The 70,122-nt window shown below is 32.2% G+C and overlaps 8 protein-coding genes and 1 pseudogene across 36 annotated transcripts in view; 5 read left to right on the plus strand and 4 right to left on the minus strand.

The window, feature by feature from the left end:
• The window catches only part of LOC137817047 (glutelin type-A 1), a 2,654-nt gene extending 160 nt beyond the window's left edge, over positions 1 to 2,494 (minus strand). The window contains exons 1-3 of one of the 2 annotated variants that reach the window (XM_068620263.1): positions 2,092 to 2,494; positions 555 to 1,275; positions 1 to 160 (exon numbers count right to left, since the gene is read on the minus strand). The exon at positions 1 to 160 is cut by the window's left edge and continues 160 nt beyond it. In XM_068620263.1, coding sequence (XP_068476364.1) covers positions 7 to 160; positions 555 to 1,275; positions 2,092 to 2,287 — 1,071 coding nt within the window. In that variant the 5' untranslated portion in view covers positions 2,288 to 2,494 and the 3' untranslated portion in view covers positions 1 to 6. Of the gene's footprint in view, positions 161 to 554; positions 1,276 to 1,972 lie in introns of both variants that reach the window. The other variant, XM_090302006.1, reaches the window with a different exon arrangement.
• Positions 2,495 to 6,484: 3,990 nt separating this feature from the next.
• On the plus strand, positions 6,485 to 21,350 carry LOC137817004 (sequence-specific DNA binding transcription factor ATNDX). 10 transcript variants are annotated; one of them, XM_068620204.2, is made up of 21 exons: positions 6,615 to 6,823; positions 6,986 to 7,042; positions 11,934 to 12,006; positions 12,404 to 12,463; positions 12,573 to 12,698; positions 12,775 to 12,933; positions 13,360 to 13,443; positions 13,519 to 13,647; positions 14,091 to 14,309; positions 15,613 to 15,738; positions 16,261 to 16,356; positions 16,602 to 16,757; positions 17,026 to 17,314; positions 17,431 to 17,556; positions 17,635 to 17,704; positions 18,940 to 19,003; positions 19,134 to 19,202; positions 19,423 to 19,959; positions 20,044 to 20,078; positions 20,475 to 20,608; positions 20,717 to 21,350. In XM_068620204.2, the coding sequence occupies exons 4-21, from the start codon at positions 12,422 to 12,424 to the stop codon at positions 20,983 to 20,985; spliced, it is 2,730 nt and encodes a 909-aa protein (XP_068476305.1). In that variant the 5' UTR covers positions 6,615 to 6,823; positions 6,986 to 7,042; positions 11,934 to 12,006; positions 12,404 to 12,421; the 3' UTR covers positions 20,986 to 21,350. The 10 variants fall into 10 exon arrangements, with proteins under 10 accessions (XP_068476304.1, XP_090158209.1, XP_068476300.1 ...); XM_068620203.2 differs by lacking the exon at positions 11,934 to 12,006 and having other exon boundaries at positions 6,485 to 6,823; XM_090302083.1 differs by lacking the exon at positions 11,934 to 12,006 and having other exon boundaries at positions 6,485 to 6,823; positions 17,436 to 17,556.
• A 1,968-nt stretch (positions 21,351 to 23,318) lies between these two features.
• Positions 23,319 to 26,095, minus strand: LOC137817065 (Pentatricopeptide repeat (PPR) superfamily protein). The gene has a single exon (XM_068620289.2). It carries the CDS (start codon positions 25,806 to 25,808, stop codon positions 23,763 to 23,765), a length of 2,046 nt encoding a protein of 681 aa, XP_068476390.1. The 5' UTR covers positions 25,809 to 26,095; the 3' UTR covers positions 23,319 to 23,762.
• A 711-nt stretch (positions 26,096 to 26,806) lies between these two features.
• LOC137817011 (UDP-galactose/UDP-glucose transporter 5) lies at positions 26,807 to 35,809 on the minus strand. Of its 13 annotated transcripts, none has more exons than XR_016520822.1 (12): positions 35,142 to 35,772; positions 34,342 to 34,455; positions 34,114 to 34,206; positions 33,941 to 34,006; positions 31,369 to 31,467; positions 29,413 to 29,542; positions 29,079 to 29,158; positions 28,507 to 28,619; positions 27,950 to 28,038; positions 27,652 to 27,738; positions 27,506 to 27,574; positions 26,807 to 27,417 (listed from the first exon to the last, which is right to left on the minus strand). XR_016520822.1 is itself a non-coding variant. In XM_068620211.1 (11 exons), exons 1-11 carry the CDS (start codon positions 35,268 to 35,270, stop codon positions 27,298 to 27,300), a joined length of 1,059 nt encoding a protein of 352 aa, XP_068476312.1. In that variant the 5' UTR covers positions 35,271 to 35,809; the 3' UTR covers positions 26,807 to 27,297. The 13 variants fall into 13 exon arrangements, 6 of the variants coding, with proteins under 6 accessions (XP_068476312.1, XP_068476313.1, XP_090158213.1 ...); XR_016520823.1 differs by having other exon boundaries at positions 26,920 to 27,417; positions 28,316 to 28,619; XR_016520826.1 differs by lacking the exon at positions 29,413 to 29,542 and having other exon boundaries at positions 28,316 to 28,619; positions 35,153 to 35,804.
• Positions 35,810 to 36,738: 929 nt separating this feature from the next.
• RIBA3 (monofunctional riboflavin biosynthesis protein RIBA 3) lies at positions 36,739 to 39,944 on the plus strand. 4 transcript variants are annotated; one of them, XM_090302084.1, is made up of 8 exons: positions 36,739 to 36,793; positions 36,882 to 36,968; positions 37,043 to 37,370; positions 37,904 to 38,109; positions 38,236 to 38,561; positions 38,749 to 38,878; positions 38,990 to 39,286; positions 39,465 to 39,944. In XM_090302084.1, exons 4-8 carry the CDS (start codon positions 37,939 to 37,941, stop codon positions 39,705 to 39,707), a joined length of 1,167 nt encoding a protein of 388 aa, XP_090158210.1. In that variant the 5' UTR covers positions 36,739 to 36,793; positions 36,882 to 36,968; positions 37,043 to 37,370; positions 37,904 to 37,938; the 3' UTR covers positions 39,708 to 39,944. The 4 variants fall into 4 exon arrangements, with proteins under 4 accessions (XP_090158210.1, XP_068476310.1, XP_090158212.1 ...); XM_068620209.2 differs by having other exon boundaries at positions 36,758 to 36,793; positions 37,888 to 38,109; XM_090302086.1 differs by lacking the exon at positions 36,739 to 36,793 and having other exon boundaries at positions 36,846 to 36,968; positions 37,141 to 37,370.
• Positions 39,945 to 41,353: 1,409 nt separating this feature from the next.
• Positions 41,354 to 42,843, plus strand: LOC137816994 (large ribosomal subunit protein uL23). Its single transcript, XM_068620186.2, has 4 exons — positions 41,354 to 41,386; positions 41,478 to 41,538; positions 41,853 to 42,216; positions 42,555 to 42,843. The coding sequence occupies exons 2-4, from the start codon at positions 41,526 to 41,528 to the stop codon at positions 42,637 to 42,639; spliced, it is 462 nt and encodes a 153-aa protein (XP_068476287.1). The 5' UTR covers positions 41,354 to 41,386; positions 41,478 to 41,525; the 3' UTR covers positions 42,640 to 42,843.
• Positions 42,844 to 44,939: 2,096 nt separating this feature from the next.
• LOC137817075 (uncharacterized) lies at positions 44,940 to 47,198 on the minus strand. Of its 2 annotated transcripts, none has more exons than XM_068620299.2 (2): positions 46,927 to 47,198; positions 44,940 to 46,003 (listed from the first exon to the last, which is right to left on the minus strand). In XM_068620299.2, exons 1-2 carry the CDS (start codon positions 46,963 to 46,965, stop codon positions 45,227 to 45,229), a joined length of 816 nt encoding a protein of 271 aa, XP_068476400.1. In that variant the 5' UTR covers positions 46,966 to 47,198; the 3' UTR covers positions 44,940 to 45,226. The 2 variants fall into 2 exon arrangements, with proteins under 2 accessions (XP_068476400.1, XP_068476401.1); XM_068620300.2 differs by lacking the exon at positions 46,927 to 47,198 and adding an exon at positions 46,251 to 46,382.
• A 15,632-nt stretch (positions 47,199 to 62,830) lies between these two features.
• Positions 62,831 to 64,423, plus strand: LOC137817036 (ATP synthase small subunit 6-A, mitochondrial). Of its 2 annotated transcripts, XR_011081908.2 has the most exons (3): positions 62,956 to 63,052; positions 63,155 to 63,197; positions 64,187 to 64,423. XR_011081908.2 is itself a non-coding variant. In XM_068620249.2 (2 exons), exons 1-2 carry the CDS (start codon positions 62,932 to 62,934, stop codon positions 63,199 to 63,201), a joined length of 168 nt encoding a protein of 55 aa, XP_068476350.1. In that variant the 5' UTR covers positions 62,831 to 62,931. The 2 variants fall into 2 exon arrangements, 1 of the variants encoding a protein (XP_068476350.1); XM_068620249.2 differs by lacking the exon at positions 64,187 to 64,423 and having other exon boundaries at positions 62,831 to 63,052; positions 63,155 to 63,201.
• A 2,665-nt stretch (positions 64,424 to 67,088) lies between these two features.
• On the plus strand, positions 67,089 to 68,966 carry LOC137817008 (aquaporin TIP1-2-like; annotated as a pseudogene). Its single transcript, XR_016520828.1, has 3 exons — positions 67,089 to 67,317; positions 68,086 to 68,336; positions 68,443 to 68,966. The product of XR_016520828.1 is annotated as an aquaporin TIP1-2-like (transcript).
• The last annotated feature ends 1,156 nt before the right edge of the window (positions 68,967 to 70,122 follow it).

Below are 70,122 nucleotides of genomic sequence, written 5' to 3' on the forward strand. Positions count from 1 at the left end.
TTTATTCTAATTTGGTGGAGGGAAGAAAACGGCATCGGAAGTCCTCTTTGAACGGAATAGTTGCTCCACTACTGAATCTACATTGAAAGCAGCTTGCAGAACAGAAGATGATAAAGCCTTCCACACAGAAGAACTTCCAGCCATGTGGGTAAATATAGGACTGTCAAAGTCAAAATCACCATGGTTAATAAAAAAGGATCATTACATGTTAAATTTATCGGTTACCATCAAGTAATACAGAATGGTTGTTCACCAATGGAGTTTTCATTTTCCAACCAAATAAAGAGTCCTGGAAGTACATTATGTCAACAGTTTCATCTATGTTCATGATGGGTTCTATGTGTCAATCACTGGTTGGAAAGAAACTATTAAGACTAGAATAAAAGTGTAGAAGTTTGAAGTATAAATCAACTAAAACGGGTTAAGGTTCCTACATGGTTAATATCAAATCCATTCAAGCAACAAATCAAATGGATGATTAAATCTGCATTGAAAATGTATAGCAATAACAAATAAGATGAATCGACAATAATAAGGTGATAAGAAAGGCTTACTTAGGGGTGGTGATTATAGAGAACCACTCCATTCCCTCTGGATCAGCAATCTTTGAGACCACAAAAAACCTTGGCACAATGAACAAATTACCAGCTTTTATGGTTGTCTCCAAAACCCTTTGACCATCAACTCCAACAACCTGAACCCGGCCACTACCCCTGACAATATAAGTAACCTGCAAAGCAGAATCACAAGAGAATCCAGGAGAGCACATGGCTCTTCCATCCAACCTCACAAGGTCTGCCCCGAGTCCAACATCACCAACCAAGGGAAGATTCTTGGTGTTCAACACCACAACCCTTCCACCACCCTTAATGTCAACATCCAACGGAGCCTCTTCACAGTTCAAGGCCATGCCATTCCGGTGCTCCGGTTTAGGCTCAGGCAGTGTGATGTTCCCTTCCAACTGCACAATCCCTTTGCCTGATTGTTTTCCAACAAGGGTCTTGACATCACTCTCTTCCAAGTCCCAAGCCCTGGCCACAAACTCAGTGGAAAAACCGGTGAAGATTCCATTGGAACCAGTCAGAAAAAAGTCAGTGAATTCACCAGCCTTGTGAGCCTTGGAAGTGTCCCCAAGGAACAGAACAACCAACTCAGTTTCTTCCTTGTTATACCACCATGTCACAACACCAAAGGGGAGTGCCAGGGCATCCCCCTTCTTGATTGCAACAACCTTCTCTTCTGATTCAGGCAGCACTATTCCAGCCACTCCACTTCCTATGGAATCAAAACAAAAATTCACAAATAATCAATACAATAACATTAATTCATAATTTGAAACAAAGAATCACTTCAGGCCGGTTTCATTCCCTTCTCGTCTCATTTCTAATTTCTAGTTTCATGAACTTTTCTAAATCAATGCTCTTTCTTAAAAAATAAACTTGTATAAATCAATTCCACATTGCTCAGCAATTAAATCCTTATTTAAAATAATTGTTCTAAAAACTAAAAAACAGAAACAGAGAAAACTATTTCTCATCTTCCATTTTCATCCTTTTCAATCTCTTTCACTAGTTACGCAGGCAACCTTCTTTAGCTACATTCCCGAAGAATAGTAAAATTATAAAATACAAACACACCCTTAAAATAATTAGTTTAATTCGTATTAAGACATTAAAATTTAAGGTTAAGTCAATCTCTAAAACCAACCAATATTATAATTTTTATATATCTCTAACACCAACTTATATTATAATTTGGTTATGGTTATATCTCTAACCGGCATGGATCTCGAACATTTTGAATACACCAGTCAGCGTAAACATGACTTCAAAAGTCAAGAATTACAATCATCCTTAATTTCCAAAACAAAAAATGTTAAAAAAAGGGGACCCTAAGGATCCCAATTTTTAAACATAAAATCCCAAATCATGCAACAAAATCAATACACGTTATTTCATATAAGACAAATTACCTTCACAAATGGATGCATCTGGAGAGAATTATCCTAAAAAATTCGGAAGAGAAATATTGAAAACGATAACCTCACGAAAAATGGTTTCGATAAAAGGAGCAAAGAAGGAGTGAAGATACCTTGAAGAACATAAGCGACTTTGGAAGAGTCAGAATATCGAGGAAGGGCGAAACCGTTTTTGTGCAGAGAGAGTTTGGCGGCGGCAATGTTACCTTGACGAAGCATGGGAAGCTCAGAGGGGGACCAGGCGTGGTAGGACCCACCATTGCCTCCATAAACTTCCTTCGCCAACTTGGGAGACAGATCAATCTCCATCTTCTTCTTTGCTTTTTCAGTGGACCCAGAAAACAACAGAGACAAAGAGATTTTGGAGTTTGTATGTGATATACGAGATGATGCGTGAAAACACCGCGGGTATATATATAAAAGGTAACTGCAACAGAAAAAGGAAGCCACATTTTAGTGACACTTCACTGCCACTACTACTCCTTCTCTTTAATCTCATCCAAAATCAGTTCAGGTAGGTAATTCAACTAATTTACTTCTTTTAAACACTTCACTTATCAATAATTAAATATTATCTAGCAAAACAAAATAAATAGACATATTTAATATTTATTAGTATTTGTTTCTGCATTAAATAATTAAATATTATTTAGGAAAACTAAATTATGTCCTTCATCTTCAATTTTCTTTTACATATTATTCTAAAAATAACAAAAAGTTAATATAACAATTTTTTTTTTTATCTCAACTCAATTCTCTTATGTGTCCCAAGAGTTTCAATAACATATTAAGAGTGCGATTTTTTTTTACTAGGGTAAATTTGTTTCTTCTCTTTGATTTCATTCTTGTTTCTATCTAGTTCTTACATGTTAAAGTTTTGGAATTTTGGGAGAAATTAAACTCTTAGTTTTTTTTTAAGATGTTTGATGTTTATGACGTGATTTTTTAGTTGACTGTGTTTTCTTCTATATTTATAATTTCTTGTAATAAGTTGGGATCGGAAATTTTAAGAGAATGATTTATTTTTATAGATAATTAAAAATGTTTTATGAGATAATATGTTGTTTTTGGTAGGAAAATTAAATTATATAAATTTATGAGTAATTTCATTATTTAAAATTATAATATTTTAAATTCTATTTAAAATGTAAGAATTAGAAAAAAAAAAATCTTATATTTATGTGTATTTTCTCTATTTTTTATTGAAACATTGTGAATTTGACTAATATTTTTTTTATCAGCAATAAACTAATATAAAAATATGTTGGGATGATTATTTTTATTTTGCTTTTGATATTGACTATGTTTTTTTATTTATGTTGATAGAAGTTATATTTTTGTTTAAATTGTTAGGATTTTGTTGTTGTTATAAATTATTATTATTTCTTGCTCGATATTAGTGAGGATTTTCTCTATAGAGAAAATTATTATTTTTATGAATGTGTACTATATTTTTTTATTGACATTTATCATGATTTTTTTTCTTTGGTATTTTATTTATCAATAACAATAATAGTATTCTTCGTCAGAAAAAATATTATAATTTGTTCTGATATTAATCAGGACTTAAAAACTTTCAATCAGCATTGACTATTTTTTTTGTGAATAATATTAATTGTGATTTTTTTTCAACCAACATTAGTAAAACAAAGTTGACAAAAAAACTCCAATAACAATATTGTTTTAAAATTCTAATTGATATCAACCTAGATAGTTGTAGTTGATATCGATTAAAAATAATTTCACCTAATATTAATTGAGAAAAAGGTCCATCAATATTAGTTGAAAATATTAATCAAAGTTGACTAAAAAATATAATCGGTATTAATGTTTTTTAATTATATTAATAATTTTTTGATATTGTTGTTATGCATTTGGTGATAAGCTAAATACTTTATTCAAATGAAAAAAAAATCTGATTTAAATAAAATATTTAAAAATGAAATAATTTAAAATGATATTAATTCAAATTTATTATATTTGAATGTCTTAAAATTTGTGAAATTATACATTAAAATGGAAGGTTAAAGTAAAAGTAATTCCAATGTAAAGGAGGATAAATTATTTCTAGATTTCAATTTAGGTTTCAAAGTAACAATTAAATTTTATTTAAAGTTTGATCATGCATGTAGGTGATATGTTGGGTAATATGGTTGAATGGTTTGTGATCGGAAAATATTTAATGTAACTCTTCAAAAGCAACTATAAACCTAATATATAATAGAATTTTTTTATTTTCTTCTATATGTTGTACTCATGTAACTATATTTATATTTGTTCGTGTATATAATAAAATCATCGTAATAATAATATAAATAAGACATGTGAAGATAAGATATTGAGTACATTTTTAACATAAGATAAAAAAAGTTTATTACAATCTAAGTTTGTGCATCTTAACCTATACGACTTAAATCATTAGTGAAGTAAAGATATATCTGTTACAACATATGTTTAAACACTTGATATACAAATCAAACAAATGTTCACATATCATCATAGATTTGTTATCCTAATTTCATAAAAAATTCATCATTCTCAATAAGCATTATTATACAATACAACTAATTTAAATAAAAAATAGAATGAATTTAAATGTATAACTTAATATTCACTTCACATTTGAAATAAATAATCATATACAATCTAATACATTAAAAAGAAAATTAAAAAAATATTTCAACCTAAGCGATAATTTGTTAGCTTAAATAAAAAATGTTTTAACTTGAGCGTGAATTAGCTAGCTAGAACTATAATATTTTACTTTGAGTGAAAATTTAACCAAATCAAAAGTTGAATTGTAGTGTTAATTGACTCGCTTGAATAAAAATATTATAAGTGAACCTCAGTAGGAGAACAAATTTATTTTCAAAGTTTTTCTTAAAATAATTTAACAAATACAACTCTCAAATAACATTCTAACACAAATAATAATCCAACATATTTCATTTATTTAAATTATATAAATATAACCTCAAACTCAAATATTAAAACACATGTCGAGCAACACACAAACTTACATAAAACTCAATTTATTATGACCATGTCACCTTTGATTGAGATTATTTTTCCCAAAATTATATCAAAACATAAACAACTTTCATTGTTTGTAATTCATTTATTCAAAATTATTATATATTCATTAAATAAGATACAAATAAAAAAATACGATTTATCATAATTTTTAATCAATATAAAAATAAACTTAAAAGAAACATGTAGAGAGTATTACTGACAAATTATTTTATTATATTTTTAGATTATAAATTGAAGATAGCAAAGGAAACATTTTAACTTTAATAAAAAAAATATAAATAAATATACTTGGGTAAAAAAAATACACATTATTATCGTATTTTATTTGTAAAATATTAAATCAAGTAGTATTTAGCAAGTATTTTTTGTTGGTATTATTTTATATAAAAAATAAAAATAAATAAATATATAATTGTATTATGATTTTTTATAATAGATAAATATCTGTAATCATATAATTATATTTAGTTTTACAATAAATAATTTATACTGCGATATAAAATCATTTGTAGTAATAATATTTTATTTAAAAAATGATATTAATTTAATTTAAAAATAAAGATGGAAAAACAAATTGAAAAAAAAGAGTGTTAAGAGGATACTGTATAAACTAAAGGCAACAAGAAAAATGATATGATAAAACTGAAGAAGAAAACTTTTGAATTAGTGTCAATAAAACTAAATTTAAATTTAAAAAAAAAAATGTATCATAAAAGAAGTTAAAACTAAAGTTAAATTTTCAATAGCAAAATTTGAATAAGACACTCAAATAAATAAGAAAAACACTGTCCTGCATAATTTTTTCCAACTCAATAAAATTTTAGTACTGTTTAATTGTGTATAATTCATTATTAATTTTTTTATTAATATATTTATTTTAAAATTTATAATTTTTTAAAACCAGTTAACTACTTATAAGAATAATTTTTTTATTATAAAATTATAAAAAATAATTATTTATTTATTTTATAATTATATTTTATAACTTTTTATAAATATAATATTTTTTTTAAAATTAATTATATAATTTTTTTTATCATAAGAAAAAGTAGGTACACATGCACTGTATTTCCACTAGTGTACTTATAATGTTGATATATTATTTTAATAGATATTAAACCAACCATTAAATTAATAAAAAATAATATTACTCGTTATTCCTAAATAAGAGCATAAAATATGCGTTGAAAAAAATCTTATAATTTCTTCAATATTAATCTTATAATTTCTTCAATATTTAGTAAAAGTAATGGAACGGTTTAAAAATTTATATATAATATATACTAATAGGAAAATAGATTTTTTCTAATGATAGGTTAAATTAGTTCATAAAATTGATAAACAATAAAATAAATTACAAACTATCAATCAATTTAAAACACAAACATAAACTCACATACAAAATATCAAAATGAAAATTTCATTAATCAGTGGATAGATATGAATTATTTATTTTCCTAAACCACAGACAGATTCAATGCATATTGCCATATTGGGGCTTTTAGCTGGGCTGATTAGCGGGCTCACAGTGATGAAAGTGCACTTTGCGAAATACAACACCAACGAAGAAATAGAAGAAAAACAGTTAAGACTAAGACTCAACTCACACATCTTTTCCCCTCCCAACGCAATCCTCATTCTCCGTCACGCCTTCGCAACCCCACTGCCACCGCATCAACTTTAGTCAACTCTTCTTCTAACTTCTATTTCAATACCTTCTCTTATTCCTCTGTTATTCTTAAAATTCCATTATTAGCCCTCTCCGACCACCGTCCCCACCTCCTTCCACCGCCTCTCTTGTACCTCCAGGTTCTCTATCCTTCAGCCCTACTCTTCTCTCCTTTTTACTCACTTTGTGTAATGCTTAAGCAATTTCACTCTTAGCGTGAGCCAATTTTAGCAATCTGTTTAACTTTGTTTTGATTTGCTAGATGTTAATTTGTTAAATCTAATTTCGTGTTCTTCTCGCAGAGCTTCCTCCCTCACTCGCATCAGCTTGCTCTGTGTTCGTTTAGTTGCTCCGTCGAGGTTCGTTCTTATAAATGCATCTTACACGTACATTTTCTTTCGAGTAAATGCATTTGCATTGAGGTTAATTGTTTATCTATTTAGTTTATTTTGATCTGTAGGGTTGTACTTTCCTTAATTAGTCATTCCGTGTTTGATAGTGGTGCTGCGGATTGAGAAACAAATTTCAATCCCTACCTATACTATTTTATTAGCCTTTGCACATTTTGTGTCCATTTCTGTCAACAGGAGATTTTTCTCTGCTGCTGTTAATATCTTCTAAGGAAGCTCTGGCTACTATTGTAATTTGCTATTTAGAATCTAAAGTAGAAGTTATAACTATTTCCTTTTTTTTTGTTTTTGTGTACTATGTAACAGTGTTGTCAGAAAAGGACACTGACTTTTTTAGGACGAAATGTGGGAGCTTAGCATGAATTTGTTGTTACTAAATTTGGATTTTATTGATTTAAATTGCATTCCAATAATCCCAGGATTGCAAGCGAGGGTTCTTGGTGAGTAGGAAAGAAAGTCTAGGACCAATAACCAATATCAGCAAGGATTAATAGTTTGATTTTAAGTCGTCTACCAATGAGAATCCGTTGATTCAAACTCAATTTATGCAGTTGTCATGGATGCATGGATGGTCAACAAGGTATCATCCTCTGTTGGCAGCTCAAAAGAGTTTATTAACTAATGTAACTAATTGCGTTTTAAGAGAATTGAATAGTTTTCCTTATGGAATTGTTTCCAAATATGGTCTATAATAAGTGACCAACAATAGCATGATAGCACTTGAAAAGGAGGGGAGAGGGATGCAAAAATAATGACGTGTGTTGGATAACCAATACTTGTAAACTTGAAAGGTTATTTGGATGGATGAATGGATGAGATGAATTAATGGAAGGTTAGAGAATGGAACATTATATAATAAACCATTTAATATTGGGTGGGGATAGTATTTATATCTTCAGGAGATATAAATCATATGTACCAAGCTTATTACATAAGTATTCAATTCAAGGACCTCTCAAGGACTTAGTGAATACGTTATTCAATTGATTATTTGAGTTCTCGAAGTTTGTCATAATGTTACCCAATAAAATATTCTCTCTATTGAAATAACAATCAATTTGTCTCATGAAATAGATTTGAGTCGATATTTAAGGCTACTTGGTTATCGTAACTAAGCATCATTTGTGAAACATTTGCAAACTTAAAGTTCTTTAAGCAATGGTCTGAGCCATACAAGTTCACAGGTGACTGAAACCATGGCTTGCTATTCGGTTTTAGTACTTATCTCCTTGAATTTTTGTTTCTTGCTCTTCCAAGTTGTACAAATGTCTATAAGTTTAGCATTCATCAATCAACCTATTTTACCTCCCAAAATATCTATTGTGTACTTCCTCTGACAATTCACACTGTCATTTTTGGACCAGGCCACCTTTATCCCAAGTAGTAATGAAGTTTCACAAGATCTTGTTTAAAAATAATGGAAAAGATGTTGCTCTAGCTGCGTGATTTCTTGGTGGTCACTACATGTAATAACGCTATTGTCAACTTATACAATCAAGTAAATACTCTTGAAGCTCAATGGTGATAAAAAAACTGAGTGATCAACCTATCTATTAGTTATACCAATCTAGTGAACTATAGTGCTAAATTGGTCAAACAATGCCCTGGGAAATTCTTTGAGGCCCTATAGCAATTTATAGAGATTACAAAAATAGTCTTGAAGACTCCCCTTGAACAATAAATTCAGATAGTTGCTCCATGCAAACTTCTGTGAGATCTTGTTTGAGGCCCTATAGCAATTTATAGAGATTACAAAAATAGTCTTGATTCTTGAAGACTCCCCTTGAATGATAAATTCAGATAGTTGCTGCATGTAAACTTCTGTGAGATCTTTCTGATGAAGAACATTTTTTATGTTTAGCTGGTGACAAATAGTAGCCATGGAGACAAATAGTTTGATGGATGCCATTTTGGGCACAAGAACAATTTTTTATTATTGAAGTATGTATGTTTGGATTTGACTAAAAGAGAGAGAGAGAAAAAAGATGGGAAGAAACACTCTGGATAGAAGTAAAAGAGTCATGATAGAAAAAAATGTGTTGTTTGGCTGAGCAGAAATGAGAAGAAAAGAAGTGAAGAAATCTGCTTTTGGTTAGATAAGTGAAAGTGTTGAAAATAAATAAATAAATTGTTTAAAATGCTTTTTGGTCCAATTAAAAAAATTAAATTGAACCCTATAATCACAAACTTCTTATTATTTTATTTTGTGTCATAAGAAGTATTTAATTTAAAAAAAAAGTAAAACAGAAGAAGAATCAAAAGCAATTACAGGGAAATCTTTTTATACACAAGACTCACTAAAAAACTTTGTTTCCTATATCTTTCCTCAAATAAATGGTGAAAATTTAGTATTTGCATCTAAGTTCACTCTGCTACATTTCCTACTCTACTTTTACTCAATCTCAAACAAACATAGGGTTAAATGATATCAATAGCCACCACCAAGCCTTATTCCAATAGACAGGTTTGCCTTCATCAATCAATGATGTCATTGGACTCTATCAAAAACCAAATCAAACCAAATCTTAATAAGACCATTTAGATCAAGGTCATTTTAATGGATTCTCCTAATTTTTTGTTGGTTTTCCTTTGTTTCCTGGATTATCTTTCATTTGATCAATTGTTCCCACTAGGCCTCCATTACCTTTTTTCTCATATGACCAAACCCAAGGATTGTAACTTGACTTGTAAGAGTTATGAGTATATGAAAAACTATATTTATAGACCTTGGCATGTATTAAAAATAATAGACAAGAAAAATAACTCATAATAAGTCATAAATAGTAAACAACACAAATCACTCTCCAAGTCTAGCAACATGACTTGAACCACCTTCAGCTGATGCCATTTATTTTTTTCAAATTCTAAATAAAATAGAACACTCTCCAAGTCTAAAAAACAACAAGAACTAAAGAAAATATTAAGAAGAAATATTAAACAAAACAGAGTTGGAGATGAAGGTGGTGAAGGCAGTGCAGTGCCAATGATGTTGAGGTCAGAGTTGGAGATGGGGACATGATGACCATTAGTGTTGTGATGGCCGACAATGGTGAAGCAAGCGACAGTGACATAAATGTCAGTGCTGCAATGATTGATGATGATGATAGTTATGGGATTGTCAAGAGTTGTTTGGTTTTGTTCTAATTTGCGAATGGGAACCCTAGGGTAAAAGGGCCTTCCTTATGAGTTGTCTTTTTTGTTTGTTTGTTTTTTTAGCAAACTAAAGGACTTTTTTAACTTGAACCCTAACTACTCAAATGGATCAAAACAGTGCACAATCCATCAATTTCACGAGCACTGAGCGATCCCACTATGATCCACTGTGTGCATAAGCTCTCTGTGTTTCCCTTACTCGCAGGATCTTATGCAAGAGAATGTGAGTATACTTGTGATTTTGACAACATTGATTGAAATATTGAATTTCTGTTTTTAATTATTAGTTTAACTTTGATTGAAATATTGAATTTCTGTTTTTAATTAATAGTTTAACCAAGAAAGTTTTATATTTAAGGAAAGTTAACAAATATAATCTGAGTGAAGATAGTTTTGTAGGTAGTGGAGCCTACGTGTGAGAAGAAACAAAAATATCTTAAGAGTAATTTTGGAAAAAAGTTGTGTACACGGGATTATCACCTTTATTAATTGTTATAAATAAAAACATATTGAAATAACTATATGCTACTGAACATTGATTAAAGAGATAAAATTCTTAAATTCTTAAGAAGTTTACAGGATGCACACAAGTTCAAACTAGGGTGAGATTTAATTGAAACTAAGGTCTGTACACGGTCAAAGGTTTATGTTAGTATCTGTTTGTTAAATGAAAAAAGATAGAAATGTTCAAAAGTAAAAACAAAAGAAAACACTAGCCAACAAAGTTCTTTAATATATATAAATAGTTGATTTCACGTGCAACATAAAATTTTAAACTACAAGGATGTTATGTTAATTCAGTAAATATTTGCATAGGGGAATGGTAAATGAATTGCGAACTTTTTACGAATATAAAAATATATTCTAGAAGACTCGACAAGACTTTCCCATCATATAAACCCTATTGGACTGACCCATCTATCCTCCCCGGCAGCTGCCACCCTTTTTTCTCTCGGTGCCAAACAACACTGACAGATACTTTGATGTAACCAGATTTGTCGTTCGGGTCAATATTCAAACTTTGGTGATTACCAATTTGCTCTGCGCACTATTTTTCATTATTGAATTTTTTAATCTTCCCATGGTTAGAATTTTGTGACCTAGATTCTGGTTTTATTCAGGCTATCAAATTTGGAGACGCTGTAAGAGTTACAAATCTATTTTCGTTTATTGTTTGTGTCATCTTTTTTTTTAAAGCAGAAGAACATTTTGCGTAATCTGCTTGGTTAGGAAACTCTTGAGATGACATCAATGTCTTCTACAGATTGGTTAAGGGATTAATTGCAAGATGCTGTATTTCTATTTGATTCCGTTTTTGAGATCTTATTTAACTTATATATCCCATAGGGCAGATATTGCTGGATGACCTAGATGAACATTATTGATGACAAACTACATGTTTTGTCCAGTATCCGAAAAGTGTGATTTCTCTGGGTACAAAATATTTTCTCTTTAGTGATTTGCTCAAATTTGTAATAAAATTAAGAAAATTTAGATGGGTAAAAAAGTTTATTGTATAAATGCTAAATTTCTTGTGAACATATTAATGATTGCTGATTTTTACTAGGTGTTGTAATGTAATGGTTTGACATAAATTTGTCCACATTAGTTTAAATATATTTTCATATATTTTTCTCAGTATACAAGTAAGGGAATGGAGTTTTTTCTTTTGAATCTCTGGTTGCAGTAATAGATGTTGGACCTGGATACCGGAGAACAACCCCCTCTCCCCTCTTATTATTTTACTTTTATAGAAGCAGGTATAAGTTTGAAGGCGAGTTTGTGATGTTAAATTTGTCTTATTTGTGAATAGCTTGATGCTCTGTAATTATGTTCACTGAAGGTCCATCTCAAATTCAGAACATGTGGTGCACATATGTGTTGCCTTCTGGAAAGGAAGCTAAATTTGCTATGATGAGTAAACAAGATGCAACAATGAAAAATAGTTAAAATTGTTGTGCTTCATCAATACTTTTTTCTTTTGAAATATTAGCCTGTTCTGGGTGCAAGAAATGTCTTCCTAGTGTTGTTGACATGAACTGGCAACTTCTATTCCAAATAGTAAAATTGTCTATTATCTTAGGCTTACAAGTCGTGCACTTGCATATTAATTACATGAGCTATGTATGTATGGTGACATAATGTTTGTTTTTTCAGTCATATCAATTCTCAAGTATGAGGATTGCCAAGGAAGAATCATCAAGCAGTGCTGCACAGGCAAGTGATTAACACTTCATTATAACTTGGATCCATGAGACTCTCCTATCCCCTATTATCCTTCTCAATGGCTGGAGTGTGAATATCTTTTATTTATTAACTTGAACAGGCAATAAGCTTGATATCAGCAGTGAAGGAATTGCAAGAGGTTACTGCTATGGATCTCAACAAATTATTGAGAGACTCTGAAAATTTCACTATTCAGTACCTTACTGAAAAAGGATCAATACTGAAGGTTGTTTCTTACTCAGCTTAATAATGCTATTTGATATTTTGTTTTATCAGATTGTTATTTTTTGTAACATGTACAGATTGATATGGAAAAGCTTGTGGGATCTCTTCCATTGCACCTTAGTACCCTGCTGATGTCAGCTGTTAGAAATGAAGCCTTGTTCAGATACCTGTTACGTGGCATTCGACTCTTGCATTCCTTGTGTGATTTAGCCTCCCGAAATTCTAAATTCGAGCAGGTTAATATTAATAATGCCTGCTAACATTTATCATATTCCGCTCATCATGTATTTTTTTGTATTTTCCTTGTGTGGCAAAGACACACCATTTGAATGTTGAAGAATCACATTTATTAAAATTCCTCTTTAGTTTGAACAGCATTGGTTGGGCACTAAATAATGCTTTTTGTTTAAAAATTAAGGGGTGAGGTAGGTAGGACTTTTTTTTCCTGCATGGAACATTTACTTTTTATTACATTAATTTCTTTACAGTTCACATCATACTAATATGGGGTCATTGTTTTGTCAAAGAAATATAAGTATTGTAGAGTTTTTGTGGAGTTGTCTTCATGATCCTGCAGACTTTGTTAAATGTGTGCGTGTATTGCTTTTTGAAAATTATAGTGATGCTATGGTTCTGATTTCTGTATTGGAATATGATTTCAGATTATGCTAGATGATGTGAAAATTATGGAACAGCTGACTGACTTGGTTTTCTACATGCTAATTGTTCTTGGTGGATACAGAAAGGTTTTTAATTGTTTGGTTCTTTACAGTATGATCTATCCTGTCGTGTTTCTATACTGAGATTAACTCATGTTGCAGGAATACCATGCTTTTAGTTATATGCACCTTTTGCATTCAACTCTTGTAGCATGCAATTTACATCTATTAACAGGGTTTATATCAACACAATGGCAAGATATTGTTCATGTATTGCTTGCGCACCCCAAGGTACAAGTTCACCTCCACCCTATGTTTTAGACACTTGATTCAGAAACAGTATCCTGTTAGTTTCCATTTGTTGAATTTGTTAAAAACAAGCTTATTATATTGTCACTACTATTTTAAATCTCTTTTCTTAAATTTAACTTTCTATCTGAAATTCCTGTTCGTCTCTAAAAATAAAAAATAAAAATGGACACAGGTACATATTTAAGTAGCATTTCTTTTAATCCAATTGTTGCATGCATTTAGAATTTCTTTCCAGTCAGCTAATATCTTTTTTGCGCTTAACCTCTATTTCAAACAAATTCTCCCCAAAAGCTTAAGGTTTGAGGTGAAAGCATATGAATGGTTTCATTACATCTAGTAAATACATCTATTAAACTATGTTATTTTGTTTATTTTCTGATAATACATTTTGGTTCTATGGCTAATCATGAATTGTATGACAGGTTGACATATTTATGGATGCAGCTTTTGGATCAGTTCGCATGGTTGTTAGTTTTCTTGAGAATACACTGGTAGCATATCAAGAAGATGTTTCTGTGGAATCAAATCTTACTGCAGGACAAATAGTTTATTATCTCTGCCAGCAGTGTGAAGCTTCTCTGCAGTTTCTTCAGTCACTTTGCCAACAAAAATTGTTTAAGGAGCGCCTTCTCAAGAATAAGGTTTCCAATCTTACAATCTTCATAAATATAGAAAGGAAAATCTGTGTCTATATATATATATGATGAAATTTGTCTAAAGTTTGATTGGAGATAAGGAGCCTGGTTGCATCCTCTGTCCCTCTCGGTCATTATATAATTTATTAAAATTGGGTAGCTCCTTAAACAAATCTGGCCAAATTCATTCCAATAAGGTTATGTAAATATACCTTGTTTCTAAAAAGGAAAATGTCATCACATGTTTACATCTTTTTACTCTTCTTCAAAACGACCATTTTCTCTCCCCTTAATTGGAAACAACAAAAAATGGAGCAGCGTGTCAATTTTGGACACTTATATACTCATTAGTGTGCTTGGCTAGTACATGTTGTCAAGTCTATATGTCTATTTACATGGTGCTTGGAACTTGGTTTTGTTTTCTGAGTTGGTTGTTCATTTTTCCTTTCTAAGGAGGATTCAGTCTTTTTTTGTACCACTTTTTCTCCCCTTCAATTTTTTTCCACTTCCCCAGACAAAATATTATTAGATCTTCTCCTCTGTCAGAGCAGTTTTGCTAGAATCACAACCAAATATTTTTGAAGGTGATATATAAATGTTCAACCATGACTTTTTCTTGTTTGATGGTATAACCCTTGACACCTCTGTTGCTAATAATAGACAGGTTTCTAAATCAGAATAGTGACCTACCTCTATGTAATTTTTTGTATGGGCCTATTTGTGACTAGATCTAATGGAATATTCTTCATACTTTTTTTTTCTGGTCAAACATCACACTGTTAGGCATATAATTTCCGTCACCAGTTCACCTTTTAATTAAAGTGGAGAGACATTAAGGATCCTATGGACAATAAGCTTTCCGAGAATGGTCAAATTTGAGGATTAGAGTTCAAATTTCTGATTTAGAAGTTTCAATGCTAGTCCTATAACAGCCCTTCTTTTATGCCCATATTATCTAATAAGTATACTCTATTGTTCTCCTTATATCTTGAATACTTTTAGGTTTCAGAACTCTTTCATAAAATGCTTTGAATTATATGTTCCAAAATTCCATGATTTTTGTTAATCTGCGTTAGAGTTGGCTAATGTACCAACTATTAGTTAATGTGTTTTGGCATTAACGATAGATATTGTTAGAGGGAGAAGTAAGAGCTTTAGGTGTTGGAAATTCCACTTGACAAACGGAATACTTTCAACATAGTCAGTAGCGAAGATGCTAAAGTTATTGCATTGGTTTAGTTCATTGATGAGCTGTTGTGCTCTCTGTACGTACATATAACTGCATATGCTCATGTGTTTTTACTTACAGGAATTATGTGAAAAGGGAAGCATTCTTTTTCTGGCTCGATCCATCTTGAAGTTACACATTCAGCCATCTTTTCCATCTAGGGTCATGGCGGCTATTTCTAGGCTAAAGGCTAAAATACTATCTATTGTGAGTCCAATGACAAAATGTGCTATAAGTCCTTGGATTTGACTTTAATATTGAGAAAAGCCTCAATTTGATTTTATGAAGTTATGTGTGTCATCAAATTAGTCATGCAAAATTATTGGACTACAAATTAGTCTATCAAAGATTCTTTTTGTTTCCACTTTAGTCCTCACAAGATTTTGCTTGGAAATTAGTTTCTGAAAGATAATTTATCACCAAATTAGTCATTCAGATTCTTTTTGTCACCACTTTAGTCCTTAAGAAACAAAAATGATGATGTTGGAGATTTTTAAGACTACTAATTTAGCGATGGTTAAATCTTTGATGGATAAATAGGTTGACAAAATATTTGGAGGACTAATATGGTCATTATTTAAATATGAGGAATTAATTTGGTGACATAAAAAGTTGAAGGACTAACTAGATGACGCATCTAACTTTGGAGGACCAAATAGAGGACTTTTTTAATGTACTTTATAATTTGTGCATATTATTAACAACACTATCATTGCTTTCTTTATTCAGCTGCTGAGTTTGTGTGAAGCAGAAAGCATTTCTTATCTTGATGAAGTAGCCAGCTCAGCACGAAGTTTAGATTTGGCTAAATCTGTTGCATTAGAGGTTAGGTTTCTTCTGTTGGCTTGTATTGTAAACTATTGAACAGAAGGGTGCAGTTTTAGTGAGATTTTTCTGATAACTGATGAAAATTGTTGCCAACCTTTTCTGCCACTTCCTGTTGTTTCTTTATAAACTGGGTTTAGATTTCTGAGTAGTAAACATATATGGATTATTGAGTAATGTACAAATCTTTTATGGTCTGCAGTATGTAAGCGTGGCAGTGTCTTTATTACTTGCTATCAATGTAGGTTTTTGACTTGTTGAAAAAAGCTTTTGGAAGAGATCCTGGGCATCTCACTGCTGACAGAAGTCATCCAATGGGGTTTGTGCAGCTCAATGCAATGCGTCTTGCTGACATCTTCTCTGATGATTCAAACTTTCGATCTTACATGATAATTTGTTTTGTAAGTTTATCCATTTTATATTAGAGTTAACTTGTTTTAGTATCATTGACTACATACACATCCAATGTGCTGTAAACATAGTGTTAGGTGGTATAAGCACCTTTCTGTTTTGTTTGTAAAACTAATCTAAATTTAATTCAAGACAAGATATTGCCCACCTCTTGTTTATCTTTCATTTTTAACCACTGCTTTATAATATTTTCCTTGATTTATTAGATATACAATCAGCAATAGGAAATTTGATTGTTTCCTTTGCATGTGATTACAGACTAAAGTTCTGACAGCAATAATATCGCTCTCCCATGGAGATTTTTTATCCTGTTGGTGTTCATCTAATCTGTCAGAGATGGAGGAAGATGCTAGTCTTGAATATGATATATTTGCTGCAGTTGGATGGATTTTAGATAATACTTCACCAGATGTAAGAAATGCTACAAATTTGGAATTCAACCTAGTCCCTAACAGCATGCCTAAGGCTTCTTATGCACATCATAGGACATCATTGTTTGTCAAGTTCTTTGCAAACCTTCATTGTTTTGTTCCCAACATTTGCGAAGGTTGGTTCTTAGTCAGTATTCCCAAATTTTCTGAGCCAAATCTGATTGTTTCACTTTTATATGTATTTCCACATTTCATTTATCCGTTTCTTTTTTCCCGTAATTTTAATCCCCAGAGCAGGAGAGGAACCTTTTTGTTCTTAAGGTCATGGAGTGCTTGCAAATGGATCTTTCTAACTTGCTGCCTGGATTTTCTTTTGCTTCTGATGCTCCTAAAGCTGCCATTGCTAGCAAAAACCTCCGTAATAGTCATTCTCAATTTTTTTTTGGAATTATGAGAAATATATGGTTATCTTCTTACTAGTAATAACTTTTTGTAGGCTCATTATTAAGTCATGCAGAATCTTTGATTCCAAACTTCTTAAACGTGGAGGATGTGCAACTTTTAAGGTTATATTTTGTGGCACTATATACTTTGACTTTAGCATGACAGATTTTAAACTCTTGTTTCAGTGGTTACTCATGTATTCGGCATATAAGTGTGTGTGTGTGAATGTGATGCATGAGCATTATGGTAGCTCCTTATGCTACTTAATTACAGCTGAAAAAAAGATTTGTGAGGCTAAATGAGGAACCACAACCTTGGTTTTATTTAAAGGAATATTTTTAACGATTATGTTGAATTGAACCTTTTTTTCATTTTTCGAATGGAGAGCATGTCATCTGACAAGATGGCGTAAATAGACATTCTCTTCTGATTTTGGCGCACTTACCATTTTTATACATATTTATTAGCTTTTGTCAGTTTTGGGTATTTCTTTCTACCCTTTCTAAATTTACTTAGTAAAAGGCATTTTAATATTTACAATAGTTGCAGTTCTATCTTCTCAATTTATTTGGAGATAGGAGAAACAAGGAATAATAGAATAACTATCATGCTGATAATAACTGACAATCTTCTAGAATAAAGTTTACATGGTGGACATAGTTCTATACTGCAGTTGTAGACATTGCGGCTGTTACGAAGCCGATTGCAACCGCTAGTGTGTAAAGTTATTATATTGTTGCACCAAATGCAAAAGGGAATTCCATAGTTATTCTAATTATTGACATATATTTTATTTACAAGGATTCATATATTTTTTTTCATTTAAAGATTTTGTATCATTTGCCACCATCATGTCTGAACTTTTGTTTTCTATGACAAAACCGTGTAAAGAATGGTGTTGAGGTCATTTTGCAGCCCAATTGCGCTTTTGTTGCAGCTCCATTGCAACAGTTCACGTGATTAAAATTTACATTGCAATTGTGGGTTGTTGTTGTGGGTAACTATGCAACTATAATATTGCACCTGCAAAAGATGATGTGATCTGCAATTTGTAACTCTGATTCTGTGATAGACCAAACATTAAAAAAACAAACCAAAATTTTAATAAATTCAGTTTTATACTGTTCACAATAAATGTTTTTGGAAATAGACTATTGTAGTATCTTTTTCATATTTTTATGTTGATTTTGTTCTCTCTCATCTTCCTGTTCCCCCACCCCCGAGTCACTTGTACTCCCTAGTTAAACATATCTGGCATTTATTTTTCTGAGTCTTTTAGCTCCTAAGGTCCAGATTTTTATTGTCATAAATGTCATGTTAGTTTAACAAACAACTTTGATTTGTGAATTGCTTGCAGAGTGTTTTTTGGTGAATTACAATCACTGTTTACATCTACTGGATTTGGGGAAAATCAAGTCCAAGTAAATCTTTTTCCTATAATTTGAACCGTCAATATATATCTTTTTCCAATCTATTACTTTTTCTCTTTTATCAGTATCATTTCATGTTTTGTTATAAATGTGCCTGTATCATTCTTCTGGGAAAACTCAGGATAGCAAATTTGAGGAGTCACAATCTTGGGATAAGATTTCTAAATTCAACATCAATGAACATTATCAGGTATTTGCAAGTGTTTTTTTTTTTCTCCCAACCCATTCAATGATCACATTGTATTTTTACATTTTTTTTACAAATGCAATTAAAATTATATCTACTTTAGAACTAGAAAATTCCTGTCAAATAACAAAATACAAGTAAAACAGTTCTCAGATTGGATTATTTGGTTAGCATGTAGCTTGTCCTGAACATTGTAACTCAATAAAAGTTTGATTTCCTGCAGGAGGCACAGAGTGCAGTGGGATTTCCGCCATCTTTAACTGGAAAAGAACCTGCTGATCTCAATAAGAAGGGTAGTAACTTCAAGGAAGGAATGTCTGAGAATTCTGCATTTCCGGACATGGACCAACATAATAGCCGAGCTGAAGAGACAAATCAAGGCAAGGGCTTAAATAGGCAAAATCAGGTGGATGATAAAGGGATACCTGGTAAAACTGCATCAGGAGGAGCAAGAGATATGGACAAGGATGCTCAGAATGTTGAAACAAGTGGTTCAGATACTAGTTCTGCAAAAGGAAAGAATGTTGTTGATCATATGGATATTGGAGAACTTTCAAAATCAAATGAGCGTCTTAAACGAACTGCAGTTGAGGAAAATCCAGAGGATGAAAAGATTGAGCTTTCACAACGAAGAAAACGGAAGCGAACAATAATGAATGATAAACAGGTGTTGTTGATTGAGAGGGCACTCAAAGATGAGCCTGATATGCAGCGTAATGCAGTTTCACTTCAATCATGGGCAGAAAAACTAAGCGTGCATGTATGTTAAATGCACATAAATCTTTTTGAGTAATATCTCATTGGGGTATAATTTCCTGATACTTTCTTGCATTATGTTTTCCAGGGTTCCGAGGTTACATCTTCACAGCTTAAAAATTGGTATGCCTCTATGAAGCTTATCGTATAGTTTGTTTATTTTGTATATTTTGTTTCTCTTGTTATACATACTCCTTTTGTTGGAATTCAGGGCACATATCATATATCAAGGTTTCTTTAACAAATTATTGAGACTTGTTTATTATCTTGTCCAAAGCTCTAAACTATTACTAGGTACATAATCTTTGTAATTATATTTTAACAATGCTTGGTGTTAAGAAATGAAGTGGGTGGGGTGGGGTGGGGGCAGAGCATTGAATTTATTGGTCTCTTAAATATTATTGTACAATTCTTGAATATTGACACGATACTTGCCACTCTGTTGTGAAACCTTAAATATATTAAGCAACTGGCTTTATCCGGATTGGCTTGTTGTTGAATTTATGTTTGTTGTATTAGGTTGAACAACCGAAAAGCTAGGCTTGCTCGCACAGCTAGGGATGTTCGCACAGCAGGAGGTGATGCTGATAATCCTGTCCTAGAAAAGCAAAGAGGGCCAGTACCTGGGTCCTATGACTCACCTGAAAGTCCAGGTGATGTATCACATGTTGCGAGAATAGCTTCCGGTGATAATAAACCAGAGCCTTCTCTGGCTCGATTTGTTGATATTGGTTCTCCAGAATTTGGTCGTTGCAATGCAGGTCAGTATGTTGTGCTTGTTGGTGTTCGAGGAGATGAAATTGGCAGAGGAAAAGTGTTTCAGGTGCATGGTAAGTGGTATGGGAAGAGCTTGGAGGAATTAGCCACCTGCGTTGTGGATATTTGTGAGCTCAAAGCTGATAAAGGTATGCGGCTACCCTATCCATCAGAAGCCACTGGGAATACATTTGCAGAGGCTGAAACAAAGTTAGGTGTCATGAGGGTGTTATGGGGCTCGAACAGAGTTTTTCCATTGCGGTCTGAAATCTGAATGAGTTTAATTATGCTTTCATTTGCTGCAGCAGCTGCTATTCCTCTGCTACCTGCTGCAAACTGTTGTCAATCTTACTTGTGGTTCCCTGAATGCACATATTTTCTATTTCCATAAACACTGAAGGGATACTAGATGACTTAGTTGAGAAGATCATCATTACTTGATAGAAAAGAGTTCAGTAAGGGACGGGTAGAAAGTAGAAGTCGATAATTATGGAGAAAACTAGGGCGATTTCGCAATGAAAGATAGTTTAGTTTAGGGTATAAACAAGAGGCATAGCGGCAGAAAAAAATGGTTGTAGGGTCTTGTACAAAATTTGTTTCTCAGAAAGAATTTTCCCTGCCGCCTGGCAATTGAAAATATGCGCAACTATGGTTTGAGTTTTAGATCTCCCCAAAATTTAAAACACTTGTTTGATTTAAAGGGAAACAATGGACGTAAACTTTGTTTGGATTAACGTTTGCAAATCTTGTTCATTTCATGTAAAGAGCTTAAGGAGAAAAGTGTAAGACTCATTTTTGGATTCGTGAATAGGAAATCATAATTAAAAACTGATAGTGTAAAATTGTTTTGCGTGAAAATCAATTGTCTGAATATGTTAATGTGGCTTTTAGACCAATTATTTTATATTGTACAAAAAAGCCCTGATTTTATTTAAGAAATTATCGAGAGATTTAAATTGTAATTATGACGAAAAAAATGTGTTCAATGTTCATGTATAAAATAATCATGAGTCATTAACGAAAAAATGCTATAAATTTAATCTGCAGAAACATCTGTTTTTATTGAAAAATAAATGCACAGACTAACGTCAACTTCAAAACGTTTGCATTTGGAGGAAAAGAAAGCTTTATTTCAATAAACATAACCTTTTCAAAATAAACATAACCAGTCGTACTTGGATGAGATGTTATCTCCGTTTGGTAGAAAATTAGTCACAGGCTGTTGAATAGAACTTCTGATTATATATACATGCCAGCAAACTTTGTATTACAAACTCTATAATTCGAAAGTAAATATTTCTAAATTCAAAAAACTCTACAATTTGAAAGTAAATATTTCTAAATTCAAAAACGACTTCTGAATTGTAAAATTTGAAATACAAATGCAGAAGAGTATTCTTCGATTTTCAATAATGGAGGTGCAGGAAGAAATTGCCTCCCTCATGTTACTACACTTTATGCCTGTTATAATTTTGCACAGTATACTTGTAGATTATACCATCATAGAATTGCCAGTTACAGTATGAAGTAAATAATGAGTCCTGGAAATTACCACAAAATTTCTTTCTTAGTCTCTTGTACACATTTCTGAAAATCACAACATAAGTAACAACCTTGCTTGAGAAATGCATTGTACATATTTCAATCTATAAACATATTTTGGCTCTGATCAGTCTATAATTGATCTTCCCTACTGAAAATCTTTTAAGCTCTCTCTATTGTTTTGACTGATATCAAAATCCACGAATCTAGCTGCAGTCGAAGTTAAAGTCAAACCAATTCTGTATAATGCAACTATCCATGATCTTAAATATTGACTGTCCAACTCTGAACTCAAACCCTCCACTTCAAACATTAGCAGGTGCCAGTTACCTCCATCGCAGTCGTGGATTGTCCTTCAAATGATTTGAATCCCCATTTTGAGTAAGTGCTACACAGAAGGTTGTCTTTGAGGCACTTTCCTGGAGAGATGACCTGATAATAATAATAATAATATACAGCTATTACAATGCTTACCACAATTTATTAAGAAGATAATTGAATCTCACACATTACACATGGTTCAAAACCTATGAAGCTCGGACACTTCTCTTAAATGGCATGTCAGATACTCATATCGGACACCGACACTCGTATGACACTTGTAGGACAAGTATTCGTGAAGTGTCAAATTCAAAAAGTATTTGTTGGATTTCTGACAATTCTAGTATGTTAATGAAAAATATTTTTCTGCTTCAAAAAATAATCTGGAACATACTTGTACACATAAATCTTTATAGTCAATTTATATAATTCATAATTATATAATATATAGATATGTGTCCCGTGTCCTACATTTTATATATTATACGTATCTTCGTGCCTGTGTCCGTGTTGTATCAGTGTTTGAGTCAGTGTTTGTGCTACATAATTCAAAACCTAAGAGTGCAAGGGCAATATACTCAACTTCACTAAATGTTAAGTAGAGGTAAAAGTGAGTCATACAGCTTTATTCACTGTTCCCAGCTAATGGAATGGGCAAACCAGAAATGTGATATGACAGCATAATGCTCACTAACTGCATCAATTAGCATACAAAATTGAAAAACATAGACGAAAAATACACAATTGTCTAAAAATTTGCAACACATTTGAAACCTTGCTAAGTCACCACTTACTCTGTAACTCAACCAACAATTAAAACCAACAAAGAATGCCAATCGGCACCATTCCAGTAGTCAGTATGCAATTTTGAACAGATGGCCCGCAACATTATTGTTATTACGTTATACATTGATAAATATTATATCTATAAAGATCCCATTTTTACAGACCTATCACTGATTGTTCCTGCATAATGTGGTTCTCGATTGTTATTGAACATTTCGTATCTGAGTGCAGCATGCAACCAAGAGCTTCGCTTGGAAACAACACCATTTAAATGATAGGGAAAGGAAGAAAAAGAATTGACCACTGCAACTAATGTCAAAGGCTGCGTATTCTATCAGAATCATGGATTCAAGACAGCAATTCACTCAAAGCTTGACATGTCTGTTAACATGGAGTACTATACTACCAATAGTCTTTACATGAGCAGCTTCCGTCTTCAAAACAATGAAACCTATTAGAATCTCTCACAATTATTTTTCTCTGAACGATCTTTGATATATATTTGATGCCAGTGTGACAGTCTACACAAGTTCTTAAATTTTTAAACACCTTGATTGGAGTTCCTGGGGGAGTTGAAATTATTCCAAAGGCAACAGCCAGTTTCTCACTGTGGTAAACCAGATTTTGCTCTTTCTGCTCTTCCTCCACATCATGTAGCACAAAGTTTGTGTCAGGAACGTAGCCTTCTTCCTTCATTTTCTTTGAGAGTTCTACTAGGAATTCATGTATATGGCTTGTTTTTGGGTGAGATGTATCTCCTACTAAGAACACATGCACTTGTCTTTTAATTTCAATCCAGCTCTTACCTGGCTTCTTCACTATCCCTCTATTGTCCATATCTTTTCTAACTTTTGCTACCTCAGTCCATAGACCAGCATTAGCATAAATATTAGCCAGAGTGATATACGTAGCCGGATTCTCTGGCTCTATGTCATATAATGCTTTTGCTGCTCTTTTAGCCAGTTCAAGGTTCCCATGTATTCTACATCCTCCAAGTAAGGATGCCCAAAGGAATTTATCAGGCTTTATAGGCATGTTATCAATGATATTCTCTGCTTCTTTGAATCGGCCAGATCGTGCCAATAAATCTATAACACATGCATAATGATCTGCAGAATGCATCAATCCATGCTTCTCCCTAATTGAATGGAAATATTCTAACCCTTTATCCACTAATCCAGCATGAGTACACGCTGAAAGAACCCCGACGAAGGTTATTTGATCAGGCTTGGTACCTGATTGGAGTAGTAATTCAAAGAAATGAAGAGCTTCCTCTGGCTCACCATTCTGAGCATACCCAACAATTAAAGAAGTCCATGATACCAAATCTTTGTGAGGCATATGATTGAACACCCTTCTTGCAACTCTAGTGTTCCCACACTTCGAGTACATATGAACAAGGGCACTTACAGCAAATGAACACGGGTCATACCCTACACGCATCATGTACCCATGAACCTCCTTTCCCAGGTGCTCAGCAGCATGGTCGGCACATTCATTTAAAACTCCTGCAAACGTATACTCATTTGGTCTAACACCTGACCACATCAAGTCTCTAAATAATGAAAGCCCCTCTTCTTTTCTTCCGTCTTCAAAGCATCTATGAATCATGGTAGTCCACGAAACAACATCTTTGCTCTTCATCTGGTCAAAAATACCCCTAGCCTCATCTAAACTACCACACTTGCCATACAAATCCAACAGAGCACTCCAAACCACTTCATCCAAGTTCAACTCCGTTCTCATTAAGTAACCATGAATTTCCTTCCCAAGACGCAAGCATGGAATGGCAGCCGAAGCGGCCAAGGCACTGGACAAGGTAAACTTATTTGAATTCGATCTCTCACACCTCTGCATCACTCTAAACAACTCCAGAGCTTCCCAAGGCCGATCATGGCTAACATAACCAGATATTGCAGCGTTCCAAGAAAAGTTATCTCTCCGGGGCATTTCATCAAACAGTTTCCTAGCCTGTTCAAGTCGGCCAAGTTTGGCATATCCAGCTATCATGGTATTCCAAGAACACAAATCCCTGTGACCCATTTCATCGAACAGCATCTGGGCATCAACGAGACTTCCACATTTTGCATACATGTCGAGCAAACGGTTACAAATGAAAACCCCCAGAACAAAGTTAGACCCTTTGGTGTGAGCATGGACCCTCCTACCCAATTCAAGAGCGCGGTGGCGAACACAAGCAGCAATGAGGGTGGAATACGCACGCGCAGAGGGTCGATGATCAATGCGATGGAGCAACTCAACAGCTTCCTTGACGCGCTTTTGCTGGCATAAAACATCAATGGCTTCTTCAAAGTTGTTATTCTCACTGATAGGATCTTTGAGCTTCAGATTATTCCGTATATCGTTGCGAAATTGAAAGTGCTGAGAATGAGAGGAAGAAGAAAAGGGCATGCATAGACGCTCCCTAACCCTTGTTACAGCCTTCATAGTTCACGTACCTCTCTCGCCTGTGTATATGAAAGTCCAAACACGTATTCATAGATTCACGCATACACGCAGTTAAACCAATAAAAGCTGAATTTTGCTTACTGCACACTCTTGAAAATGATGGAACTTGAGCCTATAATTAGAATAAAGAGCAGGATTCCCAATAGAAGATTGAAAAACAATACACATTGCTGACATTAAGCAAAGGAAATTTTCATGCACAACTAAACATTTTCCTAGAATTCTCATTCCAAGGAGCTTTGAAATTTTAAGAGGTATGCTTGATTATATTCAACATTTTCTATAAACAATACGTTTAAATCAAGCCTCAGGCCTCAGGCTTTGAAAAACTTCTGAAGATGGAAATGCTTTATTGACATTTATTTATAAATGAATTCTAAAAAAAATTGCTAAACTCCTTACTGGTTTAAAAAGATTTTTTATTTATTTCTATAATTATAATAAAAACTTGTACAATAAATTTAAATTTTAAAAAAAATTTCTGTATTTGTTATTTTTGGAATTGTGTTAGAATTGTCATAGGTTCAAAAAGTATTTTTTAAAGTGGACACTTCATCATTGACATAAAATTGTTAGAATTGTGTCTGATACAAAATACAAGTGTCCAACACGAATATACTATTTAAAAACGTATCCCAGTTTCATAAGCTAGATAGTTGTCTTGTTTATTAGAATGAACAAAATGTGTTTCTACTTCAGAGAGAGAATGGATGAAGTGTTTCATACTAGCTGACATAATACATAGAAAAGTAACAACTATGCTACCTCAACGTTAAACGTGGATGGTTTCATCCACACAAACAAACCCAGATTAGGAACCAACTCTTCCAGTTTATGAACTTTATGTGGGGGCAATACAGTGCAATGAACATCTGAGCAAGAGAACATAAATGACAAGTTTTTTTCTTTCTATCTGTACAATGTGTGTTTTCAGTGGTTTTTCTGCCATAAAAAAATTATCTGCATGCAGCATGAAATTGGAAATCAAGGTTCCCTCATGTTAGTATACTCTATGCCTGTATAATTCTGCACAGAATGCATACAGATTAGATCATAATAAATTTGACAATTACGGTTTTAAGTAAATAAGGGGTCCTGGAAAATAAAAACTACTCTCTCTCCTCTAAACATTTCTGAAAAATAGAACAAAGTAGCAACTTTGCTTGATCAAATCATCGTACATGTTTCAATCTATAAACATCTTTTGGCTCTGAGTCAGTCTATAATTGATCTCCCCAACAGAAAAATGCGGGGTTGAAATTCTTTAAAGTTCTCTATTGTTATGACTGCGATACCAATATCAGCAAATCTAGCTGCAGTTGATGCTGTCTGGATTTTAAGTCAAACCAACATTGTATAATGAAGCTATTCACAATCTTGATATTGAATGACCAACTTTAAGCTGAAGCCACACCACCACAGCAGACATTAGCAGTTGACAATTGGGTAAAATTTAGCTCCATCTAAGTCATGGATTGTCCTTCAAATTATTTGAATCCCCATTTTGAACAAGTTCTGCTGAGGAGGTTGTTTTTTGAGGTGATTTCCTCGAGAAGCTTTTTCCATAAAGGGATCCAAAGACAATGACCTGCAAGTGAAGTGGGGGTGTGATCTAAAAGAGTGCAGGAGCAATACCACTCAATTCATTATAATGTTAAGGTAAAAGTGATTCTTACAGCTCCAATCCACTGTTCCCAGCTAAGAGGATGGCCAAACCACACACATGACAGCATAATGCTCACCAACTACAATAATTAGAATAAAGAAGATGAAAAAATGCATTGTCTAGAAAATGGAAATTAGATTTCTGTATGCAACTTACCTGTCTTGTGGTCATTATGGTTGCAAAAGTCAGAGCACCGAAAGTGCGAATTGTGTACGAAATAAAGAATTGACTAATTGTTGCAACCTGGAACCCAAAAATTTGAAATTTTCTTCAGTGGAATAGAAGATGAAGAAAATGGGGAATATTTTTGGTTTTGCTTTTGAAGCCAAAGGGGAAAAGAACTGGAAAAGCATCATAGGCCTGGGATCAGTATCTAGTTTTAAAATATCTTAAAAACTAACTAAAAAGGAAAATGCATAATAAAAAATAAAGCAAATGGAGGAAATTTACTTACTGTTGAAAGCAATGCTATGTCAAAGAAACAATCATGATGATGATAAACAAATTCAACTGCTGGTATTAAATGCCCTTGTAAGATAAGACCTAAAATGGATATCAAGTATCAAAATAATGGATTGCTGATTATGAAGCTATAAAAGAAACAAAACTGAACCAAAAATTATCATAAAATGAAAACTATCAAGAGAACAAAACATTTCAGAAAAAAAAAAAGACTATCCAAACAAGTCAAGAGAAAGGTCCGCTCAACTCAGAATATTGGCTGTGAAGATAGTTTATACTCGTTTTGAAGTTAGTGGTTAATTGTGAAGTGCTTGAAAGCAGAAAAAGAGAAAGGAAGGCCAAAAGGCAAAAGAAATACCAATGCAAAGGATCCCTTTTAAATGCTTGTGGCTCAAACATTATATGTTCCAAACACCACCATCCAAGACGTTTAGAAAATTTATCTATCACAAAGCTCTCCTCAACAACCTCAGCAAACAAATCTTCATATTACATTCAAGACAAGAATGCTTAACCAAGTATAAGATTCAACAAAAATTTTAAACGAACCTGTCAGGCTAAGAATACAAGAACACAATGTTGTGTAAAATATCTGATTATGTATCTCCATGTCATATCCTCTAAACAGTTTATCTTGGAATGTGCTTGTAAAGCCATCAAACCTAATACATTAAAAAATTAGAATTTGATTCAATGGCTGTCTGGTATGCGAGTGAAATTTTTTTAAGACAAATTCTTCCGATAAGCATGCATTCAAGTCTGAGAGGAAAAAAAAATGTAAGTATTTAAATATAAGATTTTAGCTACACATTGCACACTCCAAATCACCAGTACAACTCAAGAAAATATTTTCTCAATGATTTTGTAGCACATGATAACTCTGAACATTGTCAGTGGAGGAAATATAAATTGTATGCAGAAAATTATTCAAACTAACAGGTGAGCAAGGTAATTTTATTATTTATTCCAAACACCAAGAAGAGTTTGACAGATAAAATGCTTTCCATGTCACAACCGGGGACTTTATTTTTGGGTCCCCCCCCCCCCCCCCCCCCCCCCCCCTCAAATAATATATGAAAAATCACAAATCACAAAAATATATGTTATGTTCTGTGGCATACCCTAGATAGCCAACCATTAGAAGAACACCCCAAACTGTATTTTCCCTTCCTCTATTGTAAGGACTTATGTCTGTCCCTGCCTACAATATAAAACCCAAGCATTAGTTTATCCGATTGCAATATTGCAGAATGCTGCCAGCATTCAAGAGTAAGAAAGTGATATTTGTGATGTTATTCATGCCAAATGGAACATGAGCCAAAAAAAAAAACAATTGTCAATAAAAACCATCTATCAGTTGCTATAATACCAACCCAGCAGTTAATAACCCAAGTGTTTGAAGATTTTGTATTATATACTATCCACTGATATTGATTTTCAGAAAAGAGGAATTACTCTTTGTTCTATCTGTAGTGTTTGTGCCCATTGTAATGAGACTCCTCAACAGGTCTTCTTTCAATGTTCTTTGGCCATTAAACTTTGGGCATAGATGCAAATTCCTTTCCCAGGTTCCGTTTTTTAAATTCTGCCGACATATTAATTTTTATTAATGATGCAGACAGTCCAACTATAAAGGATAGAAGAATTGCTGTTGTGACATATATCATCTGGATGCTCTAGAGAATGAGAAATCATGCAAGATTTCAGCAAAAATTGAACTTTCAGAGTGCTCTTAATGGAATTCAATGGTATATTAAAAAAATCAGGTAATTGTTCTAAGAAAAGTGCAAATAATGATGTCATGTCACTAATTTTTGGTATTTTGATATTCAAATGAGGTCAAGAAAGATACTAGAGTCTGCCAGGTTAATTTGGTTGATACCAAGTGCAAGGTGAGTTAAAGTTAACACAGATGGTGCTTCTTGAGGTTGTCTGTGACATGCGGTTGATGGTGGTATATTTCGAGGTAGTTGTGGGGAGTACATTGGGTTCTCTGCCTACTTTGGGATCATAAACTCTTTGTGTGCGGAGCTTATGGCAGCCATCTTGACTATTGATCATGCTAACATCTTTGGTTTCAGAGACTGTGGCTTGAATGTGATTCTATGATGGTCATTCAGGCTTTTTCTAAAGACTGCTTGTTCCATCTAGTTTGAGAGGTAGATGGTTGAAGTGCATTCAAATATGCAAAGAGATGGATTTTAAAGCTTCACACATTTATGGAGAAGGCAATAGATGTGTGAATAGTTTAGCTAATTTTGGAACAAACAACGAGTAGTGAACAAAGATTGGAGAAACCATTTGCAAGCTTGAATATCAATTGGGATGACTAGTTCAAAAATTCATTATAAGGTTTGGTATTAGTATAAAATTTATGCAGTAAAAATTTCGAAAATATCAACAACAAAATTAATTTTTTATTGTCTTTGTTCGTAAATATTTTTGGTCAAGTAAAAATCATAACATTCACAGAAATATCCATCATCCATAAGAAAACCTCTTGTAGTTTGCATTCTATAACACAGTGATTTTGATCAATTTCAATACAGATTAAACTGAATTCGTTGAGGTCATCAATTCTCTGTTTACAAAGCAATCTCCATTCATGGCTTCTACCACAAAGTTCAACAATGGAATTTGCATCCACCTTCACCATCTTCCTTGTAGGAAATATGGAATCAGAATTGCTTTGGTTAAGACTCAATTATATGGGATTCTCACACATTGATTGTGTCACCTCGCCTTAGTGCCACAGCTATCATGCTTTCAATGGCACCAGACATTCTGCAGCCACGGTTGGCACTGTTGCCATTGTGAGTGGGAGTGACATTTTGGAATGGGAGGAAGAAAAAGTTTAACCTAGTCTTAGTTGGAGTAAAATTTACCCTCAAAATCGGCAAAAATACTACTCCCTTGAAATTTTCTTAAGACCAAAACAGTTGATTTTATGCAAAATTTTCTCCCTTAAATCTTAGCCTTTGTTAATCCCACATACAAATGCTAGCCTAAAGGTAAATCTTGTGAAGGCAAGCCATTCTTTATTTGCTTCAGTTAAGTAGATAACAATGTCAAAAAAATTATAAGACTACAATTCAGTCCTTTGGGACAAATTGGTGCATATAGCTTCTTAGGAGTGTTTTTGTACAATTCAAAAGCCATGTTATTCCTTTGGCTTCTGTCTAAAGGATAATAATATACTCACTCGCAAAATTTCTTATCAGATCCTCAACAAAAGTCCTCTTATACCAAAAGAAATAACAATACCACCCAAATGCAATGTCGAATAAGTGAACAATGCTAATAAGGTAGCATATGGTTATTCATTGCCTGTTCTTCAATAGAAAGTAATTGCATAAAGAAAAATGTAATAAGGCAGTAGAAAAAAGAGTACATCAAAGACCCAATAATTACCGGATATAGGATAAATACTGAGCAGCCAAGGGTGACTAAAAAAGCCAACAAATAGTCAGGTCCATGATATCTCTTCTGCATGATGATGGCACCCCAGACCTGTATGAACAACCAAAGGAGGAATATAAAAAGATTCAAGGTGCAAGAATAGCAAAAGATACCAATCAAGAAAGAAGAAATGGGGCTCATGGAATCAACAACAAACTGGTAAGCATTGCTCAAGAGTAAAAAATTTAGAAGAATATATGGCATAACAAGCCCTTTTACAGTCACAACCAACTTTACTAACAAGTAAAAAATCCTCTAGAACTTTCAAAATTCATATAGTATCCTCTTAGGCTTTGTTATAACCTGTGCACCACAACTTAATGCCTCACTTCAACTAAATTAATTTAATTTATCAATTTCTGATGTCATATTTAGAACCCCAGCTTAGAATCTAGTAGATTATTTTTGTTTGTTAAAATTTATTGTCGTGAATATACAAAGGTCAACATTTTTCCATCCTCCCTCCTTGAGAAAGAGAAAGAATTGGGCTAGGTTTTTGAACTAATTATTTTTTAGATAATGGAGATAATGCAAAACGGAGGTTTGTTGTAAATAGAAGATTATTAAAATAAAATATCATCACTATCTTCATATTGATTAGGAAAAATATCTTTAGAATCCTCCTCTTCATTTAAGCATGTCTTTTTCCTTGTTTTAGAGACATTTACAAAATAGAGGTGATGAAAATGTAATTAGTGGGGTAAAATAATTCTTTATTTCAGTATATAATTCAAGTTGGTATTAGAGCTCCCAAAGATCCCACATAAATAGCTAACATTGCCATTGTCTGTCCTGTTGTTGTCGTTGAGGTCAATGGTGGACCAAAAAGGTGCAACCCACTTCCAACAATTGCATCGCCATTGGACTTGCCATGAACCACCACCAAAAACCGTTGTGTAGTCCATGCACCTAACTCCAACGAAGCCCGGTCGTTGCTACCACCGTTGCCATAAGCAAGGTCATTGGGACCAATTGAGCCCATTCCAAGGAGCAATGATGTTCCATTTGACCCCGGTTAGAGTAGATATGAGCTTTTTGGTTCTTTTGCCAGACAAAGTCTCTTTGTTTTGCGATCCCTTTGGTCCTAATGATCTTCCAAATGTGGTTGGTCCTTATGGGTTTGATGGCTAGAATTATTTGCAGTGGAGTCAATACATTTGGAGGATTCTCAAGAGATGATAAATATTTGAACACATCAATGGTGGAGGATTGGGGTCAAATGACTCTAATTTTGTGATTTGGATAATGAAGATTCACTGATCATGACCTAAATGTGGCATTCCATGGTTCTTGAAACAGATATATGGGATGACTTAAATAATACCTTTTCTTGAAGAAGGATTTTGTTGTCTGCTATAACATTGAGAGCAAGGTGTTTAATACTTAACAAGGTTCTCTCTCTGTATCACAGTATCACAAAAATTTGAATGAGTTGTGGATCAAACTAGATAAGCACCAAAATTTGAAGATATGCAAAACAAATATGATATTTGTCAATTGTCGAAGCATTATTGTGCATAGTAATAAAGAGTAATTTTCCATTTGAATTTTTTTTTAAAAACTCATGCTAGGTCACTATGAATTTTGACATCTCAGTTAGATTGACACCTCAAAATCCAGCAATCATCTGTCATCACATGAAACATGACAAAAAAGAAAAGAAAGGAATACAAAACATGGGGGGACTCAACCAAAACCCATGTAAGAAAAAGGAACACGACTTAAACAGGGAAGAAAAGATTCACACTGATGTTTAGAGACCTGTTTTAGAATTTATTTTTGGATCAAAATGGTTTGTTACTTTTACTTATAACTATACTCTGTATCACTTGAACATACATTATGAAAAGTAAATTTCAGGTCTTTCAAAAGAGATAGGTCTGAAAATGGTACTGAATATGTGAATCATTAATTCTCCAAATTTTTGTTTCATAATGGTATTATTCATAAGCTAACATGTCTAAATACTCCTAAAAAAATAAGGTAGCAAAAACATAGAATCGTTGTCAAAACCTACTAGAGAGAAGTTGTGTTAACTATCACATACCTTATTAATATGTTACTCATGTCTTATATGACATTAGTTCTATTGAGTCTCTATTGTCTTTGGTTCCCTCTTCTCACCTAGTGTAATAAATAGAGGTGATGAAAATGTAATTGGTGTACTTGTTATCAATAAAATAATTTGTTTATCTCATTGCATAGTTCAAGTAGATCAAATAATAAAATTCAACTATAAATTTACATTTTGTTTTTGTGGGTGTTCCAATCTGAACAAAGTAAGGGGCCACAATTAGTACCAGCACACACACCCAGCATAGATATTTTTATTCAAAAATAACACAAAGCACACACTACTATTCTTCATCAATAAAAGTAACAGAACCCGAGAAGGTGAAAAATAAGGTGCAAATCAATTGTACAGGACAAATACCAATAATGTAATATAATGAATATAGAAATAGGCCGGTCATCACCATAAATGAAAATAACTAATTAGGTACAGTATTAAAGTTTGACCTACCATAACTGGGATCATTTTTGCACATTTTGCAAGGGTCTGAACAGGAAAACTAACATATTTGAGGGCCTGTAAAAAGAAATGTGATTATTCCAGATAATAGGGTTACTAATTTGCAACCATTAATATTAGCAGCTATTTGTGAGATTACAGGCAACAGAAAGTATGAGACTTACCTCATACTGGCAAGTTGTAGTTAGTATGTTTGATACCGAGATAAGGCAATACGTAAAAACAGGAGCTACAGGGTCCATCACCTTTTTACTTGCCTGTAAGAAACATTGAAGAATAAATTTAGTAACAGGAAAGGTCTGCAATTCAAATACTGCAAAATGTGTTGAACCTACATAGACCCAACACTATACATGCAAGTGACTGTACTTTTGCATGTGGCATACACTTACCAGCAAAGAACCAGCTGAAACGGCAGATGTCATGATGCGGTTGCAGAAAACAAGAAACAGTGAATACTTGAAATACTCTTTTTCTGCTCCATAGGGTACTCTCATGATCTTTTCCTGCAAGAAACAAATATCTAGTGTAAATCACTGGATAAATGTTGGTTTCAGAGAGAACTTTGATTTAATCTATTCAAAAGAACGAAATTTGGTGTAATCAGTACAAATCCACTCACACATTGTAGGCAAATTATATAATACGTTTCATTGTGATGACTAACATGAGTTTTATTAAAAAAAAAAAAGGCACTCCAACCAAGAGAACATAGCAACCAATTCATGTTTGCTGCTAACACTAGTACTTTTTTGGCTTCTTACTTAAGTTTTGCAAAACTAAACCCTAAAAACAGATTATCCATTGATGTTGTGTTCAAATAACACTAGCAATGGTTTCCAAATTACCAAAGCAAGAGAACATTACTAAGTTAATTACAGCCCCAGCTTAAAGGTCAAGATTTGACTCATTAAAAAGAGTAAGACAGTTACTAATGTGAAGTTTAATTCGACCTAGAGAAGGGAATTTTTTTGAAACTGAATATGCCTCTTAATTCTAAAAAGTCACCAATTTCACTCGGTTTCGAAATGCCACACTGCCTCCCAGAATCTATATGTCTACAACAACAACAATAACGAGATTAAAGAATAGAATAGAAGAGAGTGAGAGAGAGAGAGAGAGATCCTAGTACTGTTATGGCATACATGAAGAGATATGCAAGTAAATGAATGAAATAAAATAAAAAGGAAACCTGCAAGAGACCATAGGTGACGAGGGTAACCATGATTCCAGCGACAGCAAATGCCCCTTTCCACAACCTGTTGTTGTCTCTGGAAATGGAATCAACTGAAACAGCAGAACTGGTAGATGACTCCGCCATACCCCAAAACCCAATACACCCGACAACAACTCACTGTGGGGACCCTCACCTTGGGGATCTCACCCCAACATCAAATTTTGAAGCGGGAATGTGAGTGTGTGTGTGAGACAGAGGGAGTGAGAAAAGGGTCTTAACTGAACTCTTAACCTCGGAGTCTCAGATGAAGTAACAAGACATAGTTTAGTTTTGTGTTTGGTTCTGTTAGAGAGAGAGAGAGAGAGAGAGCCTCATAAGAATCGCTTTCTCCGCCATCATTTTCTGCGAGATTAATAAAAGCAAGCAGGAGAACTCGTCTGCCACGTCACCATGCATTCACCATCAACTACTGTATTCTGAATTGTTTGAATTTTTTGCCATCAAAAGAAAGCCCTTTCCTTTTTGGTCAACAGCTTCCCCTTTTGTGCATCTCCATAAGATTTGAAATTCTAAATTCACCTTTCTCTGAAAATGAATATGAGTGAGACTTTGGAGGCATACTATTACTAACCAAAATATCTCCTTTAAAGGAAGTAGCTTTGTGGAAATCTTCTGCTCTATTTACACTACATAGCTAGTTTCTGCAGTGCATATCCTGTCGGGATGCATTGTGAAAATTAGTTTTCATAATTTAGTTATTTTGTTACATGTTAGTGAAACATGTTTGCATTAAATTTGCAACATGTAAGCAAGGAAACAAAGATAGAACAAGTCATGAGAAAGAAGGTACAAGAAAGAGATAATAGAGCTATGAAGTTCGGACACGACTCTTAAATGGTATGTCTCAAATACATATATTGGACACTGATACGTGTATGAGAGTCGCAAGACAGTCGTACAACATGTATCGGTAAAGTGTCCAACCCAACAAATATTTTTTGGATCTCAAACAATTCTAGCCTGATTCCAATACAATTTTAAAATGTACAAATACAATTATTTTCTAAGAACTATCTTACAAGTTTTCATTATGATTATAGAACTAAGAAACAAAACATTTTGAATTAGTCATGAGAATCATCTTGGTGTCACAACAAAAACACTCAGTCATATTTATTCACATAAATCTTGATTGTTAATTTATATAATTCATAATGATATAATATATAGATCGGTGTTCATGTCCTATATCTTTTGAAAATTACACTCGAAGTGTCCAGTGCTAGTGAAAATGTTGGAAGGAGGAGGTGGTGTGCAAGTGTGAACCTGATGTTTTATCCTTTCCTGATCGGGCTTCTCTGATTTAATATTCGTTCTTTGCGACTATGCTTTTTCATATGATACATTTTTATTTTTCCAAACATACACATAAATTTTGATTACATTTTTCAATGGTATGCATATGTTTGTTCTTTTAACATTTTTGTATGACAGAGCCACAAAATGATGTGAATATGTTTAACCAATTGAGTGCAATCATTGTTTAAGGTGAAAAACCGTTAGACAAGTTAAGTTCAACTACAAAACAAAAGGTTGTGGCTCCTAGCCAAGTACAACTTAGAAATATTGGATAACGCTCCTATTTGGAAGCACATCCATAACTAGAGGTGCATTTTTTTCCCCATTTTTTCTATTTTCCTCCCATATTTTTGTGCATTCCATGAAATAAGAACACAATTTTAAGTGTTTTTTCAGTTTCTGATAATAAAATTTGAAGTCCCAGCCTATGGACTCTGCCTCATTCCCTCATCCTCTGATTTCCCACGGCATCACTAGCTCAAGGTAAAATTTACATAGAAGTGGTGTTTTGTTCTCTATATTCAAGTTATATCTGAATATTCTTTAATTATCCAAAGCTTGCATCGCTCCTACGGTACTCATCAGAGTGCAAGACTTGGCCTATGGAAGAACAAGGTGTGGAACTCAGCATGTTGTGCTGTTGGTTTTTCTGCAGTTGGAACAGAAGATGTGTTTGACGACAGTAATTTGAAGAGAAATGAGAACGGTTTCCTCTTAGGTGCCTTAAATAACGACTCTTCTTTGGAACCATTCAGAACGTTAGACGCTGAAATAACACCCGAGACCACTGATTTCTTTGTCAGTGATGCCGAAGGTGATCCAGATTGTCCCTCTAAAGGCTGCTCTTCCATTGAACAGGCGCTTAATGCTTTACGCCTAGGAAAGGTTGGTTCTATGCGATTGTTCAATCTTACAAAAACATTAACTAACAATCATCTAAATGATAATGAAACAGTATGAATCATGAATCAAATTTTTAGCAAAAGTTAAATTTAAATTCCATGGCTCATAGTTATAGCCTTTGTAGCCTTATATATCAGACTTCTCTGTGAATACTTGTAAATTTTTTAAGTTGGAAATTAGTGCATCGTTTCAAGATCACCATGTACGTGTCTATGATTACGGTAATCTCACTGGTACTTGAGTTTTATCAGGTCCTTTTTATAAATTAAAAAACTTTACTACATGATCCTTGGAAACTGGTCTGGGTTATAGGTAGAGACATGATTGTAGAGACCATAATAAGGTTTGGATCTCAAAAATAAGTTAATGTACGAGATAACAACACAGATAAATATGCTCTTGTTTACACGTTTGATGAATAATCTTGAAAGAAGTTCTGTAGTGAGTGTTTTCAGAATGTTGGATTAATTGAACAACTGGTGCAATTATTTTTTTATAGTTTGTGATTGTGGTAGATGATGAAAACGGCGATGTTGAAGGAAATCTTATAATGGCAGCATCTCTTACTAGTCCCGAGGATATTGCCTTTATGATTAAGCACGGATCAGGGATCGTTTCAGTTGGCATGAAAGAGGAGGATCTTCAAAGACTGAACCTCCCTCTCATGTCACCAGAGACTGAAGATGAGGATTCTTCTGCTCCCACCTTCACTATCACAGTGGTAAGGATCATATTCATATACATTTGAAGTTTTGAAGCTTATCTGCAAAAAAGTTGCAGATTGGGGCATAAATTTGAAGCTCAAGAGCAATCATTAAGATCATGAAAGTCTGTTGTTTTACCTTAGGATGTGAAATGTGGAACTTCAACTGGTGCATCAGCTGCTGATAGGGCGAAAACAGTTGCTGCTCTGTCATCTCCCGAGTCCAAACCAGAAGATTTCAGAAAACCAGGTCATGTGTTTCCTCTTAAGTACCGAAATGGTGGGGTTCTTAGAAGAGCAGGTCACACTGAGGCTTCAGTAGATTTAGTTGCACTGGCTGGTTTGCCCCCAGTTTCTGTTCTTTCAGCTCTTCTTGAGGAAAATGATGGCTCTATGGCATCTTTGGCCAGTTTAACAAAGTTAGCATTGAAATACACTTTCCCAATTGTCTCAATAACTGATTTGATAAGGCAAGTGCATGAGCAATCAATGACCTTTACCTTACCTTCCTTTTTGAGAAATTGTAAATGAGTTCTGAAAATTCCTTCTCTGAAAATGTTGCTAACTTCTGCTAGTTGCACACAACAATTGGCTTCAATAATAGTTAATGATCTAATCAACATCACTTAATGATGTGATTTATTTGTGTTCTTCAAGGTATCGGAGAAAGAGAGAAAAACTGGTTGAAAGAACTTCGGTTTCTCGCCTACCTACTAAATGGGGTCTATTTCAAGCATATTGCTACAGCTCAAAGTTGGATGGAACTGAACATGTAGCTGTTGTAAAGGTATGAAGGCTGTGTTGTAAAGGGACTTCATTTTCTCTACAAAGCTGCTAAGAAACTCATGTATGTTAACTGAATTATATCTTGTTAATTGTAATCTCTTACTTGTCTTAGGGAGACATAGGAGATGAACAAGATGTGCTAGTTCGAGTTCATTCAGAATGTTTAACTGGTGACATATTTGGATCAGCTCGGTGTGACTGTGGGAACCAGTTAGATTTGGCAATGAGGTTAATAGAAGAAGCAGGAAGAGGAGTGGTTGTGTATCTTCGAGGTCATGAAGGAAGAGGCATTGGACTTGGTCACAAACTTAAAGCCTATAATTTGCAGGATCAAGGTCATGACACGGTTCAGGCAAACATAGAACTCGGTTTAGCTGTTGATGCTCGTGAGTATGGCATTGGTGCACAGGTCAGCTTTATCTTGTAACTTCAACCATAACCAGACAATGTTTCCAACGATAATCACAACAATATTTTGACCATGCTGTGCAAGAACATTTTACTTGGAATTTGATAAAATTAAGAATACAATGATTATATGATTGTTTTGCATGTTGATTGTGACAAATGAGTGATGGAATATGCAGATTTTGAGAGATATAGGAGTTAGAACTATGAGGCTTATGACAAACAACCCTGCAAAGTTCGTTGGTCTGAAAGGATATGGTTTGGCTGTGGTGGGGCGTGTTCCTGTGATGACACCAATCACTGAGGAAAACAAACGGTACCTGGAAACAAAAAGGACCAAAATGGGTCATATTTATGGCTCTGATTTGCAAGGATTCAACGATTCTATTGTAAATAACAGAGATTCATCGGAGAACACATAATCTACGCAGAAACACGGCAAAAACAAAATCTCGTATACTGTAAAAAATATTTATAGGACGAAATTCATTTTTTAAAATTGTATTTAACCAACAATTCTGAATACTAAATATCCTGATAAGGAGAATCTTTAAATTGAATTTGTAAACTTAAAGGGAGATTCCTTCAAATTTCCTTTGTAAGAAGGTTATGTCAGTTTATTTCGTTAAAAGAATATGGACATACCCATTTTTCTATTACTTTTCTACTCATTTTTTTAGCAGTACTTTTCTACTTTGTTAATTATTACTGCATACATTCTTTTGTTACATATACTATTTACCAGTTTTAAATGCAATAAAATACACACACACAAAAATCGAAGTTGCTACCAAAGCAACACAGATTTCTAAACTTGTATTAATAAATTACATTTTCAGTTGTGTTTTTTATTTTATTGTTAAGTGAGTAGATATTGTTATTAAAAAACTTTCAAATTAGATTAAGAATCTAGACACAATCTATTCTAGTTGTAAAATAGAAGCAATGGTATTGTATCAAAGGAATGGAATACAAGGTTGTTGATGAGTACCTAAGCACGTTTGAACTTAAACACCTAAAAAATAAAATGAATTTCAACTTGTTGGAAGCAATAATAACTTACATGCAACCATACCAACACATTGAATAACATGGAAGACACCAAAGTATCCCATGTAAATCTTTTGGTTTCTTATAATGCAAAGTTTAACCAACATTATATATTTAATTTTGAATTCTATATGGTATTTCTTCTTATCAGTTTACTTCATAAACCACTAAATTTTATACAAATTATCAACTAATGCATAATGTATCACATGATTGTAATAGAGTGCAACGTTGGAGATTCACTTGAATTATAACCATAATGGACCATTGATGTCACTACAACAATTTCTTCTTAGCAATTATTCTATTAAAGATAATTGATGTCACTTGCAACACACAACACTTAAGAAAAAAATAACTTGTGAAAGTGTTCCACGAAATAATGTGACAACATTCATTATGTGTGTGAAGGTAGGATGCTTTCAAAATTTCATAAAAAAATAAATTTTATAAGATAATTGTTAAGTTAAATACTATGAAAATATTAATGAAGCAAATAATATAGTATGATATGATTATTATTTAGAGTCATGATATTATAAAAGAAAATAGATCATATTTGATTCCTTAACCTAAAAAAAAAACTTTTGTAGATCAACCTCTTTGTGTTTAGATTTTACCTAAACTTCTATAATTTTTTTACAATATGATATAACTTGTATAATTGTAGGTTAATAATATTTATATCCTTGTTTTTTTTAATTTATCATCCTCTAAATTAAACATACAAATATCGAATTAAATATACATGCCAAAGTTTATCACTGTAAAGATATTAATGTGTATATTCATATTTTTATTAATGTTTTATATTTAAAATATATATTACTGATAAAAACATAAAAAAAAATCGAATTAAGTTAAACAAGTATTTAGATATCTTTTAATACAGCGAAAAATAATGTTCATGGTCTTGTGTTTGGAAGGCCACGCTTGTAAATGGGCCAAGGCCCATGGGTCATGATCGAAATCATTTCATAGGTAGCCCGTATATAACTCGGAACCAAACCCTAAACATGAGGTTGCCACTGCCACTGCTTCTCACGCGCAGGTTCTGCTCCGCCCTATTCCCCGTCTTCTCTCTGTTTAGTTCTATTCATTTCACAAACCTTATCTCTATTTTGTTTGTTTTTTTCTCTTAGGATTTTTCGAAGATTTAAGAACTAGGGTTTCTTCCCCTTTCGCGACTCATGGCTCCCAAAGGTATTGCCTACTATTTCGAAATCTGCCTTGCGAAAATTGCAACCTGTGATTAAATGTTCGTATTTAGTCTCATAGTAGGTTTTGATATTTCAAACCCTAGGTTCACTGTCGGAAAATGAAAATTAGTGACTCCATAAATGTTTTAAGGATTGAGATTTATTAGTATTTCTATGAGTGTTGTATGTTTTATTCTTTCAGTATTATTGGAATGGAATCAGTGAATTCCCTGCATTGTATTGAAGATTATGCTGTTTAAAAGTAAGTTAGCTTTTGTATGCAATGTGATGCGTGACTAGAGCAATTGTTTAATGCAGCTGATAGTTCAAAGAAGGCTGATCCTAAGGCACAAGCCTTGAAAACTGCTAAAGCAGTTAAGTCAGGTGCTACCTTTAAGAAGAAGGCCAAAAAGACCCGAAATTCTGTTACCTTCCATCGGCCAAAGACTTTGAAAAAGGATAGGAGCCCCAAATACCCGCGCATTAGTGCTCCACCCAGGAATAAGCTTGATCACTATCAGATACTGAAGTATCCTCTCACAACTGAGTCCGCAATGAAGAAGATTGAAGACAACAACACTTTGGTTTTCATTGTTGACCTGCGGGCTGACAAGAAGAAGATCAAGGATGCAGTGAAGAAAATGTATGATATTCAGGCCAAGAAAGTTAACACCTTGATCAGGTGAGCCTCTAAGCAGTGATGCTTTAAAATTTGTCTGCTGGTTCATGATTGCTTGCCGCAATAGAATGTTTGCATTGAATTTGATAGTGTGGTTTGGCTTCCGATCTTTAATTATACTTAGACATCCAAGCTGTGTGTTTTTGGCTTGTCGCAGCCTGACGTGATAAAGGACTCATGTTTGCATGTTTGCACTGTGCAACTTTGAAATTTGACATGCATTTGATGTATTTAATATGATTCAAGAAAGCAATAACATGGAAATAAAAGAACAAATTTATGTTGAAAAATTGCATCCGTACAATATATACAATCTCTTACTTTTAATTATTCTGTTGCAGGCCTGATGGGACCAAGAAGGCTTATGTCAGGTTGACACCTGACTATGATGCCCTGGATGTGGCCAACAAGATTGGAATTATCTAAATCATTACCAGGCATCACCAAATTCAATTTCTGTTTAGATGGTAGTTTGTTTTGTTGTGATCTGAGGGAGACATTTGAAACAAGGTTAAGTTCTAAGTTTTGCGGTTTGTTTATCTGGTGTATTTTTAGTTCAATTGGAATTAAATTTACTTTTGTTACAATTTCCAATTTGATGAGTAAATGAGTTATCATAATCATTCTCCATTTGTTGTTTTGAGCAATTTTTCGACGATGGACGTATCACAATTTCTAATTCTATGCTGAATTTCATGTTGACGTAACCATTAACATAGACAAGGCATTTGTATATTTGGAAAAATCAAATTTGAAAATTCTTTTTGATTCCCACTTTGGATTATTTGAAATTACACTTTTTCCGTTTTTTTGAAGTAGTTAATATAAATTTATAGAATTTAGGTTTTTGAGTAGTGTTATGAAGACTCTTTTAGATGAATACATTGTTTGACCCTATATTCTTTCTTTTAGATGAATTTGTTGAAAATATTAAAGTTGGTTGTTTTCACATCTTATTTAATGACATTGTTGGAAAGGTAAGGTGGATTAGAAAACGTGTATGTTGCATCTAAACATTGACTGATAGGTGATTCTGTGATCGTTGGCACCATTTTGTCAGTAGTAAAATGTAAGAACCAATTGATTTCCCCCTAGTATTTTATCTAATTTGATTTACTATTCGAATCATATGCATATTATTATAAAAAAGTTAGAACGAACCTAGTTAGTTTGTGTTAGGTATAAATCACACATGAATAGTAGCTAATTTGGTAAATGAAAATGAAGTTCTGTTTATTATACTTCTTATGTACATGTCTCGTTCTGGCCTACAATCTCTCTTAACCCGTCTCTCTATAGCTGATATCTTCCATTTGGTAATGCTCAAGTGAAAGGGGTTTAACATTTTAGCATTTTTTAAAGTTTATTTTTATAAGGTACTTTTAAGACTGTTGATGTGCGTATAAATTTGATTTCGGAATATATTAAATGTATTGTAGAAGTCAATTTTAGCTATGTATTGAATATACTTTGGGAAATTTATTCATCAAACGTATTAATATTTGGAATATACAAATCCTAAGGTGTATTTCATATTTGGAATGTATTTAGTAATTATAAATGTAAATATTCCTGACGCGTATAAATTCCTAAAAATATCCTTCAGAAAGCTGTGAAAGGAATTCGCAGTTCTAATTCGAAATCGATTATGGGTGTCTCTAACCTGTGTTCGAAGCCTATTCTGGAAAGGAAAAAATCACGTTTGAAATGTAATTTAAAAAATATTAGACTTATGTCTCAGATGATAGAAGTTTAAATTTTGTAGGAATACAAGAACTTTCTCATTAGGTAATGTGTAATTTTTTTTAAAATTTATTTGAATTCTGTAGCTTGTCTTAATTCTATTAAACTCCCAAGTTGCGTAAAATTTTTGTTTGAAAAAATATCGTTGTGTCATGTACATATTAGACCTAAAACAGAAAGTGGCAGAATGACTAAAAAGTGGTTGTGTAGAATAAGCCTAAAATAGTAGAAACTATTAGAAATCATTAATCCAAATTAATCTTTCCACATTATGTAATCAACAATCATTAACTTTTTTTGAAAGACATTCGATGTTTTTACTTACTTTGCCTAATAATTTCTGCTAAAACATAGAAGGTTAGCGAAATTAAGACGTTTGTTAAAGTGGTCGTTTTACGTCTGGATTGTGTCAAGTATGGTCATAATCCTACTTCTTCACGTATTTATATTTATGGTGAATTCCTCAACTGGGTTGGCTGCTTAGGTCATTTACATTCACTTGCTACTCCAATTCCATAACTTCACAATAATATCCCAAGTTCCCAATTCAACAAGTAAACAAGAAACCCATGTCATAGCAATTATTGCAATTCAACCCATTCTAATTTTATTCTATTACCCACAATGTTTATCACATAGCAAAACCACTTTTCATAAAACCAAGTTTGCAAGAATGGGTTCATCTTAATTAAACTTAATCTCACAACACAACCCATCATTTCCACACTCAGAAACAGTTTATCACACACAATTCCAAGTTACCGTTTCCAAACCAGATACAAACATCTTAAACAGACTAATTAAAATGCGAGGTTACATAGAGTTTGTAAGAGGTTTCAATAAACTTAGTTGCTTGCTTATATAGGAAAATTACTTCCAAAAATTCTCAAATAACACTTAGTCATTCGCACAACGTATGAATGTTGTTTTCTGTTGGGGGAAAAACTGCATACAGAACACGCACAAAACTAACATCATAGATATAAACAGTGGAAGAATGCAATTTTATTTATTGAACATAGCTAATCAACTTAGAAAACTGATATTAAGTGTAAAACTAAGTATGATTAGCAGGTAGCAGTTACTCTGCCCTCAAACAAGTGATAATCTGAATAAAACTTGGCAATAAGTTGTCATGTTTGGAGATAAAGACTAGTTTTGAACTAGAACCAAAATAGGTCAGCTTGACAATTGAATCAAATCCGGGGTATGCCATTTACACCAAAATTTCTAACTCAATTTACAGAATAAAAATAGTTGGGAGGGCGAATCAATTTCGTAGAAGATACTGATGGCTCTGTGGAATCCTCGATGGGGCGAGATTCTTGCAAGAAGCATTTGAAATCATCTGCAAGGCACTGTCGTTCACAGCAGAAACATTGAACACAGAAGGCTGCAGAGAGCGAGAAGATGCAAATGCAAGCGATGGTTTCTGAAGTGAGTTGAAGGCATTGACGTTCTTGGAAGCAAAGTCTTGAACTTTGAGGCATGGAGTCTCTATGGTCTGCGACGAAGGGGGGTTTCGCCACGTGGGAAGTGGGCCCGCGAGAAGGAGTGTCTTAAGCAAGGGACCCGCGTCCACCACAGCCTTAAGGAGCATACCCTTTTGGGGCAACGTTTTTCTCTTGGCAAGGTGTTCGATCACTTCGTCCCCAACATCGCACGTGCGCCTCTGAGAGACCCTCGTGTTTTGAACCAAAGGTTGGTTCAGATGATAAGCCATGTTGTTGTGCGAGTCGACAATCATGTTGGAGAAGTCCCGAGGAGAAACCGCCTCCATAAGGGAATCTACGGGGGAGGAAACGTACGAGGGGCTGTTGGATTCTGTGATGCTGGATTTGGTCGGTGTCGGAATCATCATGCAGGAAGGGATTTCAATCAGAGTGGGGGGTGTTAGTTTCTTGAACAGTTTCTGAAGTTCTTCTCTTGCTTCGTCCCTCTCTTTGTAAGCCATCTTCAAGCGATTCATAAGCTCCATGTTCACGTTCTTCATGCTCTCCAGTTCCAGTGTGGTGGCCAACAGATTTTGCCTCAACCCATCACAACTCTGCACAAGGAGATAAAAAAAATGTTGGTGGGGTTTGGAAAAATTTGTGCTTTCAATGAAGTCAATGAACTGTAACTACGCGCGTGTCTCATGCACACCGAGATTATTGACTGTGACCATGTTAGTGTTAATTTTTTGTGCAGACCTAACACACACAAAGGTAAAGACTAAACAAAGAAAGTGACAACTTTGTTGTCAACAAAAACCCTTTGGCCCTTGAAAAAAAGACAATTCACACCGGCCTTACTCTTGTATTCATCGTGGATTCTAATCACGAGCAAAAAAATCTCAAGAATCTCCTAAAGAAGACGAAGTAAAATTCACGAACTTCTTTTGGTGAAAGAAAATTCAACACAGAAAAAAAAAGGTTTTAGAAACAGCCAGAAATATGAATATTTTGTGTATGATAACGAAAAACCATGTTACAGGAAAAAGGGGTCAACGATGGATCTTTCCTTATACAATAAGGAAAGAAAATATTTAAAAACGTATTATTAATAAAGATAATTGTGCAGAACAAATCAAGGAACAGAAAATTATAAAAAAAAGAATATTTTTTTAATGTGGAATTAATATTGGGCCCTGAAAATTAGTGCGGGAGAATTAGTCTCCACAAATTTTTCCCGTGACACGTCTCATTCTTGCAAGAGTTGAACCAACACGAAACATATTCTATCCAGAAGAAGAAGGAAGAACTGAGAAAACTGCACCTAAACTCATAATCTGGCAAAAGCTGTGAAAACAGTAAAACACTTGAGAGTAATAAAGAAGAGAAAGAAAGCAATATGAATCATGAAAGAAGCCAATGAATATTAAACCCTCTTGAAACTTGAAAAGCATGAAAGAAACACAGAAAAACATGGATACTGGTGTGATGAATGATTAGAAGTAGTGAAGGATAAGGAAAATATGCAATGACCCACCTCGTGAAAATTGAGTATAGAAGCCAAGGGATCTTCCATGGTTATGGTGTGAAAGAGAAGGAGAAGAAAAGTGTTATGTTACTAGGGGAGTCTAAGAAAAGAGGGAAGAAGGGTATTTATAGAGAGAGGGAGAGAGGCACATAGGACAAAGGAAAGGGAGTGTGATGAGAAGAAGTGGGGACTTAGCACAGTATCCACAGAACTTGACCATATCATTGAAAATTTAAAGAATGCCAAAACCTTCCTTACAATCAATAAAATAAATCAGAGTTTTCACTTTCTAATATTTTCTCTCAGCTCAATATCATTTGAAAATCCCCAAAATTCTCCATCTCTTTTAGGACCCTCTAATAATGTTTTCTGTCCCTGCTATACCTGTTATTTAATCAGGTTAAATTTTCCTTATATATCCGAAATATTTATTAATATGATATAATTTTATATTTTAATATTAAAATAAATAATTATTTTAAAAATTATCCAATTGAAATAAAAAACAATGTTTTCTGTATATCTTTATTAGTAAAGGTTTGTGTTAGTTAAGTATTTAATATTATTTTAACTATAATATTAGTATGGATATAAATTATACATGGTCAAGAAATAATAATTAACATTTAAAAAGACTTTAAGGATTTTTTTCAATATAATTATTTTATATCACAAGTAATATTCCTCCTTTATTAAGAATAAATGGTTTAATATATATAATTGCTAATTTAAGATTTTGATGAAGCCAAAAATTAAAACAAAGCACTATATAGCTCGTCTGTATTTTTCTATACCTTGTGCAAAGATGTTGTAAGAATATTGTGAAAATAAATAAATAAAAATTTGTATGAAAATTGATATATTGTATAAACTTGCATAAACAATCCTAATAGGAAGAATTAATATGAATAAATAAGAAAAACTAATATATTTATATATATATATATAAACATAAAGTATAATAATTCTGTTATATTTTTAATGTGGTTTTGAAAATAAGTATTTATTCTTTCTATTCTTCTAATTATTATGAGTAGTTCTAAATTACCTACTTTTAGTTTATTAAAAGTTTTAAAACTTGAGTAAAGTTAATTCCTTTGTTGATACATTGTTCAGCTAAATTTTTCAAAAATATTATTTTTTAACTAGATTTGAGGATTTAGTAATTTCCATTGGAGTTAACATATGTGAAAGATTATTAAAAGTGTGTAGGCTAATGGATTTGATAACAAGTTAATAGTCCCTCAATTTTAAATCAAGTTCACTAATTACATCAATTAGTTGTGATTATGTTTTCTATGGATTTTCTTTTGATAAACAACAGTTAAGCCACCAAGTTAAACTCTAGAAACAAAATTAAAGTTTAGAAAAAAATAATTATTATTGAAAAAGTTTCTTTTGAACATAATGATTCTGACAAATCAAAAGTTAGTTCTTTGTATTGAAAAGATTGATTAATTATTTTGTAGAGAATACACTTAATTGCTATTATAACTTATTTCATCTTATGACATGGGAAGCTAAACCAGAGAGTGAAAACTTCTCAACTATCATCATCAAACTGAAAAGTAATAATATAAATAATAATTAATAAATTAATCAAAATTATCATTTAGGTATATGTTTAAATAGATTTATCACTATGGTATTGCTTCATCAACTTAATATTCGCAGTAAAACTTGACAATGCAACAAATGAAATCAAATAAAAGTTTTCACTCTCCACTTTTGTTCTTAATTTGCACAAGTTATTTTATTATTGTGAGTAGTTTTTTAATTTGTTTGTAACGATGACTAACTTTTGTAAAAAAATTGACTAACCATCAGGATTTTTCTTTTCAAATATTTTTTTTTCACATCAAATTGATTTTCGTTTCTAATCCAAATTTTATATATTTTTTAATATTTATAATAAATAAACTATTAAAATGAGTCCAATCATATTTTATATATAGACTAGAATGTTAAAATATTTCATACTGACGGATCACTTGAATGTTATAATACTCTAATATAATTCACAAACAAAAATATTTTTTATGAAAAAAATACTAATGTTACAATATTGATAAACATTATTTCAATAATTTTTTTATTACAAGTATATAAAAGATCTAATATTTTAACTACAAATAAAAACCAATTTCACTACATATTTAATCTATAATTTTTGTTAAGTTTAATATAATGTCTTATTTAAAAATAACTAGTCTAATATCATTTCCACAATCCACTTATTATTATTATTTTTATATAAAATATCACTCTACTAATTAGAAAAAGTTTGATATAGTTTATAATTTTTATTAGTAAAGATTAAGTTGTTAGTGCAAGTTAATAAAATAAACGGAATTGTTTAACTACTCCTTATTTACCTAAATATTCTCTCCTTTTTTAAATATTTAAAAGAGTTATTATTTTAATAATATGTAATGGACATTTTTTTCATTTGTTGTTCAATTTTTTTATTTATTTTCATTTTACCCTTAATAATATTTTGAACTTAAAATACAAAATTTACAATCAACATACTAAGGAAAACAAATGAAAAAAAATCAAAACATAGTGAAACGTAAAAATAAAAGACAAAAAGATGAACAATAGTGGAAAGAAACTTTTACCTACATTTTAAATAAAGTAATTATCTACCTTTTACCTACATTGAAGTGTTTAAAATATTTGATTATATATAATTAATTTTATTACAATATAACCTTCAATATAATATATAATTAATATATTTAATTATCTTATTTTTATATAATAAATAAAAATATGTAAAATAGGAAATAATATATGTGCTCGTATTTCCTCTATAAAAAGTATTAATGATATAAGGAAAACGAAAATAAGAGATCTTTATGTATGAATTACTAGGAATTGATTAATGTAATTTACTAAAATAATTATTGAAGAAGAAAAAGTTCAAACATATTTTTTATTTATTTTATCCCCTCCTTTTTGTACTTTATATAGGAAGGAGAAAAGTTAGATATAATATTGATATTGTTTTTCTTATTTTTGAGTTTACTCTTACAAATTTAGAAATACACACGTTGACCAATAAAATAGTTCTACTTCCAACGTGGATAATTAGTGTATACCATATCTTTTTTATTAATTGAATAATTAATTCATATTCATATTTTTTTAGTTAAATAATTAGCTTATATATATCATAGTTAAAAAAAATATTTGATCTGAAACATTTGAATTTATTATTTAGTATTGTTTTATTTAAGATTAATAATATAATATATTGTTTAAATTGTTATTTTACATATCTTATTTATTTATTTATTTATATTCTTGTATCAAGTATATCTCATTTTTTGATGTTTTACATATGGGAATGTTTAGGTGGAGTGAAATCATAATTGATGAATGGATCACTTTTGTGTACCATGTTAATGTTTGTCTTCATTAGAGTTTTAGTGATTTTTTTAAACAAGTATTTCTTAAATTTGAGTATTTTTAATTAAATTTTAATTAATTTTATTTATTGAATACTAAAAAATAAGCACAATAGTTAAAAATAAAAATATAATTATATATTTATTATTAGTTTGTAAATAAAAAATTATGAAAAATTTAGAATAATTAATAATATGAATATTTTAAATATATTTTACTGATAAAATAAATAAATTACAAATTTATATATAATTTTATATTTATCATCTATTTAACACATTTTTATTAAGCACTCCTAGTTTAATAAGCTAAGATTTTTTTTTAAATTATGAAAAAGGGTATTTTAAAAATCATAAAATATAAATGTACATGAATTAATAGTTTTTTTTTACAAGCAACATGAATTAATAGTAGGGATATATAAAGTTTAGATAGTACGTATAAATAACATGATTTTATCTTTTTTTCTCGTATTCGTTTCTGAGCTCTTGATCACGAGTGCAAGGTAAACTATGTAATTTTCTCTCTTCTTTTCTCATATTCATCTCTTAGCTTTTTATCGGAAGTACAACTGTAAAAGACTATTTGACAATCAAGTAAGTTCTTAGTTTGAGTATGATTAATGTTCCTACTAGGGAGATGAGACCTAGAGAACTATTGAAGTATTTTTCTTCTTCCTTCGGTCGGGCAGGTAACTGGGTGATGAACTGAGATTCTTCTCGTCCTCTTGCTTATCCTTCGGCACGCGGGACTCGGTCGCCGGGTGAACACCGGATGGTGGGGGTACCTGCGAAAGCACTCCGACGCTCAAGTCAGTAAAGCGGGTGGTCAGTTTTCAGGTAGGTGAACAGTAATAAATGACATACCTTACTCCTTGGAATGCGTGCTATTTATATTATTCTAATGGGCCTACCTTGTTGGGCCCCGTTTATCGAGGTGGATACCGCTTAGGGTTATATTACCTAATTCTTGATGATGGATTAGCTTTACTGATCTCGGTTTGAGCGTTAATTGTAATGGGGTTCGGCGATCGGCCAAATACCTGTGGTCTTCGGGCATCTCAGTTAAGTCCTCTAAGGTCTCGGCCAGGTCTCCAAAGGTCTCGGCCACTCGGTCAAATCTCCAAAGGTCTTGACCTTTCGGTCTCTCGGTCAGGTTGTGATATATCTTCTTTAATTATTTTGTACATTCTTAACACAAATAGAATTTTAACATATTTGAGAATCTTTTACATAAAAAAAAAACATTTGAGGCATCTTAAGTTTTCATCCATTTAATATCATGTCTTTCAACTCAAACAAAAAAACTTAATAATTTCTCAAACATGAAGGAACCAACAAGTTCAATGTCACATGTGTTAAAATGGTATTCATTCAGGGATAGGGCTATACTAGACAGAGTTTTTCTTCTTCTTTCTAACCATTATCTGATTAGACATCCATTCATGTGTGTTAATATTAAGAAAATAAAACCTATTAAAATATACCTCAAGTGAAAATGCAAAGCTTATTATTATTATTATTTCCATTTAAATTTATAATTTATAGGCACTACGAAACAAACAGGAAAAAGACAACCTTGTTCTGAGTTATACCAACGGCAACCAACGTGGATGAAGAATTCTGTTCAAAAGGTGCAATATTTTATTTTAGTTCCAGACAAACCGCACATCTGCACATGTTTTGTCCTTTCTGTCAAAACCAAAGCTGAAAAATACTACACACATAAATATGTATATTTATTTATATATTTTAATACAAAGAAGAAATTGAGGGAGAGAATTTATGGGTAGGGAGTGAATTTGTATGAATTAGAGACTAAGAGGATTTATGTTAGGTTGTTTGGATTGATGAATGATACAATAAATTTATGAGGATAGTTATTGAAATTTGTGAGTGATGTCATAGTCAGAAAGAAATTTAGAAATTATTTTAAATATGTAAAATGTAAGTTTATAAATTTATTTTTGTTATTAAAAAATATTTAAATAATGAATCATGATATATATTTTGTTTTGTGTTGGTTTGAATTAATTAAATTTTTTTAATATATAATATCTATAATTACTTTTATTTTTTAATAAAAATAAAAATATAATAGAAAATATTTTTGTGTTAAATTGAAATAAATTTATTAAAATTTATAAAAATAATATTTTTTTATATATATTTTTTATTTTATATAAGTATATATGTGTTGATGATATTATAATTTTATTTTATTATTTTTATTATTTATAATTATTTGTTGTTATTAATAGTATAATTAAATATTTTTGAAATAATTAAATAAATTTATGTAATATTTAATTTTGTATATTGTATATTATAATAAAATGCATTTACAAAGGTATTTGGGTAAAATACGATAATCTTACCTGAAATCTCTTCATTTATGTAAAAATTGAAAAAATACTTTTACCCTCTTCTCCATCCACTCCCTACTCTCAAAATCCATGAAACAACAAACAGAAAAAGCACATCATCCCTCCTCATACTTGGAAACAAACACAACTATAATAAAAAATAAATAAAATAAAATATAACATATTCTATAAAAGGATAGTTTTTATAGACTAAATAATGACAATATACAATATACATAGTAAACTCTAATTAGTATTTTTTACAAGTAACTCACCCACACTATTCATACCCTTTTAGTAACATAATCAATCTGAGACACACTGTCTGCATATACTCTTGTAATAACATAATCAATCTAAGACACACTGTGAGTTTAATTAATGTTTAATAACCGAATCTACTCTTAATGGAAGAAAAGTCCAAAATGACATTAAGTGTATATATAATAAGTTGGAAAAAAGACAAGGTGCTTAATTAAAAGTGACATATTCTGAATTCAATGTATCTACCTGAGGATCATCACATGCGTTCTAAGTCATTACATGTGCATGCAATCTAAGAGGCTATGCTTTGTCAATTGTGTTTTGCACCTCCAAAGGTTTTCCCTCACGCAATATCTTAGCGTAACGCTCACAGTAACACATTCTCAGAGATATATAAAACTTTATCTAAGTAATCAGAAGACAAATTTCAATTTGTTATGTGCTTTTTTTTATAATCTATTGACTCACTCTTCTATATTTATCTTTTGCAATAAATTAATACAAAGACTTTTTTTTTATCTCTACCAATGTCAAAATTGGTCTGTCTAATTAAATGTCGGTTTATTCCACAACTTGTTTTTAGAATATGACTTATTTTTATCTAACATCACAATTCTCGTTAATTGTGAACAGAAGAAAATGTGATAATCTTTGATAAAATGAGAGAAAAAAACTCATTGGTGTTTTTAATAATCATATAATAAGGAAGGTGACATTTTATAGTCACTTAAAATGCTTAGTTCTATCATAAAATAATAAATTATAAACAAGATAAATGATTGATCAATTGTCATACTAGATAGTAATAAAATGTTGAAATTGAATGGGTAGATCAATAAACAAATAAGAAAGTCATTGAATCTAATGAAAAGTCTTGAAAAGGCTTTATACTATTAGATTTGTTTTTAATATTAATTACTCTTTTACGTCAACTATAATATTGGTGTAGATTTTTCTGATATAAAAAGTGAGACATGTTTTACATCAATTATAATATTAATATAAATTACACCAATATTAAAAGTGAAATATGATTTACATTAATTTGAAAATTGATATAATATATGCAAATATTACAACAATTATAAATACTCACCGAGGTTACAACCTTGATCAAAACAAAAAATAGAAAACGTTGACAATGACTAATGTTCGTTCTTGTAAAAAAAAATTGAAAATTAGATATCAATTTAGAATTTAAATAATTGATATCTAAAATCTCGGTAGCAAGTTAGATATTATTTAGAAACTATTTATCAATAATAGAAACTACTCTAGATATCAATAATTTTTTTAGTCTCTAAAATAATATCTAATTTAGTCAAAATAGTAATTAATTAGTTTTTGTCTCTAAAATTTGTTTCTATTTAATGGTTTTCTAGTAATGTTATATCATCAACATAAGTCAATGTTGTAAAATATATGTTGAAGTGAATTTCACATATAGTAAATTATCAACACTAGATTGCTTATAAATGATAGACAAAAGTATAGAAAATAGGGAAAACACAAGAATGGAGGGTTGAATTGTGTTTTAATAATTATTTTAAATTTTTCATAAATATCATTTGATGAAGATGATTCAGATCATAGTTTATATCGTACATGTACATGTAATCTATCATTTATTTTCTTAATAAGATGATATCTCATGATATGCATGAGATGTAACTTTTCATTTGAAAAATTCACTTGTATTAAAAATGATTTCTCAAATACATAATTTTCACAATGACTCCCCCTCTTACATTAATATAGACGACAATAACATGCAAAATAAAAAATAAAGAAAAGGAAAATGTATACAATATTTTATACTAGTTCATTTGATCAAGTATACTACATTTCATTCTCAATCAATAGATTGAATTTCACTAAGGATACTAATGCTACAAAGTACAATACAAGTATTTTTGGGATTATAACCAGTTATGACTAACTCAATGAATAATGTTTGAAAAAGGAGTTTTGGGCTAGGGTGATAGATAGAGTGAAAAGAAGACTGAGTAGTTGGAAAGGCAGACTATTGTCTATGGTAGGGCAAATTTGCCTGATCAAGTCGGTTCTCTCTTCTATCCCTTTGTTTTACCTATCTCTTTTCAAAATGCCTGTTGGGGTGACAATAGTGAGTGAAGGTGTGTGGGATGCGACTCTGATGAAAGAAAGGTAGTGTGGGCTTCTTGGAAAAAGGTGTGTGAAGCGCGGGAGGATGGAGGGCTTGGCGTCATTGACTTAAGGATTTTCCACTCGGCTTACTCGGTAAATGGATTTGGCGTCTGGGGTCGGATAAGGGTGGTTTGTGGAAGGAGGTAATTGATTCCAAATACGGGGGTTGGAGAAATTTGAGAGCGGGAAGGGGAGGAAGTTCAGAATCCCTGTGGTGGAAAGATTTAAGGGAGGTGTGGAGCTTAGAAGGGTGGGGTCAGAATTTTGAAGATGTCGTGGCTTGGAAGGTGGGTAATGGGAAGGAAGTTATGTTCTGGGAAGACAATTGGGTGGGTAAGGGGAGATGAAAAGTGTTTTTCCGAGGCTGTTTTCACTTACCCCCTGTTTGCTTCCATGGATGTACTGTTCAAGAGGAAGGATGTGAGTGGATGGATATCCATGGTTTGGATCAAGGGATGTGCAGGGAAGTGAAGGAGAGGATATACCTGTGAACAACAAATATCCTCTCCCCTCAAAATGAAGAGATGTAGAGGGAAAGTCATGTCAGCATCCCTTATTTCCAAATTTACCCTCATTTGAATGTATTAGTATTTTAAAAAATTTATTGTACAATGTTTAAAATATATATATATATATATATATAATATATATATATATAAAATGAAGAAACAAATCATAATAAATTTTAAAGAAGTTTTAAGTTTGTTTATTATTTTATAAAATATTATAAATCAGTGTAAAAAAAATATAGTTAAATAAAATCTTCCATTTATATATTAGTTATTAGAGTAGATCAGGTGATACCTATTTGTCAAGTTCTAATAAGATATTTTATTAAATGTGGTTGGATTTAGTTTTTTTTAAAGAAAAGAATATAATATATCTAATTAAAATTGAAAATATTACCTGGGTTGGATCATGGTCATCACCAAAAGATTATACTAAACATTTTTCATTTTATTTTATACTAAATGTTTAATTTATTTAATAAAAAAAATCCCTAAAAACAATCCATCACTTAAAATAATTTTATTCTAACTTAAATTATTCATTAAAAACTGAAAATATAATTAATATATTTTCACGTATTTTTACATAATGTATTAATAAAAACTACACTTTATTATAAATATTAGTTATTAAATAAATTTAACTAACACAAATATTTAATAAAACAAAATAATAATAATTAATTATTGAACTATATCGGATTATACTACTAATACGTTTTTATCCTTATTTTTTATTATAATTTTTTATGGAATCATTTTCTATGGTTAATTAAGTTATATTTTTGTTACTGTTGTATTTTTTAATTGCTTTATTGTGAGGTTTTTTAATATTAAAAAATAGTAATTTTTTATTTTTATAGGATGTGATTTATTTTTTAATTTTATAGTATATGTTTAATATTTAAAGAAATTATTTGAAATTCTGTTTTTTTATATGTTTATATTAATATATTTCTATATATAGTTATTATGTTTATGAGTTATAATTTATGTTATTATAATTTTTTATGAATTTTTTTTATTGTTAATTACGTTATATTTTTGTTGTTGTGGTATTTTTTATTTTTCATTTCTAGAGGGTTTTTAATATTAAAAAATAATATCTTTTTATTTATATAAGATTTGATTTATTTTTCAATTTATTACTTGTGAAGTTCTGTATTTATTTAATTTGTTGAATACATATTTTTTTTTCTAATTATAGTTTTTATATTATACATATTTACATTTAACATATATTTTTTAAATTATAATTTTTAAATCTACGAAATGTGTGAAAGTTTTTCATTTTTAAACAAAAAACTACTCATTTTATTATTAATTTTTTAATAAGCAAGGGTTAATCTGTAAAGTAACATTTCACACCTTTAAAAAAATTAAAATTTCCTCATAACCATCACATCACTCACAAACTCCCATAAACTTTCCTCACACATCCACCCTAACATACCCCAATCCAAACACCTTTATTTTCTTCACACTTTCCTCACACATCCTCACACATCCACTCCTTCAAATCTTCACACATCCCCTCCCTAATCCAAACAGAGCCTTAGTGTCTCAAAAGCTTCTACAGTGGCAGAGGTAGGGGCTTGGAACAACAATGTTTGGGTTTGGAAGTTTGGTTGGAGAAGGAATCTTTTTGAGTGAGAAAAGAATTTAGTGTGTCTACTGTCTCAGGAAGTTCAGGGTGTGAGCTTGAATTTGGAGAAGGAAGATAGCTGGGAGTGGAAGGAAGGGGAGGAGGTAGGGTATTCGGTTAAAGCTGGATATCTCCGTCCAAGGGGGGGCCGAGTAGGGGAGAGAGAGGGGGAGTTTATGAAGTTCTGGAAGTGTAAGGTTGTACCTTCTGCACATGTTACGACTTGGAAAAACGTGGAATCACGGTGGTAAGTTCTGTGTGTAGTTTTTGCGGGGTGGAGGAGGAATCTCACACTCATCTGTTCTTTGAGTGTAGTTTTGCGTGGCGAGTGTGGAACCTTTGTTGTGCTTGGTTGGGTGTGCAAAGTGTGTTTCATAATGTTCCACTGCTAAATTTATCTCAGTTTAAGTTGACCAACGAGTCTGTTTCGGTAAATGAGGTTTGGGGAGTGATTTGGATCGCGGTCGTCAACGAAATCTGGAAACATAGAAACAAAGTAATATTTAGAAGGGGTGTAATAGATGTATTGGAAGTATTCACTTTGGTGCAACTAAAGGCATGAGCTTGAGTTACTTCCAAGTTGCAGGATGCGATATTTTCCTTCTCTGATTGATGTGTTGATCCTTTGGTCTGTATGAAAATGATGTTTTGATGTTTTGTTTGGGTATAAGAGTGAGGGTTGTAGGCGGTTCTTTCCGGATTTATTTAAGTTTTTAGGAGTTGACAGGGTGTGTGTTGTGGAAAAGGTTAAAGGTTGTATGTTTTGTATAAGGGTTGGGTCACCCCTAAAGTGACTCACATTTATTCATTGTTGATTACGGATAAAACAAAATGTTTGAAAACATAATTATTCTAGCTAGGTGCTTGAATATTGTTTGAGAACATAGTCATTCTTGATTCACCTCTTGAATAATGTTTGTACCCGGTTATTGCTGACTAAAACTGAGTATTTTTTTAAGTCAATTATTCCTAGTAATGAATATATTATTTCTCAAATAATTAGTACTGATTAAAATAAATAAATTATTTGATTAATTCATCAACTTGATCACTCGGTCACTTAAGAGAGAGGAACAACATTTTGGATGTATATAAAATTCATTTATGTAAGGTTTGCTCTTTTGTTGTTGGGTTACATGTTATATAACTCAACATTTGTTAATAAATACAATGCACCCTTTTAGGATTTATATTCCAATTTAAAATCTACTAGCATCGTTAGAATAATTGCAAATGAATTTGTTAAATCTTTTTTAACTTCCATAATATGTGAGTGGAACCTAATCTATGGACTATGAACTATGATAAACAACCGCAGGCAGAAGCATTAAGCAAAGTGTTGTATTCGTATCCATCGGAATCAGAAAATGGGAACAAACGGGAAGCACAGTTAATTTTGCCAGCTCCCTCACCAACGGGTAACGACTTTACCTGTCTTACGTTACATTGTGACTTTAGTACGTGAAGTTGGATTAAGATTAATAGTGATATATAATATTGGCACAAATTTGTGTGTTTGTGTCGTGTTTGTACTATCGTTGGTGTTGTTGGTACAATGTTTTGCATGCAACTATAAACTATTGGAGGAGCAGTTGCAGCGATGTGATTATTGATGGGGGAGAGTGCACATGGCAATTAGGTATAAGTCACGTGGGAGCCCCGAGGACGAGACAAGTTTGGCGAAAACCTTAGTCAGCAAAACCAAAGACTTGCTAACTCACACAGACACACACACGCGAGCCTCGCATGGCCCTTCTAATTCTGGCTCGACGCTTGTCGTGTTCGTTGTGCATGCCACAACACATGTGCCAAGGTGCTACGCTATCAACATGCCCATTCACCTCTGTAGGTTCAACCACGTGGCTGCGACCAACCCCTTGACTTCAAGGAACCACGGTTTAGTTTAACTTTTGGTCCTTATATATATCAGTATCATGAATCAAAATAAAAACTTCAAAATTATTTATAAAGTGAAATCAGCATATGCATAACTTGTAGAAAATTCTATCAGATGGGACAGTGCTGATATAGAAGCATGACTTGCAGAGTGTGTGACACAATAAATGTATCCAACTTGCAGTTGTGGCTTGCAGCCCTTAGTTATTACTTGCTTTTAAGAAATGACAGAGACGTGGCACAAAAGAAAAAGGCTTCATTTGAAATTATGTATATCTAAGTGTGAAACTTTACAGTTAAATAGAGTTGTAATATATAGTTTTTACCATGGAATCGTAGATTTGTTTTGTGATTAGTCTACAAGAACACTATGGCTAGAATTAGAATATTTGTCTCCTAGACCAGAACATTTGGTGAGTGGAGCTTACGAGAGAAAGTTGATTAAGATGCCGAAAGTGGGTTGTTTAAATGCTATAGATGTGATAATGGCACCAACCAATGAAGTGTGAGGAAAGATTACTTTAACATTGGATCCTGAAAAGGTAACTGGAAACTGATTGACAGTGAATGTCTTTGTCAAAAAGCAAACCTTCGTTTTCAACATTTATTTGACCATATTTATACACATACGAAAAGTTGGTTGGAGTTCGGTTTGACTGAACCCCCAAGAAAGGAGGAAAAAGCAGCTACAAATATAAAAAAAAGGCTTAAAAGGGCTTGAGAGTCCAACATTTTGGACATCACAGTCACAGAATGATGAAAGTTTATATTTATCTTCTTGCAGAGAGCAACCACTAATCAGGGTCCTCTCACTGATGGCGAATGAGTAGGTGGGTGGCGGCAGAAAAAGAGCCGAGATTTTAATATGGTGTTGTTCCCTTCTCAGCAAGTAATTCAGTATGAAAACGAATACATAAACCCCTTTTCTGAAGAAAACAAATACTGCCTTTACAAATTACAAGTATTGATTTAGTAGGCGTTCACTGAAAAGGAAAAGGGGTCAAATTTTCAAATTAAAGAAGAAAAGAGATAATATGTATATGTTTCAACCTGAAGTTTATTGGAGATATCGTTAGGTTCAATCACCGCTTTGAAGGTCGGTACTTGGTCACAATTTTGTTCTTAAAAGATGATTTGATGGGTTAAGAGAGGAGGAAGTATATAAACTGTCATAAATTCCTGAACGATGTTTTTTGGCACAAGGGAACAGTTAAAAATGGAGTCAAACTCTTGTCTTTCTATACATGGAATGTGCAGTGACAGGAGAATTTGTAAGAGAGAATGAAATAAGTAAATCTGCACTATAATAATTGCTAAGTAATGATTACATTATTTTATTTTTACCTTCATGACTCAAAAGTACTCACAGTATATTCTTCTTGTTCAATCATAATAAAAACTTCCTGATACGTAGCTATATGTAACCTTGGTAGGTAAGATCACAAACTACTCATGACGAAGAATGTATTTGAGTTGCAAGATAGTCACTCTATCTTTAAGAACTTTCCAATGAAAACAGACCATTTATAGTAAATGAAAGATTTCAGTATCTATAAAACGTTATCATGTATAGTAAATTGGATCAGACAAACGAGTTTCCTTTCTTCTTCCTCTCTCTGTATATCAAAATGATGAATAGTGCTTAGGTGAAGTCAATTGTAATGGTTTTAGGCGTTTAATCAGTAAAAATGTACAGTATTTAATGCATATCATTATTGAGTGGAGTAGTTTGAACAAAATCTCCATCATAATGATTTGAACCAGTGTGCGATTGCATGGGGATGGTTATTGGTAAGGGTTTGTAAAGGTAAAAATGGAATCAAGGGAGACAAAAGCAAGAAAAGAGAGAGCAAAAAAAAGTAGATGATATTCTTGTATACACTTTTGTTTCCCCTTATTAATTGCTCAGACTTTGAATATTCTTATGGAATTCGGGACAAGTTTTTGAATGTAAAGAACAAACGGTGACCACGTGAAAGATTAATGATTACAACGGAACAAGCCAAACTATAAGATGTTTTTCACTCTTATTATCATTATTCTACCCATTCTTAGTTTAAATCGGTTTTCTGCGTCTTGAAAGGTAAAGTTAAAGATAAAAGTTGTATTTAATTTATTTTTAACCTTAACTCCTCTAAGTAATTTAGGATTATTATATATGAAACATTTTATATGTAGTAATTTAGTTACTTTTCTTTTTCTCATAAACTTTAATTAATTACTTTCCTTTTTTACACGATTCTTGATTTGTTTCGGTATAATATGGATTATTACAAGTCTAATATCTGTATGTAATCTAAGAGTTAATCTTTATTTTAAATCACATTTAGAATATGTGTATTACGCAGTATTTTTAAAAATTACACATAAAACAATATTTGAGGATATAAAATATACGAGCATATGATTTATTAATGAAAAATACTGTAAGCTATCTCTTGTGATAATGGAAACTGTTACTCCAATTTAAAATGAGGGTTTTTAATAAGTTAAAATTAGTTTAGATAACAGTTAATCTGAGGAACTTCACATATAAATTTTAAAATATTTTTTTTTTAACTTGTTCACGAGTTTGTTTAAATATACTATTAGAACAGTTACCCATGATATTTGTGTATTTCTTTGTTGTCCTAGATAGTGTACCTTGTTACATCTCATCAGAAATGACAAATTCTTTAGATAGTACACCTTGTTACCAAATTTATTCTTAGTAGTATATGTTAGGGTTGTGGTTTCAGTGAGTGAATTATTTTTTATTTTGAAGGTTGAAATTCAATGTGATGGATATTTGAGGTGATTCTTGGTGGTTGTGATTGGAGGTTACTCTCAAGGTGCTTATTTGAGATGATGAAAATTATTATTTTTTTCATAATTTTTTTCGTATTTTTATTTTCGTTTTCGTTTTTAGTGGTAGGTATATTCCATATCCAATAATTCATATCAAATTGTACATTATGTTATTCATTTTCTAATAACATACCAAAATGTATAATTCAATATGTATAGTCTAAATTCAGTAATACATATCAAATTGTACAATCGAGTATATTATTAGAAAATAAAAATCAAAATATACAATTCGATATGTATACCCTGATCATACATATCAAATTGTACAATGAAACGGTTGCAGTGTTAGGTTAAGAGAGAAGTAGGGTTTTAAAAATTTTAAATAAGGGCAAAATTGGTATTTTATGGAGATGTGTGGAGGTGTAGAAGAACCATTGAAGTTAGGGAGAATTTGTCCTTGGAAATTTATGTAATTTTGATGATTGTTTCTTCCTGCACCTTCATAGGTTCTTTTGCAACCCCGTCAAAATATATTTTTATTCTTCTTGTGCCACCCCATATAGTAGCTTCCAGATTATGTAATCCGGTCACACATTTGAAAAAAGACTTATGGATTATGTAATCTAAAAGCTAAAAAAGATTATCGGATTACATAATCCAGAAACTAATCATGCATCTGAAAAAGGTTTTCGGATTATGTAATCCGAAATTTTACAAAGTGGTATTTTTGGAAATATAAAAATTTATGGAGGTGAGAGAAGAATATATGGGAGGTGCAGGAAGAAGCAGTCATTTTGATCGACCCAAATAGCTAGCCCACTAGAGAGTGTTATGAATTTCGGGTTGGGCCCAGAAAAACCCATTGGGTTTGAGGGCGAGGCAATAGCGGAGGAGAATTGCAGGTATTAGATGTTGGAGTGTAGTAGGAACAGAGAGAGAGAGGAAGAGAGAGAAGTGAAGAAAAAATGAGGCTGTTCGATCCTTGGTCTGTTTTCTTCAAGCGTGAATGGAAGCGAAATTGGCCCTTCCTGGTCGGATTCGCCGTCACCGGAACTGTGATCACCAAATTTTCTCTTGGTCTAACTGGTAGATCCACTTTCTTCTTCCCTCATCACCAATTCTCCTTCTTTTTTTTCTGAAATTTATTTTGTGTTTTGAATCTGATTTCCCCTGGCTTCATTTTCACAGAGGAGGATGCCAAAAATTCAAAATTCGTCCAGGCACACAAGAGGTAACGCTCCCCTCACCAAACCCTAGCTTTGTTCTCACGCATTGTGCCCTTTTTATTTTCCCTTTTCATATGAATGTCCTTCTCGTGTGTTCGATTGTCGATATTCAAATTTCAAATCGTTGGAGTTCAATGCACATATCTGATACAATATAGCAGATTCTTCATGTGCTGGAAATCGGACATTCTTGTTTTTAAGCTATAATGTGTGTATGTTTTTTTTTCTCAGCAATCAGTTGGGTAGAATTGTGCATGAATTCTGGTAAAATAAGAGCATCAGTGGTTGAAAATATGCTTAATCTGGCCCACGTATTCATGATATTTGTTCAATTGACGTGGTTGATTTAATCTAAAAGAAAATGCCATACTATTCCAACCATGTAATGAACGTACTACAACAATTCAAATCCTCCCATACTCATTTTCATATTTTTTCTCAGTCCCATTTCTTTATAGAGGTTAATTACTGTCCATCCTCATCTCTAGTTTTGTTTATGTGGCCCTACTAATATACTAAAAGTGTGATGGCCCTTAAACTTGATTGACATGCAAATCTTATATTGTGGATGTGCCTAACTGTGCAATTTTCAAGTTCATGGATGCGAATTATTTAATACGCGGTTTATTTGTTGAGTTATTACTGACTCTTGTGATTCCGATGAAGATGAAAATGTGATATTATATATTTTTGAGAGATCATGAGGTGTTTTAGGTTTGGAATTATCATGACCTAAGAATCAATTTACAATAATATGAATGATTGGGTTTTCTTAGTAGTTGTTCTTGACCTTAACCGAGGAACTGAATGGTAAATATCTCTTTAAATATTTTTGGTCTTATTTTACAATGGACTTGATGTTTGAACCACACATAAATTTGTAGATTCAATTTTTAGGATTTAAGATAATTGTTTGTCTAGTTATCTCATAATTATCCACACATAAATTGGTAGATTCAATTAATTGGATGCCATGCTCTACCTATTTTTCCAGGTGACTTTGGATTGGAAGATTTGCACTGGCTTTGCACATTGTATTGGATGTGTTGAGAGAGCTTTGTTTGTTTTAGTTTTACAAATTGTAATAAAAGAGATGTTGTACAATCTCTCCATGTTCCTATTTCCATTTTGGTTGTTTACTTAAATGTGCTTGAGTAATTCATTCCAAGCAGTTATGACGAATGGTGTCACTCTATGATTACTTTAATGTGATAATTGTTTGGGACTTGGAGTTTTTGTTCTTGCAATGATGCTGAATTGCTAACACCTAAGGGAAAATAGTTGTATTAATCATGTGATTTTTTGGGACTTTCTGTAGTTTGTCCCTCAGCAGTTTTTAATAGTATACCGTAGTTTTCTGAAATTAATTATGTCAAGAGTGCATATGCTGAGCATACTCTTTTCTAAAATTTTCACCAAGTCTTTTGCATGGAACATTTATGCTGTTTATATTTTTCCAGGTGATTTGCACTGCCTTTGCACATCGTATTAGATGTCTGAAGAGAGCTTTGCTTGTTTAAGTTTTGCAAATTGCAATAAATGAAGACGTTGTATGTTATATACACTCCATTTTCCTATTTCCATTTCAGTTGTTTACTTAAATGTGATTGAGAAATCCATCCTAAGCAAATCTGAAAAACTCAGCAGCCTTTTGTCCTATAATTTATCCGAAACTAATTTGTCATGAGTGCACATGCTGAGCATCCAGTTCTGAAATTTTCATAGTTATTTGTTCTTATTCTCTGTTTAAAAGTTGATTTGATGCTCTGAAGTGTTGGGATGAGTCCATTTGCGGATTTGACCAAATTATGTTTTTAATCTGAGTATGAATTCGGTTATGATAATAAAAGTTATGGTTTTTTAAAATTTGTATTGTTGTTGGAAATACTTTAATCTTCAAACAATAAATTCGAGAAAATCAAATGATTTTTTGTATTGTTGTTAGTTCTTAAATAATAAATTTGAAGGAAGAACTATATGTTTTACTATATGTTTTCGTCTCTTTTTCACCTCCACCATGTTACTCAGCCATTTTAATTTTAAACAACTTAACTGAAAGATCATGCTTATATATTTAAAATAACCTTTATACATTTAAACAATTCTTTGATGGACTTGTTTGATGTGATAAATTTTGTAAAAATTAATTTAATACAGTAACTTTTACAATAACATATTTTTACAAATGTACAGTAATATATCAACGAAAACCTATTTATGATCATCATTAGAAACTGTGATTGATAAAATAAATAAAATATTACATACTTTAGATAACACACGTTAGGGGACTAGCTGGCTGGGTCGAAGTTGCAACATAATTGTGGATTAGTTTTGTTTAATCAGAAAAAGTGAATGCGACCTTGGATTAAATTTTTGGTCCTTTAAGCCGACCGTAATAATAAAGAAAGAATGAAAGAGATAAGCTTTAGAATTATGATAACTTAAATGCTGTACAGGAGTGGCAATTGGACAGGAATGTTTGAAAATACTTGTGGTTCCTGATGCATCATCATATTGGTAGGCAAATAAAGAACAGACGTAATTGTTTGATTACATTAGAGGCTCACATGGAATAGATAAGCTATACAAGTTTTGTCATTTTTTAATTACTTTTTAAGCAAATCAAATGGCCAGTTTTAGGCATCATTAGTTTCTTACAACCTATTAATATTTAAATATGTTCTTGGAGAGAGGAAACTTCTCTTAGTATCATGACTTTAGGTTGTGATCTTTCCTTTCTCTATTTTTTTTCGTTCGTAGAGATACTTCCAATAACACTCTGACATTTAAGTTAATTTTGGATACAATTTTTTTCACTTTTAACCTTAAGGTGTTACCTATTTATAATTGTGAAGTTGGATTTTCTAGTGTATTGGTGATTAATTCGGGTCCAATAAAACTCCATTGTTTCTTAATCGTGTTTTATGGATGTTTATCTCGTAAATACTACTAATTATTTTGCTTTGGATAACAATAATATGATAAAAAGAGAGACGCTTTAGTATTAGGAGCATAACAAAAAATGTAACCGTTAAATGATTAAATTGTCCATTTATAGACAATTTTAGAGTGCAAGACGCAAGAGCTCCATATTTCTTTCTTTAGAAAAAGGTTTTAGCCGTCAATAATCTTCAATCCAAGAAATTTTTTCATCCCTCAGCTTGGAATAAATCTGGCACACCTCCAACTTCACAACCAGTAAGCTGTTGGATCATTATTCTTGAGACCTTTCCTCTCATCATCTCCACCAAACACATGGAATTCATCACAATTAAGTTTAGGTACAAATTACTGTAGTATTTGACTCATTTCATAATCTTGAAAAGAAGAAATAATCCTAGAGAAAGACAAACATTTACTATGCTTATGAACCAATCCACCTAAATAAATTGACTAAGTGCATTATTTGAGACACCACTAGAAAACCATAAAGCCAAGTTTTACCTTATAAAAAGTCGTTAAGATGAGTCCATGACAGGCATTAATAATGAAACTTTGTTTGCAAAACAAATCAGTTGACTAGGATACTTAAGAGGGTGAGGTAATTAATTACGATGAATAATAATGAATCCAACATTATTGGGCCGGTCCGCATCACCGTCCAGTAAAAATTCAAAGGGTAGGTTTGGTCCAAAAGGTGCGAATTGATTGAAGGGCCCACAACGCCAGACGCAATTGGTCGGTGATCAGTGATTAGTCCACATCATGTTGTACACGTGGCATCACAAGAGCGACCTGGAGGCTCCTCTCTCCGCCACCCTAGACTGTAGACAGGTGGCAAAGTGTTTGAATTTTCTTCCTTTTTTACCTTAACTTTGTCCCTGCTGCCTTAAACTCTGCTAACTCTAATGTTGTGTAGTGCTATATAACAACCGTAACCACTACACAAAAATTCACAACCAACTACTTCAACTTTAGGCATTCATTCATTCTCTTCTATTCTATTCCAAACTCACAACAAGCATAGAGTCAGAGAGAGGAAGAAGAAAATGCCGATTTCTAGAATTGCCGTTGGAAATTCTTCGGAGTTGAGCCAGGTGGACGCGCTTAAGGCTGCTCTTGCTGAGTTCATCTCAATGCTCAATTTTGTTTTTGCCGGACAAGGCTCTGGCATGGCTTTTAGTAAGAACTTCTACTTAGTTATTAAAATTTGTGTTGGTTTGAACATGCATGTAGTAGTAGTAACAACAATAATTCTACAAACTATTTTCAAAATCATGCATATGTAGCATGTAGAACAGACATTGACACGGACACTGATACAACACGGACTCCGTTGGGACAGAGAATCCATTGCTGTCACGGCTGTGCTATCGAAGGCTCTGCTCTGGGAAAGTCGGGACACAAAGATACGTGTAATCTCTAAAATAAATGTAGGACACGAGAACACATATATATATATTATATAATTATGAATTATATAAATTGACAATAAAGATTTATGTGCACAAATATGTTTCAGATTATTTTTTGAAACAGAAAGATGTTTTTTTTTTATGACTGATTCAAAAGTAGTTTCTTATTTTTATAATTATAGTAAAAAATTATACAATAAATTTGAATTTTTAGAAAATTAATGTATTTTTTTTTAAATTGTGTTAGAATCGTACTAGAAGGGTCAGAAATTCAACAAATACTTTTTGAATTGGATACTTTACGGATACGTATCCTATAAGTGTTCATACGAGTGTCGTGTCCGATATAAGTATCCCTTACTGACACGTCATTTAAGAGGAGTGTCTTAACTTCGTAAGCATATCATAGTTTATATATAATTGTTTATATATAATTGGTTGATGGTATTCTCAACAATGAGAATGCATGAATATTAAACATGTAATTCTATTCTACATATCACTCTTACTCACCTTAATTGTTATGGTTTGGCAGATAAACTCACAAACAATGGTTCAACAACACCAGCAGGTTTAGTGGCAGCGTCACTGTCACATGCATTTGCACTTTTTGTTGCTGTCTCAGTTGGTGCAAACATTTCTGGTGGTCATGTGAACCCTGCTGTCACTTTCGGTGCCTTTGTTGGAGGCCACATTACTCTCTTCAGAAGCATTTTGTACTAGATTGCTCAGTTGCTTGGCTCTGTGGTTGCTTGCTTGCTCCTTAAATTTGCCACTGGTGGAATGGTACATAACACAACAACAACTCTTTTTACTTTGTTCAACATCATTCGTAGCTGTCTTTTTTCTTTGTGTTAAATTTGAGACATATGTTTTGTATGTTACATTGCAGGAAACATCTGCATTTGCACTTTCTTCTGGTGTTGGAGCAGGGAACGCTCTAGTGTTTGAGATTGTGATGACTTTTGGTTTGGTTTACACGGTGTACGCAACTGCAGTGGATCCAAAGAAGGGTGAGATCGGCATAATTGCTCCAATTGCAATTGGTTTCATAGTTGGTGCTAACATCTTAGCTGGTGGTGCATTTGATGGTGCATCCATGAACCCTGCTGTGTCTTTTGGGCCTGCTGTTGTGAGTTGGACTTGGGCTAACCATTGGGTTTATTGGGTCGGCCCATTCGCTGGTGCTGCCATTGCTGCTGTTGTCTACGAGATTTTGTTCATCAACCCAAACACTCATGAACAGCTCCCCACCACCGATTACTAGAGTTAACATTCCTGTGTTCTTTGCTTTGCATTTGCTTGTGTTTCAATTGTTGATTCCCGTGAACTTTGTAACACGCATGAACATCTTTCTTTTTTTGTGCTTATCATTATGTAATGTTCATTTCATCTTATATACTAGTGTTAGCAAAACTTCATTGCCAGTTAAAATTTATGATTTGAGAAATATCTGGTCTCCACATAGGCCAAAGCCTCTTTCAGACAAGAATGGCAAATGCTTAACCCGTATTCTTTATGATGGAAATTTTTGTTTGTATTGAATAATTACGTATTTACATTTCATTGTATATAAGTAGGTGTAATCTCAACGAGCCGCTTTTATGGATTAAATTAGACTTAAAGTTTATTTTTTAATAATAAATTATATATTTAATATTTTTATTATTTTTTATAATTATTTTATAATATTTTATATTTATTTAATTGTTATTTGATATTTTTATTTGATATTTATACCATTATAATTTTTTTCTTTATATTAGATATTGAAGAAAATATAATGTGTATAAATTTGACATTAAATATTTGATAAACTCGGAGTAGAAGAATAAGTAAATAAAATCTATAAAATCTCAAAAATTGAATTTAAAACAAATCATATTTTATAATACAAATAAACAAAGTGGTGATAAAATTGGAAATAAAATTCAAAAATCTAATATATATTATTATATTTATATATAAAGTGGGTCGTTGAGTGAATGGAAATTTTGTATAGAGTGTCAAAGAAACATTTTTCTTTGTCGTTATACAAAATGTTATCATGTAGTGGCATCAATTTTTTTTATCATGCCGATATTGAATAAGTATTTTTTTATTTAAAAAAGTGAGTTATTTTATGATATAGAATTGTGTTTATTTTAAAATAACATGGAAATGTTTTCAAAAAACTTTTTAATATTTTTAAATAAAACACTAAAAAAGTAAAATTTGAGTGTGTTAAACATAGTCCATTATTATGCAATCATATTCTAATCATATATTTATTTGATAGGTGAGTCGAGACAGATTCATGGGGTTTAAAAATCATAAACCATGTTCCTATAGTCGACAGTTTTGCTCAGAAACAGATATATAGTTCCTGGACTCTTTATATAAAATTTTACTAAAAAACATTTTTTCCACAAAAGAAACTTTTTTTAATATTTGGCTTTTTCATGATAATTGAGAAGTCTTTCTTTTCTTTCTTTTTTCTATTTTTCCTACGGTGTTTTCGTGAAAATTAAGATTCATCAGCAGTAAATCATAGTTCTATACGTCCTCATTATTAAGCTTTATTTTAGAGTTT

This window comes from Phaseolus vulgaris, chromosome 5 (assembly GCF_051622355.1).
Source record: "Phaseolus vulgaris cultivar YP4 chromosome 5, ASM5162235v1, whole genome shotgun sequence".
Taxonomy (NCBI): domain Eukaryota; kingdom Viridiplantae; phylum Streptophyta; class Magnoliopsida; order Fabales; family Fabaceae; genus Phaseolus; species Phaseolus vulgaris.

Coding starts and splice junctions, on each gene's coding strand:
- LOC137817004 (XM_090302080.1), top strand. Junction 16,758..17,025: donor CTTACATGATAATTTGTTTT/GTAAGTTTATCC, acceptor ATGTGATTACAG/ACTAAAGTTCTGACAGCAAT. Junction 19,960..20,043: donor CAGAAAAACTAAGCGTGCAT/GTATGTTAAATG, acceptor TATGTTTTCCAG/GGTTCCGAGGTTACATCTTC.
- LOC137817036 (XM_068620249.2), top strand. CDS start 62,932: ATGAGGCTGTTCGATCCTTGGTCTGTTTTCTTCAAGCGTGAATGGAAG. Junction 63,053..63,154: donor ATTTTCTCTTGGTCTAACTG/GTAGATCCACTT, acceptor TCATTTTCACAG/AGGAGGATGCCAAAAATTCA.
- LOC137817011 (XM_068620211.1), bottom strand. CDS start 35,270: ATGGCGGAGTCATCTACCAGTTCTGCTGTTTCAGTTGATTCCATTTCC. Junction 29,159..31,368: donor CAGTATTTATCCTATATCCG/GTAATTATTGGG, acceptor TTTATATTGTAG/GCAGGGACAGACATAAGTCC. Junction 27,575..27,651: donor CCATAATGACCACAAGACAG/GTAAGTTGCATA, acceptor TAATTATTGTAG/TTGGTGAGCATTATGCTGTC.
- LOC137817065 (XM_068620289.2), bottom strand. CDS start 25,808: ATGAAGGCTGTAACAAGGGTTAGGGAGCGTCTATGCATGCCCTTTTCT.
- LOC137817075 (XM_068620299.2), bottom strand. CDS start 46,965: ATGGAAGATCCCTTGGCTTCTATACTCAATTTTCACGAG. Junction 46,004..46,926: donor CTATACTCAATTTTCACGAG/GTGGGTCATTGC, acceptor CTCCTTGTGCAG/AGTTGTGATGGGTTGAGGCA.
- LOC137816994 (XM_068620186.2), top strand. Junction 42,217..42,554: donor AAAGTTAACACCTTGATCAG/GTGAGCCTCTAA, acceptor ATTCTGTTGCAG/GCCTGATGGGACCAAGAAGG.
- RIBA3 (XM_068620209.2), top strand. CDS start 36,913: ATGGACTCTGCCTCATTCCCTCATCCTCTGATTTCCCACGGCATCACT. Junction 37,371..37,887: donor ATGCTTTACGCCTAGGAAAG/GTTGGTTCTATG, acceptor ATTTTTTTATAG/TTTGTGATTGTGGTAGATGA. Junction 38,879..38,989: donor AACATGTAGCTGTTGTAAAG/GTATGAAGGCTG, acceptor TACTTGTCTTAG/GGAGACATAGGAGATGAACA.